Here is a 72,089-nt window from a genome sequence, read left to right as displayed (position 1 = left end):
TGTAAAAATCACCAAATTTACGAACAATCCAGAAATACGGCCAAATTTAACGTATTAGGGAGAGAGATACGACAAAATGTCACAGGACCAAAGTTGTAGATCACTCCGAATTGAAGGGACATTGTGCCATCCGTTTTGTGATACGACTTACCGTTTAGCCAAAACATAGCTCAAAAGGAATGTCTGCACAGTCATTAAAATTGCCTCCATATTTCGATATCTTTGGGGGGTAAAAAGTGAAAAATTTGAACATCTTGGAATTTTCCCGTCGGTTAGGGACCAAAAGCTATAATTTCACCAAATTTCAATTGTCTACTTCGTCTGGCAGGTTGTGCCGCCATTTTGATTTGGGGGGATAGGGGATAAAAATGAGGAAATTCTCGAAAATTTTTAAGCCCACGAAACCTATAGGTTATCGTTTTGGATATACTATACGACTGTGTTCTTATGCTGAGCCCAAAATTTGAGCCCCCCCAGCGTGCCCCCTTCAGGGAATTTTGAGAATTTCCGATTTTTCTAGGGATCCTGGGGTCATCAGTTTCCTCCGTACAAAGTTTCAAATTTCTGAGATTTCTGGAAGTGCCTCATTAATTCACGTCTTTTTCATTTTTAAATATTTATATATACATCGCTCCAGCCCGACTTGCTTTTTTTATATATATAGATGACGGATAAGCATGAGCACGTTGAAAAGTGCAGACTTCCACTTCGAGATTCATATCTCCTAAACGGTTTATGATATTAAGAAACGGTTTGCGCCATCAGATGCCTCCTTTATCGCTCTACATGTTTGTTTCTAAACCATTTAACCGTATCTCCCATATTAAGGGGGTAAATTGAGATCAAATTTTGAATAGGGTGAAATTTGGGTGCATTTTTAACACTTTACATTACGTTTTGCCTACTTATGTATAAGCTAGAATCATGAAATTTGGTACACACATGTCCGTTAATCGTGCCAATGTGCGCACACAACGTGATGATCCTATCATTCTTATAAGTGTGTCAAACAATGAAATATACTTGTAAAAATCACCAAATTTACGAACAATCCAGAAATACGGCCAAATTTAACGTATTAGGGAGAGAGATACGACAAAATGTCACAGGACCAAAGTTGTAGATCACTCCGAATTGAAGGGACATTGTGCCATCCGTTTTGTGATACGACTTACCGTTTAGCCAAAAAATAGCTCAAAAGGAATGTCTGCACAGTCATTAAAATTGCCTCCATATTTCGATATCTTTGGGGGGTAAAAAGTGAAAAATTTGAACATCTTGGAATTTTCCCGTCGGTTAGGGACCAAAAGCTATAATTTCACCAAATTTCAATTGTCTACTTCGTCTGGCAGGTTGTGCCGCCATTTTGATTTGGGGGGATAGGGGATAAAAAAGAGGAAATTCTCGAAAATTTTTAAGCCCACGAAACCTATAGGTTATCGTTTTGGATATACTATACGACTGTGTTCTTATGCTGAGCCCAAAATTTGAACCCCCCCAGCGTGCCCCCTTCAGGGAATTTTGAGAATTTCCGATTTTTCTAGGGATCCTGGGGTCATCAGTTTCCTCCGTACAAAGTTTCAAATTTCTGAGATTTCTGGAAGTGCCTCATTAATTCACGTCTTTTTTCGTTTTTAAATATTTATATATACATCGCTCCAGCCCGACTTGCTTTTATATATATAGATAGATGACAGATAAGCATGAGCACGTTGAAAAGTGCAGACTTCCACTTCGAGATTCATATCTCCTAAACGGTTTATGATATTAAGAAACGGTTTGCACCATCAGACGCCTCATTTATCGCTCTACATGTTTGTTTCTAAACCATTTCCTCGTATCTCCCATATTAAGGGGGTAAATTGAGATCAAATTTTGAATAGGGTGAAATTTGGGTGCATTTTTCACATTTTACATTACTTTTTGCCTACTTATGTATAAGCTAGAATCATGAAATTTGGTACACATATGTCCCTTAATCGTGCCAATGTGCGCACGCAACGTGATGATCCTATCATTCTTATAAGTGTGTCAAACAATGAAATATACTTGTAAAAATCACCAAATTTACGAACAATCCAGAAATACGGCCAAATTTAACGTATTAGGGAGAGAGATACGACAAAATGTCACAGGACCAAAGTTGTAGATCACTCCGAATTGAAGTGACATTGTGCCATCCGTTTTGTGATACGACTTACCGTTTAGCCAAAACATAGCTCAAAAGGAATGTCTGCACAGTCATTAAAATTGCCTCCAAATTTCGATATCTTTGGGGGGTAAAAAGTGAAAAATTTGAACATCTTGGAATTTTCCCGTCGGTTAGGGACCAAAAGCTATAATTTCACCAAATTTCAATTGTCTACTTCGTCTGGCAGGTTGTGCCGCCATTTTGATTTGGGGGGATAGGGGATAAAAAAGAGGAAATTCTCGAAAATTTTTAAGCCCACGAAACCTATAGGTTATCGTTTTGGATATACTATACGACTGTGTTCTTATGCTGAGCCCAAAATTTGAGCCCCCCCAGCGTGCCCCCTTCAGGGAATTTTGAGAATTTCCGATTTTTCTAGGGATCCTGGGGTCATCAGTTTCCTCCGTACAAAGTTTCAAATTTCTGAGATTTCTGGAAGTGCCTCATTAATTCACGTCTTTTTCATTTTTAAATATTTATATATACATCGCTCCAGCCCGACTTTTTTTTTTATATATATAGATGACGGATAAGCATGAGCACGTTGAAAAGTGCAGACTTCCACTTCGAGATTCATATCTCCTAAACGGTTTATGATATTAAGAAACGGTTTGCACCATCAGACGCCTCCTTTATCGCTCTACATGTTTGTTTCTAAACCATTTAACCGTATCTCCCATATTAAGGGGGTAAATTGAGATCAAATTTTGAATAGGGTGAAATTTGGGTGCATTTTTAACACTTTACATTACGTTTTGCCTACTTATGTATAAGCTAGAATCATGAAATTTGGTACACACATGTCCCTTAATCGTGCCAATGTGCGCACACAACGTGATGATCCTATCATTCTTATAAGTGTGTCAAACAATGAAATATACTTGTAAAAATCACCAAATTTACGAACAATCCAGAAATACGGCCAAATTTAACGTATTAGGGAGAGAGATACGACAAAATGTCACAGGACCAAAGTTGTAGATCACTCCGAATTGAAGGGACATTGTGCCATCCGTTTTGTGATACGACTTACCGTTTAGCCAAAAAATAGCTCAAAAGGAATGTCTGCACAGTCATTAAAATTGCCTCCATATTTCGATATCTTTGGGGGGTAAAAAGTGAAAAATTTGAACATCTTGGAATTTTCCCGTCGGTTAGGGACCAAAAGCTATAATTTCACCAAATTTCAATTGTCTACTTCGTCTGGCAGGTTGTGCCGCCATTTTGATTTGGGGGGATAGGGGATAAAAAAGAGGAAATTCTCGAAAATTTTTAAGCCCACGAAACCTATAGGTTATCGTTTTGGATATACTATACGACTGTGTTCTTATGCTGAGCCCAAAATTTGAACCCCCCCAGCGTGCCCCCTTCAGGGAATTTTGAGAATTTCCGATTTTTCTAGGGATCCTGGGGTCATCAGTTTCCTCCGTACAAAGTTTCAAATTTCTGAGATTTCTGGAAGTGCCTCATTAATTCACGTCTTTTTTCGTTTTTAAATATTTATATATACATCGCTCCAGCCCGACTTGCTTTTATATATATAGATAGATGACAGATAAGCATGAGCACGTTGAAAAGTGCAGACTTCCACTTCGAGATTCATATCTCCTAAACGGTTTATGATATTAAGAAACGGTTTGCACCATCAGACGCCTCATTTATCGCTCTACATGTTTGTTTCTAAACCATTTCCTCGTATCTCCCATATTAAGGGGGTAAATTGAGATCAAATTTTGAATAGGGTGAAATTTGGGTGCATTTTTCACATTTTACATTACTTTTTGCCTACTTATGTATAAGCTAGAATCATGAAATTTGGTACACATATGTCCCTTAATCGTGCCAATGTGCGCACGCAACGTGATGATCCTATCATTCTTATAAGTGTGTCAAACAATGAAATATACTTGTAAAAATCACCAAATTTACGAACAATCCAGAAATACGGCCAAATTTAACGTATTAGGGAGAGAGATACGACAAAATGTCACAGGACCAAAGTTGTAGATCACTCCGAATTGAAGGGACATTGTGCCATCCGTTTTGTGATACGACTTACCGTTTAGCCAAAACATAGCTCAAAAGGAATGCCTGCACAGTCATTAAAATTGCCTCCATATTTCGATATCTTTGGGGGGTAAAAAGTGAAAAATTTGAACATCTTGGAATTTTCCCGTCGGTTAGGGACCAAAAGCTATAATTTCACCAAATTTCAATTGTCTACTTCGTCTGGCAGGTTGTGCCGCCATTTTGATTTGGGGGGATAGGGGATAAAAATGAGGAAATTCTCGAAAATTTTTAAGCCCACGAAACCTATAGGTTATCGTTTTGGATATACTATACGACTGTGTTCTTATGCTGCGCCCAAAATTTGAGCCCCCCAGCGTGCCCCCTTCAGGGAATTTTGAGAATTTCCGATTTTTTTAGGGATCCTGGGGTCATCAGTTTCCTCCGTACAAAGTTTCAAATTTCTGAGATTTCTGGAAGTGCCTCATTAATTCACGTTTTTTCATTTTTAAATATTTATATATACATCGCTCCAGCCCGTCTTGCTTTTATATATATAGATGACGGATAAGCATGAGCACGTTGAAAAGTGCAGACTTCCACTTCGAGATTCATATCTCCTAAACGGTTTATGATATTAAGAAACGGTTTGCGCTATCAGACGTCTCATTTATCGCTCTACATATTTGTTTCTAAACCATTTCCTCGTATCCTCCATATTAAGGGGGTAAATTGAGATCAAATTTTGAATAGGGTGAAATTTGGGTGCATTTTTAACATTTTACATTACGTTTTGCCTACTTATGTATAAGCTAGAATCATGAAATTTGGTACACACATGTCCCTTAATCGTGCCAATGTGCGCACACAACGTGATGATCCTATCATTCTTATAAGTGTGTCAAACAATGAAATATACTTGTAAAAATCACCAAATTTACGAACAATCCAGACATACGGCCAAATTTAACGTATAAGGGAGAGAGATACGACAAAATGTCACAGGTACAAAGTTGTAGATCACTCCGAATTGAAGGGACATTGTGCCATCCGTTTTGTGATACGACTTACCGTTTAGCCAAAACATAGCTCAAAAGGAATGTCTGCACAGTCATTAAAATTGCCTCCATATTTCGATATCTTTGGGGGGTAAAAAGTGAAAAATTTGAACATCTTGGAATTTTCCCGTCGGTTAGGGACCAAAAGCTATAATTTCACCAAATTTCAATTGTCTACTTCGTCTGGCAGGTTGTGCCGCCATTTTGATTTGGGGGGATAGGGGATAAAAATGAGGAAATTTTCGAAAATTTTTAAGCCCACGAAACCTATAGGTTATCGTTTTGGATATACTATACGACTGTGTTCTTATGCTGAGCCCAAAATTTGAGCCCCCCCAGCGTGCCCCCTTCAGGGAATTTTGAGAATTTCCGATTTTTCTAGGGATCCTGGGGTCATCAGTTTCCTCCGTACAAAGTTTCAAATTTCTGAGATTTCTGGAAGTGCCTCATTAATTCACGTCTTTTTCATTTTTAAATATTTATATATACATCGCTCCAGCCCGACTTGCTTTTATATATATAGATGACGGATAAGCATGAGCACGTTGAAAAGTGCAGACTTCCACTTCGAGATTCATATCTCCTAAACGGTTTATGATATTAAGAAACGGTTTGCGCCATCAGACGCCTCCTTTATCGCTCTACATGTTTGTTTCTAAACCATTTAACCGTATCTGCCATATTAAGGGGGTAAATTGAGATCAAATTTTGAATAGGGTGAAATTTGGGTGCATTTTTAACACTTTACATTACGTTTTGCCTACTTATGTATAAGCTAGAATCATGAAATTTGGTACACACATGTCCCTTAATCGTGCCAATGTGCGCACACAACGTGATGATCCTATCATTCTTATAAGTGTGTCAAACAATGAAATATACTTGTAAAAATCACCAAATTTACGAACAATCCAGAAATACGGCCAAATTTAACGTATAAGGGAGAGAGATACGACAAAATGTCACAGGACCAAAGTTGTAGATCACTCCGAATTGAAGGGACATTGTGCCATCCGTTTTGTGATACGACTTACCGTTTAGCCAAAAAATAGCTCAAAAGGAATGTCTGCACAGTCATTAAAATTGCCTCCATATTTCGATATCTTTGGGGGGTAAAAAGTGAAAAATTTGAACATCTTGGAATTTTCCCGTCGGTTAGGGACCAAAAGCTATAATTTCACCAAATTTTAATTGTCTACTTCGTCTGGCAGGTTGTGCCGCCATTTTGATTTGGGGGGATAGGGGATAAAAAAGAGGAAATTCTCGAAAATTTTTAAGCCCACGAAACCTATAGCTTATCGTTTTGGATATACTATACGACTGTGTTCTTATGCTGAGCCCAAAATTTGAGCCCCCCCAGCGTGCCCCCTTCAGGGAATTTTGAGAATTTCCGATTTTTCTAGGGATCCTGGGGTCATCAGTTTCCTCCGTACCAAGTTTCAAATTTCTGAGATTTATGGAAGTGCGTCATTAATTCACGTCTTTTTTCATTTTTAAATATTTATATATACATCGCTCCAGCCAGACTTGCTTTTATATATATAGATGACGGATAAGCATGAGCACGTTGAAAAGTGCAGACTTCCACTTCCAGATTCATATCTCCTAAACAGTTTATGATATTAAGAAACGGTTTGCGCCATCAGACGCCTCATTTATCGCTCTACATGTTTGTTTCTAAACCATGGCCTCGTATCTCCCATATTAAGGGGGTAAACTGAGTTCAAATTTTGAATAGGGTGAAATTTGGGTGCATTTTTAACATTTTACATTACATTTTGCCTACTTAAGTATAAGCTAGAATCATGAAATTTGGTACACATATGTCCCATAACCTTGCCAATGTGCGCACACAACGTGATGATCCTATCATTGTTATAAGTGTGTCAAACAATAAAATATACTTGTAAAAATCACCAAATTTACGAACAATCCAGAAATACGGCCGAATTTAACGTATAAGGGAGAGAGATACGACAAAATGTCACTGGACCAAAGTTGTAGATCACTCCGAATTGAAGAGACGTTGTGCCATCCGTTTTGTGATACGACTTACCGTTTAGCCAAAAAATAGCTCAAAAGGAATGTCTGCACAGTTATTAAAATTGCCTCCATATTTCGATATCTTTGGGGGTAGAAAGTGAAAAATTTGAACATCTTGGAATTTTCCCGTCGGTTAGGGACCAAAAGCTATAATTTCACCAAATTTCAATTGTCTACCTCGTCTCGCAGGTTGTGCCGCCATCTTGATTTGGGGGGATGGGGGATAAAAATGAGGAAATTCCCGAAAATTTTTAAGGCCACGAAACCTATAGGTTATCGTTTTGGATATACTATACGACTGTGTTCTTATACTGAGCCCAAAATTTGAGCCCCCCCAGCGTGCCCCCTTGAGGGAATTTTGAGATTTTCCGATTTTTCTAGGGATCCTGGGGTCATCAGTTTCCCTCGTACCATGTTTCAAATTTCTGAGATTTCTGGAAGTGCCTCATTAATTCACGTCTTTTTTCATTTTTAAATATTTATATATACATCGCTCCAGCCCGACTTGCTTTTATATATATAGATAGATGACGGATAAGCATGAGCACGTTGAAAAGTGCAGACTTCCACTTCGAGATTCATATCTCCTAAACGGTTTATGATATTAAGAAACGGTTTGCGCCATCAGACGCCCCATTTATCGCTCTACATGTTTGTTGCTAAACCATTTCCTCGTATCTCCCATATTAAGGGGGTAAATTGAGTTCAAATTTTGAATAGGGTGAAATTTGGGTGCATTTTTAACATTTTACATTACATTTTGCCTACTTAAGTATAAGCTAGAATTATGAAATTTGGTACACATATGTCCCTTAATCTTGCCAATGTGCGCACACAACGTGATGATCCTATCGTTGTTATAAGTGTGTCAAACAATAAAATATACTTGTAAAAATCACCAAATTTACGAACAATCCAGAAATACGGCCGAATTTAACGTATAAGGGAGAGAGATACGACAAAATGTCAGAGGACCAAAGTTGTAGATCACTCCGAATTGAAGGGACATTGTGCCATTTGTTTTGTGGTACGACTTACCGTTTAGCCAAAAAATAGCTCAAAAGGAATGTCTGCACAGTCATTAAAATTGCCTCCATATTTCGATATCTTTGGGGGTAAAAAGTGAAAAATTTGAACATCCTGTAATTTTCCCGTCGGTTAGGGACCAAAAGCTATAATTTCACCAAATTTCAATTGTCTACCTCGTCTCGCAGGTTGTGCCGCCATCTTGATTTGGGGGGATGGGGGATAAAAATGAGGAAATTAACGAAAATTTTTAAGCCCACGAAACCTATAGGTTATCGTTTTGGATATACTATACGACTGTGTTCTTATCCAGAAACGGTTTGCGCCATCAGACGCCTCATTTATCGCTCTACATGTTTGTTTCTAAACCATTTCCTCGTATCTCCCATATTAAGGGGGTAAATTGAGTTCAAATTTTGAATAGGGTGAAATTTGGGTGCATTTTTAACATTTTACATTACATTTTGCCTACTTAAGTATAAGCTAGAATCATGAATTCTAAACCATTTCCTCGTATCTCCCATATTAAGGGGGTAAATTGAGTTCAAATTTTGAATAGGATGAAATTTGGGTGCATTTTTAACATTTTACATTACATTTTGCCTACTTAAGTATAAGCTAGAATCATGAAATTTGGTACACATATGTACCTTAATCGTGCCAATGTGCGCACTCAACGTGATGATCCTATCATTCTTATAAGTGTGTCAAACAATAAAATACCCTTGTAAAAATCACTAAATTTACGAACAATCCAGAAATACGGCCGAATTTAACGTATAAGGGAGAGAGATACGACAAAATGTCACAGGACCAAAGTTGTAGATCACTCCGAATTGAAGCGACATTGTGCCATCCGTTTTGTGATACGACTTACCGTTTAGCCAAAAAATAGCTCAAAAGGAATGTCTGCACAGTTATTAAAATTGCCTCCATATTTCGATATCTTTGGGGGTAAAAGTGAAAAATTTGAACATCCTGTAATTTTCCCGTCGGTTAGGGACCAAAAGCTATAATTTCACCAAATTTCAATTGTCTACCTCGTCTCGCAGGTTGTGCCGCCATCTTGATTTGGGGGGATGGGGGATAAAAATGAGGAAATTCCCGAAAATTTTTAAGCCCACGAAACCTATAGGTTATCGTTTTGGATATACTATACGACTGTGTTCTTATACTGAGCCCAAAATTTGGGCCCCCCCAGCGTGCCCCCTTGAGGGAATTTTGAGATTTTCCGATTTCTCTAGGGATCCTGGGGTCATCAGTTTCCCTCGTACCAAGTATCAAATTTCTGAGATTTCTGGAAGTGCCTCATTAATTCACGTCTTTTTTCATTTTTATATATTTATATATACATCGCTCCAGCCCGACTTGCTTTTATATATATAGATAGATGACGGATAAGCATGAGCACGTTGAAAAGTGCAAACTTCCACTTCGAGATTCATATCTCCTAAACGGTTTATGATATTAAGAAACGGTTTGCGCCATCAGACGCCCCATTTATCGCTCTACATGTTTGTTTCTAAACCATTTCCTCGTATCTCCCATATTAAGGGGGTAAATTGAGTTCAAATTTTGAATAGGGTGAAATTTGGGTGCATTTTTAACATATTACATTACATTTTGCCTACTTAAGTATAAGCTAGAATTATGAAATTTGGTACACATATGTCGCTTAATCTTGCCAATGTGCGCACACAACGTGATGATCCTATCGTTGTTATAAGTGTGTCAAACAATAAAATATACTTGTAAAAATCACCAAATTTACGAACAATCCAGAAATACGGCCGAATTTAACGTATAAGGGAGAGAGATACGACAAAATGTCACAGGACCAAAGTTGTAGATCACTCCGAATTGAAGGGACATTGTGCCATCCGTTTTGTGATACGATTTACCGTTTAGCCAAAAAATAGCTCAAAAGGAATGTCTGCACAGTCATTAAAATTGCCTCCATATTTCGATATCTTTGGGGGTAAAAAGTGAAAAATTTGAACATCCTGTAATTTTTCCGTCGGTTAGGGACCAAAAGCTATAATTTCACCAAATTTCAATTGTCTACCTCGTCTCGCAGGTTGTGCCGCCATCTTGATTTGGGGGGATGGGGGATAAAAATGAGGAAATTCCCGAAAATTTTTAAGCCCACGAAACCTATAGGTTATCGTTTTGGATATACTATACGACTGTGTTCTTATACTGAGCCCAAAATTTGAGCCCCCCCAGCGTGCCCCCTTGAGGGAATTTTGAGATTTTCCGATTTTTCTAGGGATCCTGGGGTCATCAGTTTCCCTCGTACCAAGTATCAAATTTCTGAGATTTCTGGAAGTGCCTCATTAATTCACGTCTTTTTTCATTTTTATATATTTATATATACATCGCTCCAGCCCGACTTGCTTTTATATATATAGATAGATGACGGATAAGCATGAGCACGTTGAAAAGTGCAAACTTCCACTTCGAGATTCATATCTCCTAAACGGTTTATGATATTAAGAAACGGTTTGCGCCATCAGACGCCCCATTTATCGCTCTACATGTTTGTTTCTAAACCATTTCCTCGTATCTCCCATATTAAGGGGGTAAATTGAGTTCAAATTTTGAATAGGGTGAAATTTGGGTGCATTTTTAACATATTACATTACATTTTGCCTACTTAAGTATAAGCTAGAATTATGAAATTTGGTACACATATGTCGCTTAATCTTGCCAATGTGCGCACACAACGTGATGATCCTATCGTTGTTATAAGTGTGTCAAACAATAAAATATACTTGTAAAAATCACCAAATTTACGAACAATCCAGAAATACGGCCGAATTTAACGTATAAGGGAGAGAGATACGACAAAATGTCACAGGACCAAAGTTGTAGATCACTCCGAATTGAAGGGACATTGTGCCATCCGTTTTGTGATACGATTTACCGTTTAGCCAAAAAATAGCTCAAAAGGAATGTCTGCACAGTCATTAAAATTGCCTCCATATTTCGATATCTTTGGGGGTAAAAAGTGAAAAATTTGAACATCCTGTAATTTTTCCGTCGGTTAGGGACCAAAAGCTATAATTTCACCAAATTTCAATTGTCTACCTCGTCTCGCAGGTTGTGCCGCCATCTTGATTTGGGGGGATGGGGGATAAAAATGAGGAAATTCCCGAAAATTTTTAAGCCCACGAAACCTATAGGTTATCGTTTTGGATATACTATACGACTGTGTTCTTATACTGAGCCCAAAATTTGAGCCCCCCCAGCGTGCCCCCTTGAGGGAATTTTGAGATTTTCCGATTTTTCTAGGGATCCTGGGGTCATCAGTTTCCCTCGTACCAAGTATCAAATTTCTGAGTTTTCTGGAAGTGCCTCATTAATTCACGTCTTTTTTCATTTTTAAATATTTATATATACATCGCTCCAGCCCGACTTGCTTTTATATATATAGATGACGGATAAGCATGAGCACGTTGAAAAGTGCAGACTTCCACTTCGAGATTCATATCTCCTAAACAGTTTATGATATTAAGAAACGGTTTGCGCCATCAGACGCCTCATTTATCGCTCTACATGTTTGTTTCTAAACCATGTCCTCGTATCTCCCATATTAAGGGGGTAAACTGAGTTCAAATTTTGAATAGGGTGAAATTTGGGTGCATTTTTAACATTTTACATTACATTTTGCCTACTTAAGTATAAGCTAGAATCATGAAATTTGGTACACATATGTCCCATAACCTTGCCAATGTGCGCACACAACGTGATGATCCTATCATTGTTATAAGTGTGTCAAACAATAAAATATACTTGTAAAAATCACCAAATTTACGAACAATCCAGAAATACGGCCGAATTTAACGTATAAGGGAGAGAGATACGACAAAATGTCACTGGACCAAAGTTGTAGATCACTCCGAATTGAAGCGACGTTGTGCCATCCGTTTTGTGATACGACTTACCGTTTAGCCAAAAAATAGCTCAAAAGGAATGTCTGCACAGTTATTAAAATTGCCTCCATATTTCGATATCTTTGGGGGTAAAAAGTGAAAAATTTGAACATCTTGGAATTTTCCCGTCGGTTAGGGACCAAAAGCTATAATTTCACCAAATTTCAATTGTCTACCTCGTCTCGCAGGTTGTGCCGCCATCTTGATTTGGGGGGATGGGGGATAAAAATGAGGAAATTCCCGAAAATTTTTAAGGCCACGAAACCTATAGGTTATCGTTTTGGATATACTATACGACTGTGTTCTTATACTGAGCCCAAAATTTGAGCCCCCCCAGCGTGCCCCCTTGAGGGAATTTTGAGATTTTCCGATTTTTCTAGGGATCCTGGGGTCATCAGTTTCCCTCGTACCATGTTTCAAATTTCTGAGATTTCTGGAAGTGCCTCATTAATTCACGTCTTTTTTCATTTTTAAATATTTATATATACATCGCTCCAGCCCGACTTGCTTTTATATATATAGATAGATGACGGATAAGCATGAGCACGTTGAAAAGTGCAGACTTCCACTTCGAGATTCATATCTCCTAAACGGTTTATGATATTAAGAAACGGTTTGCGCCATCAGACGCCCCATTTATCGCTCTACATGTTTGTTGCTAAACCATTTCCTCGTATCTCCCATATTAAGGGGGTAAATTGAGTTCAAATTTTGAATAGGGTGAAATTTGGGTGCATTTTTAACATTTTACATTACATTTTGCCTACTTAAGTATAAGCTAGAATTATGAAATTTGGTACACATATGTCCCTTAATCTTGCCAATGTGCGCACACAACGTGATGATCCTATCGTTGTTATAAGTGTGTCAAACAATAAAATATACTTGTAAAAATCACCAAATTTACGAACAATCCAGAAATACGGCCGAATTTAACGTATAAGGGAGAGAGATACGACAAAATGTCAGAGGACCAAAGTTGTAGATCACTCCGAATTGAAGGGACATTGTGCCATCCGTTTTGTGGTACGACTTACCGTTTAGCCAAAAAATAGCTCAAAAGGAATGTCTGCACAGTCATTAAAATTGCCTCCATATTTCGATATCTTTGGGGGTAAAAAGTGAAAAATGTGAACATCCTGTAATTTTCCCGTCGGTTAGGGACCAAAAGCTATAATTTCACCAAATTTCAATTGTCTACCTCGTCTCGCAGGTTGTGCCGCCATCTTGATTTGGGGGGATGGGGGATAAAAATGAGGAAATTAACGAAAATTTTTAAGCCCACGAAACCTATAGGTTATCGTTTTGGATATACTATACGACTGTGTTCTTATCCAGAAACGGTTTGCGCCATCAGACGCCTCATTTATCGCTCTACATATTTGTTTCTTAACCATTTCCTCGTATCTCCCATATTAAGGGGGTAAATTGAGTTCAAATTTTGAATAGGGTGAAATTTGGGTGCAATTTTAACATTTTACATTACATTTTGCCTACTTAAGTATAAGCTAGAATCATGAAATTTGGTACACATATGTCCCTTAATTGTGCCAATGTGCGCACACAACGTGATGATCCTATCATTGTTATAAGTGTGTCAAACCATAAAATATACTTGTAAAAATCACCAAATTTACGAACAATCCAGAAATACGGCCGAATTTAACGTATAAGGGAGAGAGATACGACAAAATGTCACTGGACCAAAGTTGTAGATCACTCCGAATTGAAGCGACGTTGTGCCATCCGTTTTGTGATACGACTTACCATTTAGCCAAAAAAAAACTCAAAAGGAATGTCTGCACAGTTATTAAAATTGCCTCCATATTTCGATATCTTTGGGGGTAAAAAGTGAAAAATTTGAACATCTTGGAATTTTCCCGTCGGTTAGGGACCAAAAGCTATAATTTCACCAAATTTCAATTGTCTACCTCGTCTCGCAGGTTGTGCCGCCATCTTGATTTGGGGGGATGGGCGATAAAAATGAGGAAATTCCCGAAAATTTTTAAGGCCACGAAACCTATAGGTTATCGTTTTGGATATACTATACGACTGTGTTCTTATACTGAGCCCAAAATTTGAGCCCCCCCAGCGTGCCCCCTTGAGGGAATTTTGAGATTTTCCGATTTTTCTAGGGATCCTGGGGTCATCAGTTTCCCTCGTACCAAGTATCAAATTTCTGAGATTTCTGGATGTGCCTCATTAATTCACGTCTTTTTTCATTTTTAAATATTTATATATACATCGCTCCAGCCCGACTTGCTTTTATATATATAGATGACGGATAAGCATGAGCACGTTGAAAAGTGCAGACTTCCACTTCCAGATTCATATCTCCTAAACAGTTTATGATATTAAGAAATGGTTTGCGCCATCAGACGCCTCATTTATTGCTCTACATGTTTGTTTGTAAACCATTTCCTCGTATCTCCCATATTAAGGGGGTAAATTGAGTTCAAATTTTGAATAGGATGAAATTTGGGTGCATTTTTAACATTTTACATTACATTTTGCCTACTTAAGTATAAGCTAGAATTATGAAATTTGGTACACATATGTCCCTTAATCGTGCCAATGTGCGCACACAACGTGATGATCCTATCATTGTTATAAGTGTGTCAAACAATAAAATATACTTGTAAAAATCACCAAATTTACGAACAATCCAGAAATACGGCCGAATTTAACGTATAAGGAGAGAGATACGACAAAATGTCACAGGACCAAAGTTGTAGATCACTCCGAATTGAAGCGACATTGTGTCATCCGTTTTGTGATACGACTTACCGTTTAGCCAAAAAATAGCTCAAAAGGAATGTCTGCACAGTCATTAAAATTGCCTCCATATTTCGATATCTTTGGGGGTAAAAGTGAAAAATTTGAACATCCTGTAATTTTCCCGTCGGTTAGGGACCAAAAGCTATAATTTCACCAAATTTCAATTGTCTACCTCGTCTCGCAGGTTGTGCCGCCATCTTGATTTGGGGGGATGGGGGATAAAAATGAGGAAATTCCCGAGAATTTTTAGGCCCACGAAACCTATAGGTTATCGTTTTGGATATACTATACGACTGTGTTCTTATACTGAGCCCAAAATTTGAGCCCCCCCAGCGTGCCCCCTTGAGGGAATTTTGAGATTTTCCGATTTTTCTAGGCATCCTGGGGTCATCAGTTTCCCTCGTACCAAGTATCAAATTTCTGAGATTTCTGGAAGTGCCTCATTAATTCACGTCTTTTTTCATTTTTATATATTTATATATACATCGCTCCAGCCCGACTTGCTTTTATATATATAGATAGATGACGGATAAGCATGAGCACGTTGAAAAGTGCAGACTTCCACTTCGAGATTCATATCTCCTAAACGGTTTATGATATTAAGAAACGGTTTGCGCCATCAGACGCCCCATTTATCGCTCTACATGTTTCTTTCTAAACCATTTCCTCGTATCTCCCATATTAAGGGGGTAAATTGAGTTCAAATTTTGAATAGGGTGAAATTTGGGTGCATTTTTAACATTTTACATTACATTTTGCCTACTTAAGTATAAGCTAGAATTATGAAATTTGGTACACATATGTCCCTTAATCTTGCCAATGTGCGCACACAACGTGATGATCCTATCGTTGTTATAAGTGTGTCAAACAATAAAATATACTTGTAAAAATCACCAAATTTACGAACAATCCAGAAATACGGCCGAATTTAACGTATAAGGGAGAGAGATACGACAAAATGTCAGAGGACCAAAGTTGTAGATCACTCCGAATTGAAGGGACATTGTGCCATCCGTTTTGTGGTACGACTTACCGTTTAGCCAAAAAATAGCTCAAAAGGAATGTCTGCACAGTCATTAAAATTGCCTCCATATTTCGATATCTTTGGGGGTAAAAAGTGAAAAATTTGAACATCCTGTAATTTTCCCGTCGGTTAGGGACCAAAAGCTATAATTTCACCAAATTTCAATTGTCTACCTCGTCTCGCAGGTTGTGCCGCCATCTTGATTTGGGGGGATGGGGGATAAAAATGAGGAAATTAACGAAAATTTTTAAGCCCACGAAACCTATAGGTTATCGTTTTGGATATACTATACGACTGTGTTCTTATCCAGAACGGTTTGCGCCATCAGACGCCTCATTTATCGCTCTACATGTTTGTTTCTTAACCATTTCCTCGTATCTCCCATATTAAGGGGGTAAATTGAGTTCAAATTTTGAATAGGGTGAAATTTGGGTGCATTTTTAACATTTTACATTACATTTTGCCTACTTAAGTATAAGCTAGAATCATGAAATTTGGTACACATATGTCCCTTAATTGTGCCAATGTGCGCACACAACGTGATGATCTTATCATTGTTATAAGTGTGTCAAACAATAAAATATACTTGTAAAAATCACCAAATTTACGAACAATCCAGAAATACGGCCGAATTTAACGTATAAGGGAGAGAGATACGACAAAATGTCACTGGACCAAAGTTGTAGATCACTCCGAATTGAAGCGACGTTGTGCCATCCGTTTTGTGATACGACTTACCGTTTAGCCAAAAAAAAACTCAAAAGGAATGTCTGCACAGTTATTAAAATTGCCTCCATATTTCGATATCTTTGGGGGTAAAAAGTGAAAAATTTGAACATCTTGGAATTTTCCCGTCGGTTAGGGACCAAAAGCTATAATTTCACCAAATTTCAATTGTCTACCTCGTCTCGCAGGTTGTGCCGCCATCTTGATTTGGGGGGATGGGCGATAAAAATGAGGAATTTCCCGAAAATTTTAAGGCCACGAAACCTATAGGTTATCGTTTTGGATATACTATACGACTGTGTTCTTATACTGAGCCCAAAATTTGAGCCCCCCCAGCGTGCCCCCTTGAGGGAATTTTGAGATTTTCCGATTTTTCTAGGGATCCTGGGGTCATCAGTTTCCCTCGTACCAAGTATCAAATTTCTGAGATTTCTGGATGTGCCTCATTAATTCACGTCTTTTTTCATTTTTAAATATTTATATATACATCGCTCCAGCCCGACTTGCTTTTATATATATAGAAGGTGATAGAATCGAATATTTGTGAATATGGTAACCTGGTCGGTACAGCCAATCATATCGTTTTCCAATGTGAAAAATTAAATCATCAACGGAACAAAATGATTCAGAAATTAATCAAATTCGTTTTTCCGCCGCCCTTGAATGTATATTGCCTGTTATATAATCCTACAGTTCAACTGGCACAGTCAATGCTTCACATCTTTCAGGAAACCAAACTAACAGTATAACTCTAATATAACTAACAACTCCTTTAGGCCTATATGTGATTCGGTCTTGTATGTTTGGTAGTTGAATGCCGTGATGAATCACGCTGACAAGAAGATATAGTACTCAGTAACTCTATGTATTTTTATCCTACGGTTTTACTATATATCCCATCAACAGGAATCGACTTTCATAGATAGGTACTTTAAATATCATAACAAGATAATCAGTATGGCCCTTAATATAAGGATTGAAAACATCAAAGGGGTTCAGCGGCTGGACAGAGGCTATATATGTGGAGTCCAAAAACGATCAAGAAGAGAAGAAGAATAAATTATTCAAGAGAACAATGCGATTACAAACGCGCAGCTGTGAGCCTGCATTCGGGAGTTTGAACCCCACAGTCTGTAGCCCTGAAGATTGTTTTCCGTGGTTGCCCATTTTCACACAAGGCTAGTGCTGACACTGTAGCTTAATTAAGGCCATGGCCGCTTCTTTTCCACTCCTAACCCTTTCCTATCCCATCGTCGCCATAAGACCTATCTGTGTCGATGCGACCTAAAGTCGACTGTAAATCTTTACGTACACACTATAGAGTATTTTCATTCCTATTACGACGTGAACTTTCCAGTCGCAAGATCTGAGTCGTATGAGCTCTTCTTGAATTACTGTGTGATACATTTAGGTTATTCTTTATTAAACGTCATAGAAATATCACCTTTCTACTCAAACCGCATTTTTTATCTACCACTAAAATGTTATCATTCCGTCCCTGAAGTGGACGGCGGGCCTCCTACACGGAAACGCCGTCTTTCAGGCCAGGAGATTTTGAGAGAGATATACGGAGATTGTGAGGGTGTTGTCGGCCAAGGGATATATTAAGAACTGTCCCGGCATTCGCCTTAGTGCAGGAGAAGGGAAAACCTTTCTCAGCACAGCCGACAGTTTCTAATGTGCTATTGTGGGGAGTCCGAGACTTCGTCTCAACAGCAACGCAGACATTCCGAGTCGCCTGCATCTTCGAAGAATCTAATTAAATTGTGGTAATGATGATGTTGATATAAAAATGATGGAAAAGAATTTGCTTTTGTGCGTAAGTTATTTTCTTAATTCAGATATGAATCGTGCTGAGGAATAGAGGGGTAGCCTGACATTTAGCGGCGCTATTTGAACTGCTGCTACTATGTACATTTAGTACCTGAAAAGACCGCGCGTGATTTGCGTTTACTTATCTCGTAGAAAATGTCCCGGTTCACAAGATCCACCGCTCCAGCGCGCTCCCGACATGACGTGCCACAGCTTGAAACTAAAGCTCCCTTACCGAAGTTTTCCGAAGTACTCCCATTATTTTGTAACAGCGCTGTGCGGCAAAGCACGAAACTATTGTCCGCAATGTTAGAGGGGGTGGAAGATAAACATCGCTTCTTAAGAAACATTTTCTAATTTTTAGTGACATTTGGTTTAAACTTGGGAAAGGTCGAAAGATTTGTTGTTTGAATCGTGTTTTCGGTTTCTTGGTCCTTACAACCCGTTTTAAGAGAACGATACCAGGCTCGGCTGAGTGCCTCAGGAAGGTTCAATATTTATTCATCTCGACTACTTTTATTTTGTTTACGATTTGCTTTACGTCGCACCGACTCAGATAGGTCTAAGGGTAACGATGGGATAGGAAAGGGCTAGGAGTGGGGAGGAAGCGACCGTGACTTGCTCCAGTATTTGCCTGGTGTGAAAATGGGAAACCACGGAAAACCATCTTCAGGGCTGCCGATAGTGGGATTCGAACCTACTATCTCCCGGATGCAAGCTCACAGCCGCGCGCCTCTACGCGCACGGCCAACTTGCCCGGTAATCTGAGATCTATTAAGCGTAAAACGAAGTTCATGTCGTATATTCCTATTGGATTTCAATATTGAGGCTTTAGACATCATTCTGAAAATATTGTTTTGGAATACTTGTAATTTTGAAAGGGGAGTTTTATGAATACAGCCCCAGGCCTCACAACTATACAGCAGGATAGGTTTGACTCATGCTAGGTCAATATTTCGCTTAATACTTGCAGATATGGAGAGCCTCCGTGGCTCAGGCGGCAGCGCGTCGGCCTCTCACCGCTGGATACCGTGGTTCAAATCTCGGTCACTCCATGTGAGATTTGTGCTGGACAAAGCGGAGGCGGGACAGGTTTTCTCCGAGTACTCCGGTTTTCCCTCTCATCTTCCATTCCAGCAACACTCTCCACAATAATTTCATTTCATCTGTCAGTTATTAATCATTGCCCTAGAGGAGTGCGACAGGCCTCGGCAGCCGGCACAGTTCCTATCCTCGCCGCAAGTTGGGGGCTTCATTTATCCCATCCCTGACCCGGTCATTGACTGGAAGACAGGTTGTAGGTTTTCATTTTCACTTGCAGATATATTTTTCCTAGCAGAGGTCTCAGTGTAGCGATGACAACATGAATTACAACTGTTAAACAACTGCACCGGCCCGCCTATAAGATGCCCCTCATACATCGTCCAAAGCAGTGAAGGAGCAATGACCTCTTCATCCGCGTATATGACACCGTGACTCTCGTGGCCACATTTCATCCTTCACTCAACAGCACTGCAGGAGGCGTGGGCTTTACATTTCTCGACTCTCTTCCTGGTCTGTCCGGTGTTTTCAATAAACGTCCCATTTGGATATTCCTTTCAACAGACAATTACTGAGAATTTAAATGCAGTAGCGGTTCGTGACATTCTACTCTGGCAGAGCTGTGCCACCTTACCAATCGGTCACTTTCAACTGAGCAGCATCATGATATTTTTAGGTACATACAAACATACATACATACATACATACATACATACATACATACATACATACATACATACATACATACATTATCATTATAGACTCTTATGCCTTTCAGCGTTCAGTCTGCAAGCCTCTGAGAATTTACTAAACGTCGCCACAATCCTCGATTTGCTACTAGTGTTGTGGCCTCATTTAGTTCTATACCTCTTATCTTTAAATCGTTAGAAACCGAGTATAACAATCGTCGTCCTTGTCTCCCTCTACTTTTCTTACCCTCCATAGCAGAGTCCATTATTCTCCTAGGTAACCTATCCTCCTCCATTCGCCACACATGACCCCACCACCGAAGCCGGTTTATGCGTACAGCTTCATCCATCGAGTTCATTCCTAAATTAGCCTTTATCTCCTCATTCCGAGTACCCTCCTGCCATTGTTCCCACCTGTTTGTACCAGCAATCATTCTTGCTACTTTCATGTCCGTTACATCTAACTTATGAATAAGATATCCTGAGTCTACCCAGCTTTCGCTCCAGTAAAGCAAAGTTGGTCTGAAAACAGACCGATGTAAAGATAGTTTCGTCTGGGAGCTGACTTCCTTCTTACAGAATACTGCTGATCGCAACTGCGAGCTCACTGCATTAGCTTTACTACACCTAGATTCAATCTCACTGACTATATTACCATCCTGGGAGAACACACAACCTAAATACTTCAAATTATCGACCTGACCAATCTGACATTCAATTCTGTTGAATTTCTTACCTACTGACATCAATTTAGTCTTCGAGAGACTAATTTTCATACCATACTCATTGCACATATTTTCAAGTTCCAAGATAATAGACTGCAGGCTTTTGGCACAGTCTGCCATTAAGACCAAGTCATCAGCATAAGCCAAACTGCTTACTACATTTCCACCTAACTGAATCCCTTCCTGCCATTTTATACCTTTCAGCAGATGATCCATGTAAACTACAAACAGCAAAGGTGAAAGATTACAGCCTTGTCTAACCCCTGTAAGTATCCTGAACCAAGAACTCATTCTACCATCAATCCTCACTGAAGCTCAATTGTCAACATAAATGCCTTTGATTGATTTTAATAATCTACCTTTAATTCCATAGTCCCCGAGTATGGCGAACATCTTTTCCCTCGGTACCCTGCCATATGCTTTCTCTAGATCTACGAAATATAAACACAACTGCCTATTCTTCTCGTAGCATTTTTCAATTACCTGGCGCATACTGAAAATCTGATCCTGACAGCCTCTCTGTGGTCTGAAACTAGTGATGGGTCGCGTGATGCAAAGCTCTCGATGCATTCTGAGCAAGCGATGCAGTACGTGCCTCATAATGCTATCTCGATGTCGTATAGTGACGTCAGCCGCATGAGCTCTTTGTCTCGAGGCAGTGCTGGGAAACGTATCGAGAGTTCTCGATGCATTTCGAGCAACTGATGCAGTCCATGACTCGTAATCCTATCTCAAAGTTTAAATCGGGACATCATACGCATGCGGTATGTTATCCCTCGACTATAGCCTACTTCGCCTGTTGATCAACTAATGACGTCTTCGAAAACCTTAATAAGTAGTTAGTGGGACGTAAAGCAAATAACATCATTATAACAACTAATGACGATACGCCAACTACTTTATAATCTACTCGCAGTCAACTTACCTACCTCTACTTCCTGCATTTTACTTATTACTGACCGCTTCCGTGGCGAAATTGTTAGCGTACTGGCGTTTCGTCCAAGGGTCTTTGGGTCCGATTCTCGGCTAGGAAACGTATTTTATCCTTCCTTGATTTGTTCCTATGGTTCGGGGACTGGGTATGTGAAATAAATAGTAATGAAGAGTGTGATATATTTTTAACATTTTATTGAAGCGATGTCTTTTACGACGCATCGAGTTGTGTAATAATTTGAACAGAAAGTAAAAGATACCGGTAATGGCATGTACTGCTATATGTGGGCATGTATCCGAAGAGGGACTCGTTCTCGGGTTAAGTCTCCTTCTGGACTATCGATACTTTTATTTAAGTATGGTAACAAATAGATCGTTTCCTAGAAAAGGATCATTCAAGACCAGCCACAATATTATCGGACCTGAAGGCACATATACAGGATGAAGCCGAACTCCATCGACAAATTTTCGGAAATTGTTCAGGAAAACCTTCTATGTATATTGGTATAAGGTACCCGTGGTCTCCGGTGGCTCGTTATAGAGTAGAACCGGTAATTAAATGATGATTTATTCGGTTTTATTACCGCAAACAAACTTATTTCTGTTAAAATACCTTGACAACAGAGAAAAGGCCTGCAATATTCAATAACAAAAACGTACAACGCAAAACCGAGAGAAGCAAAGCCTGTAATATGTCATCATCATCATCTGTTTACCCTCCAGGTTCGGTTTTTCCCTCGGACTTAGCGAGGGATCCCACCTCTACCGCCTCAAGGGCAGTGTCCTGGAGCTTCAGACTCTTGGTCGGGGGATACAACTGGGGAGTATGACCAGTACCTCGCCCAGGCGGCCTCACCTGCTATGCTGAACAGGGGCCTTGTGGAGGGATGGGAAGATTGGAAAGGATAGGCAAGGAAGAGGGAAGGAAGCGGCCGTGGCCTTAAGTTAGGTACCATCCCGGCATTCGCCTGGAGGAGAAGTGGGAAACCACGGAAAACCACTTCCAGGATGGCTGAGGTGGGAATCGAACCCACCTCTACTCAGTTGACCTCCCGAGGCTGAGTGGACCCCGTTCCAGCCCTCATACCACTTTTCAAATTTCGTGGCAGAGCCGGGAATCGAACCCGGGCCTCCGGGGGTGGCAGCTAATCACGCTAACCACTACACCACAGAGGCGGTCCTGTAATATGTAATAACCAAAATGTACAATACAAAACACAGAGTAGTGTGATAACCCTCTGTAGAAACACGTACGTCAGCCTCTGTGGTGTAGTGGTTAGCGTGATTAGCTGCCACCCCCGGAGGTCCGGGTTCGATTCCCGGCTCTGCCACGAAATTTGAAAAGTGGTACGAGGGCTGGAACGGGGTCCACTCAGCCTCGGGAGGTCAACTGAGTAGAGGTGGGTTCGATTCCCACCTCAGCCATCCTGGAAGTGGTTTTCCGTGGTTTCCCACTTCTCCTCCAGGCAAATGCCGGGATGGTACCTAACTTAAGGCCACGGCCGCTTCCTTCCCTCTTCCTTGCCTGTCCCATCCAATCGCCCCATCCCTCCACAAGGCCCCTGTTCAGCATAGCAGGTGAGGCCTCCTGGGCGAGGTACTGGTCATTCTCCCCAGTTGTATCCCCCAACCCAAAGTCTGACACTCCAGGACACTGCCCTTGCGGCGGTAGAGGTGGGATCCCTCGCTGAGTCCGAGGGAAAAACCGACCCTGGAGGGTAAACAGATTAAGAAGAAGAAGAAGAAGAAGAAGAAGAAACACGTACATTTTTATCCCAGTGTGTTCAATATGTTCTGTCAGTGTACCTACTGTTTTAAAGGTAACAATTCCATGTCGTTGGCTTTCAGCACGTTAATGAACTCCTGCGGGACATAATTCCCACACCCAGGCGTCTGTCAAGAACTAGCATTTAGGACGGACGTAACACAAATAACATTATTACGAGTACTATTTTCAGTGCAATACAGATAAAAAAGCTAACTGATCTGATGACATGGCCACGAGGTAATAATAATCGTATGGCCTCAGCTACCGTGTGCAGACATTTCAATTTGACGCCATCTGGCTGTTTGCTCGTCAATTTCGACGTTCCGTTTTACTCTAGGCCCACTAGATGGCAGACCGAGTAAACCGAAACTCTCTTGGGCGTCTATGGCTGAGATTTAATGAATTTTGTCGGGTAAACACCAAATGTGTCACCAGAGATCTTTTACATGCCGACATCGTACGACATGGAGTGTCGAATGGACTTTTTACCGCCCTTCAAAAATCCGACTACCTCTGCCGGGTTTGAACCCGCTATCTTGGGATCCGGAAGCCGACACTCTACCACTGATCCACAGAGGCAGCTGGCCACGAGGTAATCAGGTTTGTTTACATTATGATTGGTTTATATTGCATGTGTTCAAGTAGAAGAGATTTTATTATATATTGGTTATTTTTTATATTCAGTAACGTTACAATTACTTCTATTAGCGATCTGGTTGTTTCTGCACGAACAGGTGTGTGTTTGGTAGCCGAAACTCCGATTGCAAAACAAGAACAAACAAAAATATTTGAAGATAAGATTCGAACCACTACAAAACGTAGCGGAGGATAATGCCTAACGATGATATTTAGCCAACTGAGCCACGCTAACAACTAGAGTTCAATGTTTACTAATCATTTCTCTTTTTGCTATATTCGTCCTGGCTGAGGTTCAATTGGAGCATCGAGAGTGGTGACGTCAGTCTTGAGTATCTCGAACGAGAGTTTCGCCTACCACTATCTGAAACCACACTGGTTTTCATACTCCTAGCACATCCAGATGAAACCTCTTTGCTGACTAAGCCAGTTCTACCTTCTTTCTTCCATAAGCCTCATTAATATTGACAGCTCCCCATCGAATTCCATTTCGTTCGCCAAGTTGTTTCCAAGGAGTCCCTCGCCTGTCAAATGGGAGTGGGACTCCATTACTCCCATAGGTGCGAGGCTTGCTAAAAATGTTCTGAGCTCGGTAAATTCATGAAGCAGGATGCTACCCTACTTGTACATCGTCCAAGTGAGGATCTCTCCTCCAACGGGTTATGGACCACCGGTGAGTTGTATAGTCCTAGCGGCCTGAGCCGTGACTCAGAATATGTCCGAGATGCCCATTCCCATTCCATAGCAACTGGTATCCCGACTCTCTGGACCACTTACGAGGCCACTCAGCCGTTACCCATGGTTCACGAACTAGGACGTGACTACAGTAAAATACAATAATTATAATAATAATCTTAATCATGATAATAATAATAATAATTGTTACCGTGTTTTTTTTTGAAGCGGATAGGTGAAAGAAGGTACGGGCATGAATGGGTCGATATAAGACGATTAGAAGATTAATTTAAATCTTTAAAATTATAGCAGTCCACCTCTGTGTTGTAGTGGTTAGCGTGATTAGCTGCCACCCCCGGAGGCCCGGGTTCGATTTCCGGCTCTGCCACGAAATTTGAAAAGTGGTACGAGGGCTGGAACGGGGTCCACTCAGCCTCGAGAGGTCAACTGAGTAGAGGTGGGTTCGATTCCCACCTCAGCCATCCTGGAAGTGGTTTTCCGTGGTTTCCCACTTTCCTCCTGGCGAATGCCGGGATGGTACCTAACTTAAGGCCACGGCCGCTTCCTTCCCTCTTCCTTGCCTATCCCTTCCAATCTTCCCCATCCCTCCACAAGGCCCCTGTTCAGCATAGCAGGTGAGGCCGCCTGGGCGAGGTACTGGTCATACTCCCCAGTTGTATCCCCCGACCAAGAGTCTGAAGCTCCAGGAAGGTAATCCCAAAAGTAAGATCTCCTATTTTTTATAAATACATAGAGCTGTTTATATCTACAATGGATTACATCATTTTACAGCTTGAACATTTAGCTATTTTTCTACATACTCACCATTTCGGTCGATGCATTTTTGTAGACGCTGTGACAGTTGTTGTATGCCCATGTCATACCAGCTCGCCGCCATGCTGTTCAGAAAGTTGTGAGCGGTGCTTCGGGAAACCTCAGGGTCCAAAGTGCAGAGATCATCCAGGGTGATCCGCCGATCCTCACGCATGATTTGCACAACCATCACGACTGTCTTGACGGTGTCTCGCTCCTTTGTTCGTTCGTCGTGAATTTCAGTCCTACCGGCTGCAAACACCATTTACGAACATTTTTGATATCCATGAACAACTACCATACACTTCTCTCAGCTGGCGATGGATTTTAATCGGTTCAGTACATTTTGCGTTCAAAATCCGAATAACTGCGCGCACTTCGCACTTGGCGGTAACATCCAATAGGAGCTCAGTTCTCAACGGCTGCCAAGCCAAAACAGAGTGCCTCAGCGCGGGAAACACTCTTCATAATGTTGTGACCAACAGCCACACGAACAGAGTTCTGTATTTATAAAAAATAGGAGACCTTATTTTTGGGATTTATTTATTTACTCGTGTCAGAAGCATACTTAATCATACAGTTGAAAATAAAGTAATAATTAAACTATTTACAAAAATTAACAGACAAAAGGAAATAGACCAAATTTACTGTACATCTAGATGGTGTTTTGCCAAAACTGACCCTCACCTAGGGCGTTGTCTTTAGCAAGCATTAAATCTTGCTGTGAACATGAAAATGGGCAGAGAGGACATAGATATATATGGCTCACTGTTTGTTCTTCACCACAGTCGCACTCGCTGTCCTCTGATGTGAAGCCCCATAACTTAAGTGAGGACTTAGCCCTGCCGACACCAGTTCTTAAACGGTTAAGGGACCTCCAAACACTCCAGTCTACATTGTAGCCAGCCGGAAGTTGTTCACGCGGCTCCATCCATTCTTGTTGCTTAGATTTTCACAAGGAAAGTCTTGCCTTATCTGGTTGTCCTTTCAAGGGCTTTGATGTCTGGAGGAAACTTTTCCTGGATTTCAGCCTAGATTGAGATTGTTGGTGACCAAACAGCGGGTGAGCTTCAACGTTCTCAACCTTCAGCCGTTCTTGATCAGCAGCGAGTTCTCGACGAATACTTGGAGGTGCAACGCCAGCAAGACAGTATATCTTCTCAACAGGAGTAGGTTTCAGGCATCTTGTGATTAATCTACAAGCTTCATTTAGGGCAGGGTCCACAGTCTTGGGGTGGGATGATCTATACCACACAGAGGATGCATATTCTGCCGCAGAGTAACACAGAGCCAATGCAGTGGTTCTAAGAACTTGTGGCTTTGCACCCCAGTTTCTACCTCTCAGCTTCCTCAGGATGTTGTTTCTGGCACTGACTTTGTGTTTGATGTTGGAACAGTGTTTTCTCTACTATTTTTGGTTTCTTTTTAGATGTTCAATTTTAACAAACAATTCGCCACGCGAAAACAAGATTTCAGTTACGCAACTAGCTCGTTAGTTTAGGTGGAATGTAGGAAAAATCAGAATAATCAACAAATTGACAATTAACCAATCTGAGCTTAAAGCTCCCATTTTACAAATGTGACTTGAGCACTACTGATGATGATGCTTGTTGTTTAAAGGGGCCTAACATCGAAGGTCATCGGCCCTTGAGCACTACTGCTCCATTCACTCCATAATCAAGGAGACGGCTCTCCCAATTCCTTTTACATCATAGTAAGAACATCTTTGTTCTACAAGTTTACCTAGGAGACTACTCCCAGAACCTTATGACATTACAACCTTCCAGAGGCACCATTCAACCATTACATTAATAGAAAGAGCATCTATAGGGATCTATTTCCAGAAATCCCAGGCCTATCAAAGGCACAACCTACATTTTACAAATTTAAACAATATGCTCAACAGTCTAACATCTTTACATAAAAGGAATGTACTAGAATTTCACAGAGGTATTGAATACCCAATCTACCTGGCCTTTGTGAAAAACAACAGGTTAAAGTTACTGGCCCAAGAATCAAAATGGTGAGGAGGCGGACACATGCACTCCTTGAAAATAAAAATGAAAGGTATAAAACCCTATTTGGGCTTATGGCACGAAGTTGTAGAGGCTAAGCCTACAGTACTACTGAGCTGATTAGATGGAAAAAATATTTAAGTTACGAAGATTACAAACTGAAAAATCTTACAAGATCATAGTCACATCGACATTAAATTGATAGGGAACACAAAAGTGTCGCTCACTCTCTATTCTCTGATTACGGTAAAGTTATTTCGGCTTGTTTGAAATTTACATGACAAATTTGAAAGTTACATTTTAGAAAATTAAAGTTACCTTAGTAAAGATATGAAACCTTCCCCTCTAGATAGCTTCCAAAGACTATCGCTTAGTTAAACCAGGACTGCCATTACCTTGAGTTGATGGACTTCTCGACGATGGACGAGGCACCACCACCTCCCATCACAAACACACACTCTAAACTGGAGCGATGAATAACACAACCTAGTCGAAAAATGTGCCAGCTTTTGTACCCGAGAGGAATGTTCCAGAAAACTTTGGCCTAAGGCCCATTACACCGCTAATGTTTATTGGTTAATTAAATAAATACTAGACAATGTCGCTTGGCTGAAAAATAAATATACAAAATTTGCTATTGGCCAACATCGTAAGTTGGCGGTAAGAGATAGGAGTGTTGTAAACATACCAAAAAAAGAAAAAAAGAATAATCAATTCAGTTTAGGAAACCTTAGTGTATAAAATGACTTTACAATATTAATAGTCAACCTTCGCACCAGAGGGCATAACCGAAGTTTATAGTAGAGACATCTGTAGGGAAATTTCCAAACTTCTTGTATTAGTTGTTGCGAATTTTAGATGGTAGATAGGGTTCTCCAAGGCGCTTTTATTAAATAAACGGGGCGGGTGTACATTCCGGTACAACAACAACAACAACAATAATAATAATAATAATAATAATAATAATAATAATAATAATAATAATAATAACCCAATGACCCCAACACTAAATAATTAACTACACTGCATTGGCAGTTATATACACACACACATTAACAGGCTAACAGCTAATGCAATCCCGACTACTATGGCACTACGCTGTTTCACTGATCACAATCACAAGCGACAATAACGACATTCACGAAAACAAATACACAGTACACACCCGAATTCTTCTCGTCTTGTCTAAATATCAAAGCATAAAGGCGTATTTAACAATTTGACCAAGCTACAAATAGTGCCGTCACCTTATGGTTTCATGTTGAATCTTTATTTTAACTTCTTTATAGACCTGAATTGCTTAAATAGTCAGTGTAGTGTAATTCACTGTTTTGTAAAATGTTTTGGAATTCATCTCTAACAACAGTTAACGTAATATGGGGCAAAAAAACGGGGTACATTGTAAAGTGTTTGGCGATATTGCTGCGGGCTCTACCGGACAGTCCATACACCCCCCTGCACTCTTCCTTCCCCTGAGCAGTTCATATTGTCCTTCCAGGCTCCTCCCGCACCCATTGCTAGGCTGAGTGGCTCAGATGGTTGAGGTGCTGGCCTTCAGACACCAACTTGGCAGGTTCGATCCTGGCTCAGTCCGGTGGTATTTGAAGGTGCTCAAATACGTCAGCCTCGTGTAAGTAGATTTAATGGCACGTAAAACAACTCATGTGGGACTAAATTCCGTCACCTCGGTGTCTCCGAAAACCGTAAAATAAGTTAGTGGGACGTAAAGCAAATAACATTATTATTACCTCCCGCAACGCGCACACGTGCAAATTCTAGGGACCTACTGCGAGCTCTGCCGGACAGACCATACACCCGCCTGGACTCTTCCTTCCCCTGAGAAGCCCATATCGTCTTTCCAGGCTTCTCCTGCACCCCGCACACTTGCTGAACTCTAGGAACCTACTGAGGGCTCTCCTGCAAGAGCCCGACGGCCTCCAGCCTTTGCTATATATTTGAAAATAATAAAGGAAAATGTTTACAGCCAAACTAATAAAGATAGCATTGTCTAACTGAATAGCATACCATCATAAGTTCGACTTCGCTATATATGTCCATCTCTTTACGCCGTCAGTTGCAGAGTGAAAGTATGTTAAGTGTTTTTGAAATAGCGTTGGGGCGGCGCCCAAAATCCCTTCATGCACGAACCGCCACTGTTAAAGGGTACGACGAAATTATTTCGATTGGCACAACTGGTGTTCATTTTTCTATGGTTATGCGTAAAGGACAAAGTCAGGTTTCAAGAAGTACATTTGTTTAGTTCTATACTAGAATATATATATCCGTTTTGTTCCTTAAGACTGGTCGCTCCCAGCCATGTATGAATATGCAATCCATCAGTAAAATTTTCGTTGGATTCATTTTCTTTTGTTAATATGTAAAGGAAAATGATCGACGAATACATTAACTTATACTGTATAAGTGCATAAATACGTCTTGCAAACATACATCCTTGGAGTGCGGTATGGTAAGACTCAATTTCCTTTACGGATATCCATAGGAAAATGAACACAACGAATGTTTTTCTGATGGGCTACATGTCTATATGTGGTTGGGAGGCGTGACCAGCCTTATGGAAAATAACGGATAGGAAAAGGATTGGGAGGTACAAAGTACTGTTCCTTAGCCCACGATATACACTCTACACGACGAAAGTTCAATGAAGCAAGGTCTTTCTGCACTTTCTCCTTTTCCGTCTTCGTAATTTTATCCTAATTATTTCCGTCCTCCTTCCACACATAGCACTTCTCGAGAGAAAGTCCTTTCGACACTCCATATCGAACGATATAGACATGTAAAAGATCTCTGGTGACACATTTGGTGTTCACCCGTCAATATTAACAGATTGCCCAACAGAGATCCTGTTTCTCTCACTCTCATCTTTCCTATCCTCCTATGGAGGTGGGAAGTAGAATTCAACCAATGTTTAACTGAGGCCGGTAGAACAGTAATAACCACCACCTCTGTCATTGGGTGGTCTCTACTGTCACATTACGTAAAGTGTTCGCTCACACGACCCCAGTTCATAACCCGGTGATTGTGATCTGCAATGTTGCTCTTATTCGTTTACCGTTACTTCTCAGTGGACTTCCAGTACCAACACATATCCCGAACTGTAATTATGGGAAGTCTGATATCATTAGTATCACCTTTATAAAGACTGGGTGATGTTTGAATCGCAAACAGCTTTTCAATTACTTGTTGGCTTACAGTTTACGGCAAGGTATAAAAATAAATCCAATCAGAACAATGTGTAAGAGTAAAGGACCGAAGAGATTCAAAATAACAGAACGATCAATTACAGACCGGTACATCCTAGAATCGAGAAGTAACAAGTTAAACTACTAAGGTGCGCCATTAACATTTTATCAAGCAACAAATGGAATTCAATGATCATGGTAACTGGATGTCATTATTTTTTGTCTGTAAAGTCTTGATTCCGAATGATGGTTGGATTCTCAAATAGCATCACCGAAGGGGACATTATAATGAGAAGCACTAGGTACGATCAGAAGTGACAGAATCTTCTGTAGAAACTTCATTTTGTTCTGTGCTGTGCTAAGAGAAGGATGCAAGAAATGGCAAGATGTTTCATTATGTGATGGCTTACCGATTTATGTCCGTCTGTGGATCAGTGGTAGAAAGTATTACTCCTGATTCCAAGACCATAGGTTCAAATGTAGCCGAGATAGCCGGATTTTCATAGGGCGGCAAAAGTCTGTTCGACATGCCATACCATACCATACCATACCATACGATGTCGTATGGTGACATATTTCTTGTTTACCCGACAAAACTAATTAAACCTCCTTCACACACCATCTAGCAGAGATCCGGTTTCTCTGCCAACCAGTAGATTAAAACCCGAGCTGAGTGGCTCAGACGGTTGAAGCGCTGGCCTTCTGACCCCAACTTGGCAGGTTTGATGTTGGCTCAGTCAGGTGCTATTTGAAGGTGCTCAAATACGTAAGCCTCATATCGGTAGATTTAGTGGCAAGTGAAAGAACTTCTGTGGGGCTAAATTCCGGCATGTAGTTAGTGGCACGTTGTGATAATAACATTATTATTAGTAGATTAAATTGTCCTCAAATTAAATTCCTGCACGCAGCAGCTGATGTTGGAAGATGGCATATATCTTCTCGTCCGTCAGTGTGATCTTCAAATGCCACCGTACTGACCAGGAATTGAACCCGCCAATTTGGGCTCGTGAGATCAGCGCAGTTTGCGAACTGCAGTGCTGTAGTGCATAGTCTGTGAAGAGGAGAATTTGCATGAGCAGGTGTTTTGAATAAGTTATTTTGAAATTAATGCTAAGAATACTATGAAAAAAATAGCAGTAGTTTTCGTGATAGAGATATCTTTATCAAAACCCCGGACTTCCATTTTACATTCCAACCAAAGGGTCGTGATATTCATTTAAGTACCTCTTATACATTAGCCTTGATTCGAACCACATTCACCTTGTTATAAGAGTGGTAGTGGTGATTACTGTTTCAAGAGAAAGTACACCAATTCGTTCGTTCGTTTTGGGAGGAATGTACAAGTGAAGGTGCCTGGTTCTAGACGACCCCAACAGACAACCAGAATAAAGACACTTGGTTGCGAGGCAGACATGAACTGAAATGAAATGTCGTATGGCGATTTTTAGTGCCGGGAGATCCCAGGACGGGTTCGGCTCGCCAGGTGCAGGTCTTTCTATTTGACTCCCGTAGGCGACCTGCGCGTCTTGATAAGGATGAAATGATGATGAAGACAACACATACACCCAGCCCCCGTGCCATTGGAATTAACCAATTAAGGTTAAAATCTCCGACCCAGCCGGGAATCGAACCCGGGACCCTCTGAACCAAAGGCCAGTACGCTGACCGTTCAGCCAACGGATCCAATGGTTCCTTTCTAGGCACCCAGAGGCTTGTAGATTATCTATTCCAGAAATATAGCTTTGTATATCAGCGACATTCTGTCTGTTGTATTTTTATTTACAAAGCACAGGGTACGGCTTAGCTAAGCGTTTTTAACATGTACATTTAAGAGTCAAATTAACGAATGTAAAGTTTGATAACAGTGGTGGTGATTATTGTTTTGCCGGACCCGTGGTGTAAGGGTAGTGTGTGTGCCTCTTACGCGGAGGCAGCGGGTTCGATTTCCGGCCAGATACGGGATTTTTACGTGAATCTGAGGGCTGGTTCGAGGTCCACTCAGCCTACGTGATTACGTTTCAGGAGCTATCTGACGGTGTGATAGGGGCTCCGATCGAGAAAGCCAAGAATAACGGCCGAGGGGATTCGTCGTCCTGACCACACGACACCTCGTAATCTGCAGGCCATTGGGCCATGGGTTTTTTGTTTTACGTTATTGTTCTAAGAGGAAGTACAACTGGGCAACCATCCTCTATATAACACTAACCAGAGAGAAAATATGGAAGGAATCCAACACTTCGAAAAATGAAGGCATCCGCAAAGGAAGGCAAGGGCCATGAAGGGCGTCAAAATTGAAGACTCCCTAGCCCCCAGAAACGTAATAGCACTGGGGTCGGAAAAGAATAAGTTTTGACCGGGGAAGGTCAGATAGCATAGATCAAAATGAGGAGCCTGGCACACGTAAGTGGAAATAATGCCAGGACTCAGCTAAGCGCCCCGTGGTCGCCAACCCACGCTCCAGAGTTAAGAGCCTCTGGAGTATTTTGATAATAAAGTACAATAAAATGAAATACGACCAGTGCGTAACAAGTAGAGGCAGGTAAAAGAAAATTATATTGTTAACGCCTCTGTGGTGTAGTGGTTAGTGTAATTAGCTGCGACCCCAGGAGGCCCAGGTTCCATTTCCGACTCTGTCACAAAATTTGGAAAGTGGCACGAAGGCTGGAACGGGGTCCACTCACCCTCGGAAGATCAACTGAGTAGAGGGGTGTTCGCTTCCCCTCTCGGCCATCCTTGAAGTGGATTTCCGTGGTTTCCTACTTCTCCTCTAGGCAAATGCCGGCATGGTACCTAACTTAAGGCGAAGGCTGCTTCCTTACCTCTTCCTTGTCTATCCCTTCCAATCATCCCATCCCCCACAAGGGCCCTGTTCAGCATAGCTGCTGAGGCAACCTGGGCGAGGTACTATCCTTCTCCCCAGTTGTATCCCCCGACCCAAAGTCTCACGCTTCAGAACACAGCCCGTGAGGTGTTAGGGGTGCGATCCGAGGGGTATTATTTAAGCAATACTTGAAGAGCAAGATAATTCCTAAATTACGGAGACAGTCTATTATCATTACCTTGTATAAAGGCAATGGAAGTAAGGAAGATCTCAGCTCATATCACAGAATAGCACTTGAATAATACATTTTCAAACTATTCTCCCAACTTTTATTGCACCCTATTAGTCCAAGGTTAATTGTAGTTTGGAATCATGGAAATAAAATCAACAATACAGGCAACTGGAAAAGTCTTAGAGGAAACAGATAATACGTTATCTACTCCTGCCACTCCTCCTATGCCATCTTCATCGAGTATGCCAAAGCTTTCGATAGCATTGACAGGAAAATTCTTATTGAGAAACTCGAGAAAACGATGGAAACTTCGACCATGAAGTAGAGATGATAAAGGTCATACTCAATGCAAATTATGTGAAAATCTACGATGGAATTACTATCACAGCAAAAACACAGACAAGAGGAGTTTTGCAAGGGGACCATTGAGCCTCTTTTATTCAACCTCATGATAGCAGGCATTATAAATGCATTACAGACACTGATAATGTATGCCGATGGTGCGGTTTTTTGGCTAGTGGCCGCACTATAGCTCAGTTATTACTCGACAACCTCCGTAAATGGGCAGATCGTAACTCACTTTGCATTAACAATATCAAAACAAAGGTACTTAAATTCAGAAGGAGAGAGAAAGAACAAGAGATGTGTTCACCTGTAACAGCACACAGGTGGAAATCATACCATCGTTTAGATACTTGGGATTCACGCCCCATAATACATACTCACACTTCGCACTGCACATACAAGATCAATCTGCAGCAGCAACCGAAGCCATGTATTTAATAGCAACGCCCCGGCATCTAACAATAGATACCACAATGACCCTATTCAAAATTGAAAGTGCTCCAGTAGTAATGTGCGCTGTCAAGTTAATTGACTGCTCTAAACTTGATAAGATTGGAAAATATAAGAGCTAGATTTCTGAAACGAATTATTCATGTTTCAAAATATACAGAAAATCTATTCACGCATGCAATGGCTAATGAATCATGATGAAATGGGGGACCGAATTTTGAGGTCAGAATTTGACAGAGCCATGAGAGACCTAAATAGGAACAAGGTACCTGCAATTGATGATATGCCCTCTTGATTAATGACTGCCTTAGGAGAAACCAGCACGACGAGGTTATTCCATTTAGTGTGTAAGATGTATGAGACAGGAGAAGTGCCATCCGATTTTCGGCAGAATGTTGTTATACCTATTCCCAAGAATGCAGGTGCTGACACGTGTGAAACTACCGCACCATTAGTTTAGTATCTTACGCCCGCAATGCTTTAACACGAATTATTTACAGAAGAATGGAAAGACAAGTTGAAGCTGAGTTGGGAGAAGATCAAATTGGATTCAGAAGAAATATAGGAACACGTGAAGCAATCCTGACTTTACGTCTGATCTTAGAGGATCGAATTAAGAAAGACAAGCCCACCTATATGGCGCTCGTAGATCTTGAAAAGGCATTAGAAAATGTTGGCTATTTCATATTCTGAAGGGGATAGGGAACAGATACCAAGAACGAAGAATTATCTACAATATGTGTAAAAACCGATCTGCCGTTAAATCGAAGGCTTTGAAAAGGAAGCAGCAATCCAGAAAGGAGCGAGGCAAGGTTGAAATTTGTCCCTCTGCTTTTCAATGTTTGTATAGAACAGGCAGTAAAGGAAATCAAAGATGAATTTGGGAAGGGAAACACAATCTAGGAGAGGAAATGAAAACCTGAGATTTACTGAGATATCGTTATTTTATCTGAGCATGCATAAGATCTAGAGAAATTGCTGAATGGTATGGACAGAGTCTGGGGCAAGGAGTACAAGATTAAAATAAATAAGTCCAAAACAAAAGTAATGAAGTGCAGTCGAACGAAGGCAGGTGATGCAGGAAATATTAAATTAAGAAATTAAGTCTTAAACGAAGTAGATAAATATTGTTACTTGGTCAGTAAAATAAATAACGATGGAAGAAGCAGGGTCATAAAATGAAAACTAGCGCTAGCGAGGAAGGCCTTTCTTAAGAAAAGAAATTTGCTCCTTTGTAACATTGATATAGGAATTAGAAAGATTTTTTGAAGACTTTCGTCTGGAGCATGGCATTGTATGGAAGTGAAACATGGGCAATAACTAGCTCAGAAGAAAAGAGAATAGAAGCTTCTGAAATGTGGTGTTACAGAAGAATGCTGAAGGTGAGATGGATACATCGAATCATGAATGAAGTGATACTGAATCGAATTGGTGAGAGGAGATCGATTTGGGTAAATTTGACGAAAAGATAGGATACATTGATAGGACACATCTTAAGGAAAGCAGAACTTGTGCGACTGGTTTTTGAAGGAAGTGCAGGCGGTAAGAACTTTAGGGCTAGAACAAGGTATGAATGTGACAATCAGGTTAGAGCAGATGTAGGATGCAGCTGTTACGTAGAAATGAAAATGTTAATACAGAATAGGGTGTCATGGAGTGCTGCATTAAACCAGTCTATGGACTGATGACGGAAACAACACAAAGAATCATTTTTCTTGGAGAGCATTAAGTGTAAATATAGACTCCCGGTTACTGTTACATCGATCGAGGTACTCGAAGAAAGGCGAAAAATCACTGCAAATACCAGCAGTGTTCTTCAACACGGAAGTAGCAAAGAATAGTGTCTGGAGAGAGCCTAACTACATACACACGCGCTTTGACATCCGTGGGAAGATATGTCTGACGAATGGATTTTACACCCCTGGTAATGACTGCGTCCGCCGATTTTGTGACATGCCCTGTTCTCGTTATCACTTAATGATCTGTTCCAACAGAACACAATCTCTCTCTGTATTTGTTGAAGACTGGTGAAAGAATTGTGAATGGTGTACATATTCCGCTATACAGCTATTGTTATTACATTAAGTATGTAATGCTTATGCAAGTTTCACATTATATTATACAATTATGCTCATTGACTTAATAAATATTAAATGAAATAGACCTTGTAGGAAAAATAAAAGAAGAATGGAGTTTTATATATATATATAATTTTATTAAACACATTTTGTACAAGGTATTAATTAATTGAACGAAATTAGCATCACTTGCATAGTGTGACAAAGTCAATGTCCTGTCTTTGCACTCAGTGATATGATACGTGTTGCATGCTCCTCCACATAAGGTGCACTGACATCTGTCGGTGGGGCCGTGGTATCCCTTGGTTGAACGTATTCGGTGATGTAGTCCGTGGGCTGGCACTCTCCTGTATAAATGGCGCAGTTGGTAGGTGGCCTTTCTGCATTCGTTGCTTGTTATCGCTGGGGTGGTGAGGAGTTCGGGATTCATGTCCCTCGCTTTCTGTCGCCTGTCTTCTAGAAATCTGGTGCTTTGTGGTGTTGGTATTAGATTATGAGCTTTCATCAGGTATACAGAAGAATGGAGCTTTGGAACCCTAATTTGGGTTGTGGACTGAAGAAGTTCTGAAAGTAATACATGTAGGGAAAGAGCAAGTTTAGCCATGAAGTGGGTAACTGACTTTTTAGAAAGTGTAAGGAAGCAGTTTTGGAAGTGGAGTCTTCATGTGGAGTGTTTATCCTAATCTCCTCCTTCTGTTACTCACGCAGTTTATCCTATTATGTGCTCATTCTCATTATTCTATATTTCCATACGTGATTTTTTTGTTACTTTACATCATTTCCTTACACTTTGCTCGTCATCGGAGATGATTGCAACCCCAGCTGAGCTCTAGATAAATATAACCCCACATTAACCTAGAAACAAAGACACACTGGAGTGCTGCACCATCTGCTGCTGCTATTATATTATTGTGTTTACGCTCTGGGTGCGCTTAAATATTGTTATGCTTTCATTTCTTGGACCTCATGAGCTTCCTATCATTCAGCGAGGATGTCAAGTTGTTTGTTTAAAGCAATGTGAGGGTTTGCTTATTTTCTTCCTCGCTAAACTGCGCGTACGCTGAACAATAATCAGAGTAAATAGGTTTAATATTGCCTCAAGTTGTGACGGATAAAAATATATTACAACTTTTTTTCCTCAATTCACGATTTATTCCATCTTAATGTTGAAACTGTTTCTGAGCAGGCGAAGTAGAGGTCCCCATTCTAAGACAAAACGTAAAAAGGAAGCAATTTACTCAATTATGCCGAAAGTTGAACAGCTAGAGGGCCAGGAAGGTTTCAAATTGTGAGTCTTGAATAGCTCTATCAAACAAAAGAAAATTCGAAAAACTGAGCTCGACAGCTGCAGTCGCTTAAATGCGGCCAGTATCCAGTATTCGGGAGATAGTAGGTTCGAACCCCACTGTCGACAGCCCTGAAGATGGTTTTCCGTGGTTTCCCATTTTCACTCCAGGAAAATGCTGGGGCTGTACCTTAATTAAGGCCACGGCCGCTTCTTTCCCACTCGTGGGCCTTTCCTGTCCCATCGTCGCCATAAGACATACCTGTGTCGGTGCGACGTAAAGCAACTAAAAAAAATTCCAAAATCTCTTCCGGCCTAAATGTAGTTCCGGAAATACAGCCTAAAATCACTTGTTTATTTACTTGTTTTGTTTCTTTATTTAAACCCTGTGCAGATTGACTTATTGACATAATTCTTTCTGTAATGTGTTCCTTCGTTCAGTACCCTCAGGCATTTTTTTGTTTTTGAAAATTGCCCTAAGGGCTTAAGTGAAACTCTGCATTGACTCACATTAGCGCTCGTAGTGGTAGAAAAATGCAAACTGATAATCTAATCGACAGGATAACGATGATTAAGAAAGGGATTGTAATTTTTAGGAATAAATAAAACTTCATTATCATACTTTATTATATTTTGTTTACCTAAAATTCGTAGCTCATATCCCTAGGATGTTTTCAACATGGAATTGCTTGCGCAATGCAGGGATGGTAAAGGGGTAGACTTATGAAGGCAGCAACCACGGCCTTAATTAAAATACAGTGCTCATGTAAGAATGGGATATTATGGGGAAACATCCTCAGGGCTTCGAACCTACCACCTTTCAGCTTCATTATCCGAACCACACAGCCAGTTCACTCGGTTTATTCCATTTTAACTAGTTTTAATGTACAGTATATTTAAAAAATTATATAATAATAATAATACATTGAAGGCTATCTTCAGCACCTAGATGGACAACCAATGAAAACCCAATATGTAAAAATATCCTAAGTGTCTAAATTCAAATACCTGGAGGAAATCATCCAATTTTCAGGACTGAATCATGAACCAAACAAAGAATGGATCTGTAAGCTACACTGAGCATTCAGACAAGCCTGGAACCGATATAATGAAAAATCTACATCGCTAAATGCCAAATTAAGGCATTAAAACACTGTAATCAAGCCTGAAGCACTATATGCATCTGTAACACTGATCATTGAGGGAAGATCATTGATTAACGTTGTAGAAAAGCAAGAAAGAAAAATCTAAAGGAAATTTTTCGGACTAGTCTGTACAGGCGGAATCTGGATGCTGTGGAAATGGTAAAAAATGAAAAAAAAAAAAAGGCTGATGGAAGTTGAAGAAGATCTTCAGGAAATAGCCATCACAGATGACACTGTGTTAGAGAGATCTCAGTTGAGAAAATTAGTCGACAATCGCAGCAAAACCCGGTCAGAAGTTCGCAGGAAAAGTCACAGATAGAAGTTAATGGATTTTGGAAGACGAAAAAAGGCAACGACATCTGCTAAATTAGTTTAATCTCGCTCCTTAGTCGGGCATAACGAATAAATAAGAAGGGAGAATAATTGCAATAAAAATTTGGCTCCTTGGCTAAATTATGAGCGGAAAGGCTTTCCGTTCTTAGGCACTCGTATGCATTCCAGGGCGGGTCGACAATTTTAGTAGTTGCTTCATAAAATACAAGAACAGAAAACGCTATGCGCAGAAAAGGAATTGCTGCAAACCTCGGTCTGGGTCTCGGCTGGTCTGTTGTCCGACAGCTCTGCACTCTCACCGGCCAACCGAGCAGAGGAGAGGTAGCCACGGCTCTACCGTGGCTGTACGCCTCTGTATTCTGGAGACGGAGAGGGCCTAGTCCCCACCGTCGGCCGTCCTGAGAATGGTTTTCCGTGGTTTTCCATTATCTTGCACTAAAGGGAATGCCAGGATAGTTTCTAGTATAGGCCACGGCCGCCAACCTCCTTTCACCTTCTCCGCACATCTCCTTCTCCGATACACGCCGGGTAGAGTGCCTCGGACGGTTGAGGAGCTGGCCTTCTGACCCCAACTTGGCAGGTTCGAGCCTGGCCCAGTCCGTTTACTGCCTGTCTGGGTGGGGAGAATTGAGTAGGGAGTACGGTTGCCATGGAAACGTGGGTGTGCCCACTGCTGGCCGGGTCGAGTTGCTTGGTGTTGCCAAACATCTCACTTCTGAGCGGTCTGAACGAACGAACAAATAATCCGGAAACGAAGGAAGAAGAACAGAAAGCAGGAAATGGGCAACACCGTGCAATGCTCCCCCCTCCAGTCCTAGCTGTCAGATGCTTCTTTCAGCATTATGAGTATAGGAGATGGGAGCGTTGGATCCCCGAGAATCGCCGCCTGCATACAGGCACGTGTGTCACGCCGAACCACTTCAGGGCGCTTGACCGAAAGGAATTCTAGTTTTAATATTATTCTTTATATCCTCAATCTTACATGGTTGGTGGAGCATTGTCATCCTCACGATAGAGTGATTCTCTCCAGTTGTAAGTTATTTACCGTTGTGTACAGTCGTTCATTCTTGATGTCCGTTATAAATTCTTTTCTCCTTTTGGCCACCATTAGATTGAATGTCTTTGCAGGTGACCTGTGAATCCATTCCTTCTACTTTCCAATCATTTTACCAGCTGGTATTTTAAATTCAAAATTCTTCATTGTTGACCCTACTAGCCCACGGCATTTTTAACTTGCGGCGCCAGCACCACATTTCAAAGGCCTGGAATTTATTTTATCCCTATTCGTGAGAGTCCAGCTTCCTCACCCATACAGTCCAACACCCCATACAAATATTTTAATGTATTGCTTCCAAACACTATGCTAGTTGCCTTAGATGTCAGCAATTCTCTTTTGTTATAGATGACTTCCTTGGATTGTGCTTTTCTGATTTTTATCCCCTTTTCGCTGCTTTCACCAGACGGAATTTTCACCTGTGGCAGATTTTACCGTCCCAACCTGACTTCTGCCTTTCCTTCTCCGTTTGTGGTACATTTCATGGCTTTTGTTTTATTCTTATTTTTTCGGCTCGTGTTGGCCTACTAGGGACCACGGGGCTTGTCTTAACTCTTAGCTATGGTCAGCTTTTTCTTGGCCCAGTTTGCTTTCATTTTATGGCTGTGTGCCTGCTTCCTTCCATCCGTCCACTCAGGTCTGGTGGCCCATGTATTCTTTTTGCTTGTGAGGGACAGTGGGAAGACTCCCTGTAGGATGGCATCAGTTCTCTGTGGTCTCTGATGGGATGCGTAGTTCCTCTAGGTCTGATTTTACTAAGGTGATCCACTTGGTCTTGGAAGCCTTCCCGTACTTGTCACAGTGAGGATTCTGTTGGTGAGCTGCAGGGTTTCAGGCGGATCATGTGTCTGTAAAATGTCAGTCGCCTTTTCCTCATACACGTTTTCTTGATGTTCGTAGAGCTCGTTTTTGTGTCTAGTCCTGTAAGTGACATCCTCCTCTCTTATGAGTCCGAATATCCTCTTCAAGATTTTCGTCTCTTTAAGTTCTAGTTTCCTGAGTGGGCCCTTGCAATTCATCAAAAGGCACTCAGAGGCGTAGAGTACAGAGCGTATGTCTACTGAGTTGTAGTGCTTCAGCTTTAGGTTCTTGGAGGTGTAGATGCTTTTACATTTGGCGTCTATTCTTAATTCCTTTCATTTCTTCTTTCTTCATTGAGCAAGTTGTTCAATAATTCTAAAGTGATCTCCATCTCGTGTTCGGTTTCTGTGACCAGTGCAAAGCGTATGGTACTGTACAGTCTTCCATTGATGTTAACCGCACATGTATTTCTTACATGGTATTCTTTTAGTTCTTCTTCAATATAAATATTAAACTGCATTGATGATATAATCCGGTCTAGAAATCCAAGAATAACGGCCGAGAGGATTCGTCGTGCTGACCCCACGACACCTCGTAATCTGCAGGCCTTCGGGCTGAGCAGCGGTCGCTTGGTAGGCCATGGCCCTTCAAGGGCTGTAGTGCCATGGGTTTTTTTGATGATATAATACTGCCTTGCCTCACTCCTCTATAGATCGTTGCTTCGAATTTCTGCTTCCCTACCAGTCCTACCTGATCCTCGTATAGCTGGAATATAATTCTGCCATCCCTGTAGTTTATTTTGAGGTCTTTTAGGGCTTTGTATAAAACATTCCAGTCGAAGTGATCGAACGCCGTTTCCACATCAACGAATGCTATCACTAAGGATTTATCTACTTGCAGAGCTTGATGTTAGCCTCAGACTTACTAGTATGGCTTCTCGGGTTCCTCTACCTCTGAAATATCCAAACATCTTGAAGATATGATGGTAGACAATTCTTGTTACATGTTTTGGGGCATGGGATGTGAGGCTTAACGCTCTGTGCTCTTCACATTTTTGTGCCCCCTCTTTTCTTTTTAATAGGATTGCTTAACATTTGAGTACATTTGAGTATATAATACACAGAGATAAACAATGCAGATTTTTTGCCTGAAGTTCATTAATGACCAAGCGAGTTGGCCGTGAGGTTAGGGGCACGACGCTGTGAACTTGCATGCGGGAGATAATGGCTTCGAACACCACTGTACCGAGCTCGCTAGTTTCAGTCACTTAAGTGCGGCCAGTATCCAGTATTCGGCAGATAGTGGGTTCGAACCAGACTGTCGGCAGCCCTGAAGATGGTTTTACGTGGTTTCCCATTTTCACACCAGTTTGGAATTTACACCGGTTTGTAATTATGATATCATTAAAAGAGTGGGGCATCTATTCCTGGTTTTACTACCATTTGCAAATTCATCTCAGAGAAAATCCGTTTCATTATTGGTATCTACTTACTGCAGAGAAGTAGCGATAATTATGTTGTGACAAAGAAAACTACTGAATGTTATTTTAGATGAAGTTTGCCATCATTGGGAAAATTTGGGGAAAGAAGCTTATTTGTCTTTAGTCGGTAAGTAGGAAACTACGCCATAAATCATTTAAATATGGAGCAATCCCACAAAAATTGTGAAAGCTGCAAACCCACGTCACTCGTCCACCGAGGCACGGAAAATAACACAGCTGGGCTGAGAGAACGGACGAATAGTATTCCACTGACATTACAATATTAAGTCACATTTCCGAAACTTTGAGGAATTATTTCACCGTAATTTGATTGCGGTCACGTATATGGGTTGCAATAACGAGTGGAGCATACGGAACTTACCGGAAGGAAACTTCATTACCACGGAGCTTTGATGTGCGAAATTAACACACAAAGAGGCATACGCTGGTGAGGATGTTATCTGCATGGAAAAGACCGGGATACAAGAAGACAGAAAAGAACGGTACTGCTGTATTTTCAGAGGAACATCAGTACACTCAAGAGGATCGTAAACTTCAAGATTATGACTTCATAATGTATGTTTTTGAAGAATTTCGTCAGAAGCGCGGCAATAGAAGTGAAACATGGTGATAACTAGCTCGGATATAAAGAGAATGGAAGCTTTTGAAGTGCGGTATTACAGAAGGTGAGACGAGTACAGGGCCTCTCATATAAACTAAGACTGTCGAAGTGCGTTTTTACTCTCCGAGACGTAAGCTGCAGTATGGGAGGCGCGCGCATAGTTCTTGACCTTGCAAACAGCCGGCACGTGTTCGACCTGGCAAGCATCAGCCACCAGTTGTTTACATAGTGAGACAGTTATCATTGCAACACCGTATTTTCGTATGTAAAAGTTCTGGTTTCATAACTCTCGCTATTGGTGTTTATGAAGTCCCTCAGTATGACAGGAAGATTGCTTTTTCGTGTGCTGTTAGTGCAAGACGACTAATTTGGCCTATTTGTTTCGAGACGACAGTGAACGCAGAGAGGTACCAAGATGATATTTTGACGCCATTCTTCCATCAAATATCGGAAAGAGAAAAAATCGCGGGTGGTTTGAACAAGACTCAACTCCTGCTCATACGGCAGAATATTTCTTTCTTACAACGTCGAAAGTGTTTGCAGGCAGAGTGATCAGTGATAGTCTAATTCCCCCTCGTTCTTCAGATCTAACAATGTGTGATTTTTCATTTGTGGGGTAAACTGAAGGAAAAAGTGTATCAAAAAAATCCTTACACATTGGTGGAACTGAAAGAAAACATTACAAATTCAATCAGAAACATGACAGTGGCAAAACTCACTTGTGTCAGCGAGAATATGGTTAGCAGATGCATTTCCTTTATAACCCAGGAAGGACAACACTTCCAGCATCTTTTATAAGGTAAGATTTCATATAAGAATATATACAGGCTTAAAGCAGGGCGGCCGCGCGCGACGTAAGTTCGGCTGCGGCAGGTGCTGTAGCGCAGAGTACAAATACTGTGCGTTCTGTCTGACTTTATATGAGGGACCCTGTAGGTCGTATCACGAATGAAGAGATACTACATCGAACTGGTGATAAGAGATCAATTTGTCCAAATCTGACCAAAACTAGGAACACAATGATAAGATACATCTTAAGATACCCAACACTTGTTCAGTTACTGTTTGAGAAAAGTGTAGGCGACAAGAACGGTATGGGTAGACCAAGGTATGAATACGACAAGCAGATCAGAGTACATGTGGGGTGTAGTAGTTACGTGGAAATGAAAAGGTTAGCACATGCCAGGGTGGCATGGACAGGTGCATCAAACTGCACTTTGGACTGATGACCCAACAATAATAACAACAACAGTCTTTACTGTAAAACGGTAATAAGAAATCTATAATTGATGGGCAATGTCGGAGGCATGGGTGCTAGGATTACCGCGCAGAATACGTATCGAATTACATACAACAGTCAAGCTCCACTGGCGCTATGGAAATTCTGGGGTACACGTCCCGCTGCTCGAAAGCATCCAAATCCTTACGTTGCCAGCTCTCTCTTGCAGTGGCGTGCAGTGAGTACGTTCGTTATCCTTACTGCAAAATGATCAAAATAATAATAATAATAATAATAATAATAATAATAATAATAATAATAATAATAATAATAATAATAATAATAATATAATTATTTAAGCACTCACAGCCCCACCACATTAACATTTCCAAATTGGCTTTCACGGCACCATGATTACATAAGCCACAGCAGATTTTAAAACAATGTACACTGAAGAAAATGGAAATTGCAACACTCAGAAGGAGTGGTGCTACATTGCTGCAATTGAACATGCAGGACGAGTGTTCGGTTGTGCTTCGATGATTACACTTTCAGATCCCCTGACCGCAAGTTTGGACAACAATCAATACAGGATGTGCCCACCACGAGCTGCAATACATTGATGCATTCGTCGAGGCATGGAGTCAATAAGGCCCCGGATTGCTTCCTGAGGAATTGTGGCCCATGCTTGCTGCACTGCACGGGTCAGTTGTTCCAGATTTGTGGGTGGCTGAGGACGGTTGACCAGTTGTCGACCCATCATGTCCCACACATGCTCAATAGGACTGAGGTCCGGTTATCTGGCGGCCCATTCTCAGGTGTGACGTCGTGGAGAGCTTCTCTGGAGATGCGTGCACTGTGAAACCGGGCACTGTCCTGCTGAAAAATCCCATTAGCTATGTTCGCCATCATAGGGACAACCACTGGATTGAGTACCCTATCACCGTACTGTCGAGCAGTCATAGTGCCCTCAACAAGTAGTAAGTGTGATTTCACATTAAAGCCAATAGCTCCTCAGACCATAATGCTTGGTGTTGACCCCGTGTGTCTCTCAACAATAAGATCTGGGCGGCCCATCTCTCCGGTACATCGGCGCACACGATGCCGGCGATCACTGCGGGCAAGTCAGAAGCGCGATTCATCACTAAAGACTGCCATTCGTCGACCCACGTCGATCTTTCTCGACACCAGTCAGCCTTACACGTCGCGCTGTTGTGGGGTCAATGGAACACCTTCTGCAGGGACACGGGCTCGTAAGCCAGCTGCACGCAGCCGATTAACAACTGTTTGTTGTGTAACGTGGGGTGCCACAGCTGCTCGAATTTGCGCTGCTGTTGCATGGGGTTCCATCCGGGCCATCCGAATGATGCGGCGATCCTCTCTCACAGTTGTCTGTCGCGCTGGGCCTGTGCCAGGTCTACGAGTGTGGGTAGCTTCATTTGACCACTGCTGCCACACACGTTGTACCGTAGATGCCTGTCGACCAACAAGTGCTGCGACAGTTCTTAGCGATAATCCAGCCTCACACAGCCAAATTATCCGAACCCTCTCAAACGGCGACAGTTTTTGATAGCGTGCTCTTCTCTGCCGTCGAGGCATGTTTGACGGGGAACACTTCACTGCACAGACTGCAATTCAACTACGCTACACCAGAGTCCGTATACTGGAGTTGATTCCTCCGCGACCAATCACGTGGGGAGACCTGTAGCAACAATCCAATGGGTCTGAAACTTTGATCCTTTATATACCTACATGGCATCGTTTCATACCTTCAAAATCAACATAAACGACCAATGCCTTCATGGTGTTGCAATTTCCATTTTCTTAAGTGTATGTACAGTTTCACTCGGTGATGCATCGTAATCATACAGTGATGGTTCTCACAGAAATGAACCGGGACATTTTTGTTTTTAACTTAAAATCCTAAACTAAACGAAGTGAGCAAATATTAGCCAAAATTTTACAGTTTCAACCGCTTACTGGGTGCAGATACAGCGACGTGGACATGGGAAAGTATTCCCCACGACGAATAATGTTGTTATATTCATGAAGAATGCCACAGAACTCGCGAGAACTTCACCTATCATCCAAGAAGAATACTAAAGACATTCACAAACCATACCACCTTTACAGGCAAACGCACGGGTGCACACCTACAACATATAAAATTATTGTACTTCGCGCTTGGCTCTATGTTCATGCTGGCCAAACGAAATATTTTCCCAGGTGTACTGAAGAAGTCCTCTACAAGTTCCATCAAATCATATTCCCAGAAACTTTATTAATGCCCGAATCCAAAAAAAAAAAAAAACGCTTTTATTACAATTGATTTCATAGAATAGTTCTAGTTTTATTAGAAGTGACTATACTATTACAATATTGATATTTTTCTTGTAGCCTCTGTTGCGTGGCGCTGAGCTGTTAACTATTCCAACTAATATAGTGTACCTTACCCAAGCTAGCTGGTATTTCGCCATAAGATGCTGTGTTCCTCTTGGGTGCCACAGCCCACACCCACACCTACCACCAGGACAAGGAGGCTTCAGAGCGCATGCCTCAACACAGCCACTTGAATTTCGTTGGGGTGGTTCTCTTTCGCGACGGCAAAGAAACCCAGCTCTCTGGAGAGAGATGGGCTACTGTAGAGCGAGCGGATTGTCGAGACAGGTGTACATGTCTTGACTTAGCTGCTCGCAGTGTTTTAAACTTGTTACAAAGTAATCTAAGGAATAATAAGAAAATGTAAATACGAAATAATTTCCCACAGCAGCACTACGGTAGCTGGGATTCAGTGCACGCCACTGCTCTCTTGCACCTTCTGTTGCGGACTTCTTGAGTTTACTCGATTTTTCAGATTTCCCTTTCTCCTCCGGAACTGGTCTGCGGTAGTTTCTGATCCATTTAGATAGAAGATATTGCAAATTTACCCAAACCAAACCCCATGGCCAAACAGCCCTCGGGGCCTTGTTCTACCAAGTGACGTGTGATCGGCAAGGAGATTCCTCTGGGCCCTTATTCTTGGTCAAAACATTACCTCTAATATCTTATTATTAATAATAATAACAATAATCATGTATATATTACAATAATTTACAGCTTTGGCAAATCCGTCCGTTCTGCTGGACCGATTTGTTACATTTTTGTTTTATTCTTTCCGAAATTTCCTGTCGGTGAATCATGAGACAATGATAAATTTCTAAGTTCAGCCAACTTTGAGCAATCATAAAATTAAGTCATTAAATGATTACTCCAATAATTGCAGGCGAAGGCTTACCCTAACCCGCAAAACATTCTCTACTTAGCAAGTTGCTAAGCGACTAACACTCTCATTAATATTCTGGTACATATGACTTTAATCCTTAAGTCACTGTATACAGCCATGTTTGATTACCACCTGTCAAGCCAGAGAGTATACACTTCTTCTGATTCATGGCAGAATATTATTCTGTGCTATTTACTCTTTGATTCTCTGACCTTCCCTAGCTTCTAAATACACTCAACAGTTGGCAGAAATTTCCCATTAACTTCCATGCTACTAAGAGAAAACATCGACGTACGAAATATTGTTCACAAGAAGGTATCAAGTCGACTAGACTTCTGTATGACCATTAATAAAGCGCAGGGACTAACTCTTGAAAAAGTGAGTGTCTACTTATCCGAACCAATATTCAGTCAGTGTCAATTGTATGTTGCACTATCTCGGGCAATATCGTTTGAAAATATTAAGATCCAGGTCGAAGCATAGTGAATACTGTATATAAAGAATTGTTGTAAACTACATTACCGGTATTGAAAGTTCATAAAACTATTGGAAAAGGCAGGCAAGTCAATGTGACTACGACAGGCATATCAAGATGCGTTATCTGACCTATTTATAACGAATGCAGCACGGGTAAACTAATAATAATAATAATAATAATAATAATAATAATAATAATAATAATAATAATAATAATAATAATAATAATGTTTTATGTACCTCTAACTACTTTTTGACATGTTTGGAGACGCTGAGGTGCAGGTATTTAGCCCCGTAGGAGTTCGTTCACGAGCCAGTAAATCTCCCAACATGAGGCTCACGTGTTTGAGGACCTTCAAATACCACTGTACTGAGCCAATCTGTCAAGTTGGGGTTTTGGAGGCCAGCGCCTCAGCCTTCTGAGCTACTCTGGGCGGCACTTTATGGATACACTTGTAAGTGTTAATGGCAGGTATTTATTCTATTAACTTGCACAAAGAGTATTATGACTCATGTTGTAACATAAGGAGTTTCTTTAATATCAGCCTACACAATATTGCTTTAATGCGTATAGGTTTATTGTCCAGGTGGCCTTAAACTTCAGTTATTCTTAGTTTTGAAATTATGGTAGCAATTGTTAAGCTCAATGAATTGCAGTGTTGTGAGTTAATACAGCCTTGCTTATTCCTAATAGTTGACTCACGTCAGACGTAATAGACTTCGTGCCTAGTCTGCTATCTGCTAGCGAGCTGGATGGCCGAGTCCACTCGTCCTGACAGTAGGACAGGAAAAGGTAGGCAGTCCACATGGGCTGATGGTCGCTGGACAAGTGTTTTAGCTCCCGCCAGGCGTAATTTTCATCCCGCTTTGCGTTGTTTGTTCTACAGGATAAGCACCAGGCTCCACGCTTCACTTCGCAGTTCTCTACTGGCTGCAGGGAGATGATAACCTTTGGATTAGCAACCAAGTTCGATGTTACTTAACTCTAACTAGCGAGTAAATATTTTCAATGATTGTTTTGAAGCAGTTATATTAGTTGCTAAAATGAGTAGTTATTTTCTGTCTGTTTACTTGTCTGAACCTTTAGTCGGATAAGGGACACATTGGGTTTCTTTAAAAAGTTAGGCTACTTATTTACTAACTTTTAACTTGTTAAATAATTTACTTATTTATTAAATTATTTTTATTAATTGTTTTACTACAGTATCCGTATAAAATCGTATGCCCCGTTCCACCATTTCGATCCCCTTTTCTCACAGAGACGAATACTGTACTGAATGTGTTGAAGAAAAGAATCAATTGCTGTTTGTTTTATATATTGTTGCTATTTGTTTGTTTGTTTCTTTGTTTGTTTAGTCCTCCGCCCGAAGGCTGGTTGGATCCTCAACAGTTTTACCATCAGCTGTCATAGATGGTATAGGCATCACTGAAGAGGCGTACTAGGGAAATGAGGAGTGAGGTAGTTTCCCGTTGCTTTCCTCACGGAGCTAGAAGTTACTGTTACATATCAGTCTGCCAAGCCCACTGAAATGCATGCACCAACCGACCCTATGAGCAACATTTCCACACCATTCATAGCAGGGACTGGCCGCATAAGGAATGAGATTACTAGCATCGCTCACACCTGAGTCACTTTCATATTGTCAAAGCCAATGATAAGACTGAGACACATCAGTGAAAGTAACAAGATTGCCCTAGTCCTTACCAGAAGACATAGTGCACTGTAAACACTAGGTATCACCAGCAAAGGCATGATATATTGTTATAGAAACTAGAAGAGTAATTCGCCGATCGATAAAGTTGATTGGATTTGTTAAACATCTCAGAATCGTAAAAGGAGCCGATAGGGTGATAAAAATCGCGGATGTATTGTTCTTCTATTGTACAGCTGTTGCTGAAGTACTTAAAGTTATTTTAAATTCTTGAAATATTGTGATGAGGATCCATGCGATATTTTCGTCAGGTTTGCTGACATCGCTGACAATTATTACAGATGTTGCTTTGAAGGAATTTTATTTGGTTGTCAATGCATAATCATTTTCAGTCTCTTTACTTCTAAAAGTAATTTCATCCGATAGATGACATAGTAGGGATATTTGAAGGGGGTAATTAATTAATTAGTTAATACCGACGGAATTATTGCTATCATATTCTATAGTTCTGTACAGTTATTAGAAATGGTTAGACTCCAAGGAGGATTATTCCGTTTTTTACTCACAGTTGACAATTCGTTTTCGGTTTGCCGCATAGGTTTGAGTTAAGTGTTGATTCGGCTAACTGAATTGTTTGTAATGTACTATGAGGTACTATGTTAGGTATATATACTTTGTCTTGTTTGGTGACATCTCTGTGAGTTCAGTTATAATAATAATATAAATGACATAAGAGGGAGGGAGAGAGAGAGAGAAAGTGATTTATTGATTTATTGTTTGTTGCAGGATTACATACATAGGGCTATGGAGCTCCATTTAGTGTACATAATCCGCTCTCAATTAGTAGGTTTTACGTTTACAAAGCACGATGGAATATAACGGAAACAAAACAGTGCAGAGTACCATAACACATCCTGTGGTAGAATTAAAAACTGAACGTTAGGAAGTACGCTGGACGTCAGACTGATTTCCAAACAACCCTAGCCAAGGAAAGTGAGAGGGCACTATGCACAACTAGAAATAGAATTAGGAAATCCACAGCGCAATCTCCCAGTGTTGAACGAAGAAGAATGCAATGTGTACAATCACTGCAAAAGAAAAGTCACATCTTACAATTCAGACTACCACAAAATATAATTTTCTAAATATATCATATAAATCAAGAAATTAAAGCACTGTTAAGGTGTATTCTGACTATAGAGCGACTTGGGTTTTCAACATTCTGTCAATTGTACAGTTATATATGCGTGCCACATAAGTAAAATATTTATCGTATTTGCATGTACGGTGGAGTGGTATCTGCATGATAATCCGCGTGAATCTGTATCTAATCAGTGAGAGAGAGAAGGAAAGGGAATAGAGAAAGAGAAAGAGAAAGAGAAAGAGAAAGAGAAAGAGAAAGAGAAAGAGAAAGAGAAAGAGAAAGAGACCTACCCTTAGCTGACGGTTACCTTGAGGTACAACCCAATAATTAAATTAAAGGTAAAACGATCATATTACAATTATTGTCTGCTTCGTAATAAATAAGAAATTGAAAGACAGCTACCTCGCAGAGGTTTATTTTAATTTTCTGTGCTGTGGATGAATTAATCTTAAAAATCTCAAAATATTGTACTGTAGATAAATTAGGAAATGTCCTGTGAGCATCAAACAAAAATACCGCGACTTGTTTTCTCAGTTTGTAATTTTCTTCCAGATATTTGAAGTAAGGTTCATAGTATCCTCTAGAGATATTTGAAGCCAGGTCAACAGTAGCTGGTGAAGTGGTGGGCAGCTACCGGAGTACTATATGACAGGAAGGCCCCTCTTCACCTGAAAGACAAACTCTACTAAATGGTTGTCCGTCCAGCCATTCTATATGGTCCACAGTGCCATATAGAAGATGAACAGAAACTTCATGCGACTGAGATGAAGATGCTCCGATGGGTCCGCGGAGGAACCAGGCTAGACAAAATTCGTAACGACACCATTCTTCAGTCTCTTAGAATAACGCCAATCTCTAAGAAACTGGGGGAAAATTGACTGAGATGGTTCGACGACCTTCATCGGAAACAAGACGATTATACAATACAGTACAATACAATGGATTTAGTTTGGCAACATTAAAGGCCACTAGGCCCTCTCTTCCATCTAACCGGAAAATACAGTACCTACATGTGCAAAATTGAAATAAATACACTTACAATTGAAACATCTTGCAACTACTAAACAATTCAATATTATGATAAAAATTAAAAATAAAAATCGGAGAATTATGATGATGATGGTGGTGGTGGTGATGAAGATGATTATTTACACAATTATGACACGGTTAGCTAATTTGCTAACCTTGGTAATAACAGTGGGATTATATAAAGTCTATAGTTTGTGGAAGGCTAGATCTACAATATTTCCATAGCATTACTTAAAAGGTAGCGGTGACAAAGTTGCCTAAAACTAGCAAGTGAGGCTCCTCTGACAGAGACGGCCGGTGTGTTCCATTGTCGTGACGAAGAAATGACAAATGAGTTTGTGTATCGTGTGGTGCGGTGATTGGATGAGAGGTGGTGAAATTGACTGTACAAGTAGGGAGGTGAGCATGCTCTGAGCATAGCCAAATTAAGATGGAACACCTGCGTCAGGAAGGACCTGAATAGTACCAATAGAGTACCAGATCGATGTTACTAGAGGAAACTTACCAGAAAACCCACCTGAGTGGGGTAAGGTGAAGAAGAAGAAGCAGGAGAAGAAGAAGAAAAGTTCCTAGCGGCCTATCTTTTCAACATCAACCTCTTTGTCTTTGGAGATATCTTTTCCATATGTTACAGGTGGGTTGGAGTTCAACGTTCTACCTATTGTATCTACACGATCACATGGCAAATTATACAGTAGTTAAAGAACTATAACTGAAACGCCATCGAGATTAGGTACAGAAATTACTTCTTTTCACCCTCTGCTTTCACCACACCCAGATGAGTTCGCGGGTGAGAACTAAGTCACACAGAGGTGAACCTGGCCTTGTTTTATGGTCGGGCGCCCTCCCTGAAACCAATGCTTTATTCACTACTGTAGCGTGTGTTTCTGTGGTGGTTGGTAGTGTTGTGTGAACATGGAGAGGAGTGTGTATGGACAAACACATAAAATTAGGCAGCGAGTTGGAATAATTAACCAGACAAGGATAAAATCCACGACCCGTTTTAGAATCGAACCCAAGGGTCCCTGAACTGAAGACCACTATGCTGACCATTCAGACAAAAAGCCCCAGTGTTATTATTATTATTATTATTATTATTATTATTATTATTATTATTATTATTATTATTATTATTATTATTATTATTATTATTATTATTATTACGTGATGGATTACGTATTTTAATGCCGGCCGTGAGAGCTTTTTATTCGTGACTGCGTGGTCCAAGAGTGTTGTAAGTGGTATTGTTATATTTGTTCCCTAGAGCTCTAGCTACCTTTGATATCGCGATTTTCGAGCTGAGTCACTCAGGAGGTAGAACTGAAATTGGGTGTTGGGTCATTCTCGTGGTATATGAAGGGGCCCAAATCTATCAGCCTCATGTTGTAGATTTATTGACATGTGAATGAACTCCTGAGGAGTCTAAATTCCGGTACCTCGGCGTCTCAAAAAACCGTAAAATTTGAACGTAAAACCAATAACATTATTATGACACCATAACTTGCACAACGCTGTGAACAGGTCAGTTGAGAATTTTGATCATTTTCAAAATATCTGAATATTTTTGGTTTAAATGGATCTAACGTAAACACATCGAGGGAGACAGAAGGAAATCTGACGAATCGAATAAGCCTATAATATCTTTACAAGAACGTGTCAGCAAGTAAAGAGAACTCTAGAAAGTAAAGGCGTTCTGTTGTATTGTTTTTTCTATTTGCTTTACGCCGCACCGACACAGATAAGCCTTATGGTGACAATGGGACAGGAAAGGCATAGGAATGGGAAGGAAGGGGCTGTGGTCTTAATTAAGGTACAGCCCCAGCATTTGCCTGGTGTGAATACAGGAAACCACGGAAAACCATCTTCAGAACTGCCGACAGTGGGATTCGAACCCACTATCTCCCGGATGTGATATCACAGCTGCGCGCCCCTAACTGCACGGTCAACTCGCCCCGTCGTTGTAATTTTAACATCGTACTCAATAAATATTTTTGTTACATCAAATGCGATCTATTTTGTTATTCCGAAAGACGTATTCTACGCTGTAAACCTTGCTTCCGTTACAACCTTTCAGATTTCTTTTAATACTTTGGAGTGACCGTCGTAGAACTCATGCTAAACATCTGAAGAGATGAAAACTGAGATAAGAAAATAGATGTCATCCGTAGTGTTTGTATTCATACAATGAAATCAGAAACACTCTCTATTAGCCTTTCAAATGAATCAGTTTTTGTTCCATATTACAGGTCAGTATCCCTGATCATTCAACTCTACTCCCCTATTTAATTACGCATCCAATAAAATGGGATCTGGTATGATGAGATTGTTCTATGGCTCCCATTTCATCTCCATCACATGTCTGATTCTAACACAATTGTTAATTAAATGTAGAGAGGTGAAAATTAAAATCTCCAGGGCGTTGGTAGAACAATGTAGTGTGTGTTGCTTTAATTCGTACGTTCTTGCAGGGACTTGTCGTACCTAACTTGTAATTAGCTATTGAGGATTTATTTTGTAATTGCAGCTGAAATGCCAGCTAACGGAGATGAGAGGTAGTAGAAGGGACCAAGCTCACCTCAGCTAACAGCCATTATTATTGTTTATTATAAGGGCTTTGGACGATTACCTATATCTGCAAACCGCAAAACGTTGCTGTGAGGCGGAATTGACTGTGAAATATCGCACCGAGTATGTTTACATTCAGTCACTTCAGTATGTGTGGAAGGTGCCCATTTCGGTTTTTCTTCAGTATGGACTTTTCTGACTTACTGAAGTCTGGCAAGACATAACAGAGTCAAGACTCTCTCTTTCTCTCTTCGAAGACCCCTCGAAATTATCTTTACCCATTTTTGTGTACGTCTTAAATGGAACTCCCTCATTCACTGAAGATCTGATATTATAGCAGAACCTCCACAATGACGGAAGCAAGTAGGAAACTCGCACAGGAGAATACGGTACGAGGAAAAAGAACGAAATTCCACCAGCTTTCTACTCAACTCCAGCAATGGCTACCGTAGTGTGGAAAGACAACTATCCGTATACAAGGACGGCTATCCGCGGATTCCAGTACAGAATCTGCCTGCGGCATAATAGACACAGTGTGGATCCCGTCTGGGGGCAGCACTGCTCCCTGTATTACCATTCGTATTGCACTAAACGAACAATGAACCTGAGTTTTTAGGAAACGATGAGTATTTTGCGTTACCGAGCTCGATAGCTGTAGTCGCTTAAGTGCGGCCAGTATCCAGTAATCGGGAGATAGTGGGTTCGAGCCCCACTGTCGGCAGCCCTGAAGATGGTTTTCCGTGGTTTCCCATTTTCACACCAGGCAAATGCCGGGGTTGTACCATAATTAAGGTCACGGCCGCTTCCTTCCAATTCCTAGGCCTTTCCTATCCCATCGTCGGCGTAAGACATACCTGTGTCGGTGTTACGTTAAGCAAATAGCAAAAAAAAAAGTATTTTGCGTTAATTTTAAATGTTTTTTTCTTTTCTTTACTGTACACTGTATGTATAAAACGGAATACCTGCACTGTAATTTCTTCACAGTGATCTTGAGGGTCAGGATGATTTAAATATTGGGAATGAGGAGATATCAAAAGCCAACACCTTCAAATATCTTCGATCAGTGGTACAGGATAATGCAGACTTCGACAGAGATATTACAATTCGGGTCAACAGTGGCCGGGCGAAGTGTTGGGCAGCTACCGGAGTACTATGTGACAGGAAGGTCCCTCTTCACCAGAAGAGCCAAATTTACAAAATGGTTTTCCATCCAGCCATTCAAAATGGTCTGCAGTGCTGGACTACAAAGAAGGAAGATGAACAGAAACTTCATGTAGCTGAGATGAAGAGTCTCCGATGGGCCTGTGCAGTAACCTAGCTGAACAAAATTCCCAATGACACCATTTGGCAGTCTCTGAGAGTAACACCAATCTCTGAGAAACTGACGGACAATCGACTGAGATGGTTCGGTCACCTTCAGCGAAGACCGGCGCACTGTGGTGAGGCGGGCTGTAGATGGCCAGCGAACTCTGGGCAGACCAAACTTAAGATGGACAACCTGCATCAGGAAGAACCTGTATAGTACCAATGCTGTACAGGATCGAAGTTACTGTAGGAGGGTTACCAACACCCCCCCCCCCCCCGCACTGAGTGGGATATGGCAAAGAAAAATAAGAAGAAGACGTACATGATGTGTTCAATAGAGCTATTCATTCATTCATTCATTCATTCATTCATTCATTCATTCATTTTGTTTTCTCTGTTTGTTGTAGAATATTCCTCCCATCCCAGTCGTCACCACCAGCAACAATAAACAAATAGTCACACGGAATGGTGTTTCTTTCTGTTATAATTGACGATTATACACTGGTGATAAATAATTATGTCCGCCTCTGTGGTTTAGCGGTTAGTGTGATTAGCTGCTATCCCGGAGGCCCGGGTTAGATTCGTGGCTCTGCCATGGAATTTGAAAAGTCGTACGAGGAGTGGATTGGGGTCCATTCAGCGTCGGGAGGTCAACTGAGTAGAAGTAGGTTCGATTCATAAATTACTTCAGCCATCCTCGAAGAGGTTTTCCGTGGTTTCCTGCTCCTACTTCAGCCAAATGTCGGGATGGTACCTAAGTTAAGGCCACGGCCGCTTCCTTCCCTCTTCCTTGCCTATCCCTTCCAATCTTCGCATTTTTCCCACAAGGCCCCTGCTCAGCATAGCATGTGAGGCCGCCTGGGCGGGGTACTGGTCTTCCTCTTCAGTTGTATCCTAGACGCAAAGTCTCACGCTCCAGGACACTGCCCTTGAGGCGGTAGAGGTGGGATGTCTTGCCGAGTCCCCGGCAAAACCAACCTTGGAAGTTAAACGGATAATTAATTGAAATGAAATAAATGAAAACAATTAGATTTGTTAACACAATGATAACACTGCTGGAATACAAATAGTGCAATATTTAAATCATAAACAATAAAACAATGAACAATAATGGCTTCTCCCAGCTTATAGCATTAATTTTACCGTTATAAGTTACGACTTACATTTGCTTTGTTCACAGTCTTCATCATCACTTAAGAACCAGTACCACGTAAGATAAATACAAATTTTACACCATAAGGAAAGAACATGTATAACTCTGAAAATTGTCTAAAAGTTTTCGGAATTGTTATGTTGTAAGGAAATATCTCTACTAATTTGTAAATAAGAGAAAAACATTATTTCGGTACGTGTTTATTAATGCTAGTTGCACAATATTGAACAGCTACATTTGGCTGTAATCTGTCAGTGACACAGTGTTGTTGTCTACTTAATTGTACAGTCATGGGCAAGGTGGTCAGCTGTCAAATGTTTGTGCAAGTGCAATCGGGTCTAAACCAGTCTCACCAGGACTCTAATTGGATCCATCTTGCGAATTCGCTCGCTATGGACATTTTAAAGGAGCACTTAGCCTCCTTATAATCATTTGGTATCTCAAGGCGAAAATTCTGTCTAAATCCAGAGTAAACTTTGTGCTGTTTATGAGGAAAATACTGAAACTTGTCGAACGTGCTGTGGGAAGTTTTAAAAATGTTATTTTTGTAAATACTTGTTTAAAGGAAGGCAAAGATAAGACATTGGAACTGACGCAGAAAATCTGAAGGAGTTTCTTTTAAACAAACCACGCATAGTGACGCAGGAATTAGCAGAAGTACTGAATAACCTATATCATCCCATAAAGGGAGGATCCCTACGAATAAGATTAGATATGATGTGCAGTGCGATTTTTGGGAGCCACATGAATTGAGTGAACAGAAATTGGTTCATCGTATCTATCTGCGGATCTTCGTTTTAATGTTATTGGCTTTACGTTTTTGGAGACGCTGAATGCCATAATTCGGTCCCGCAATAGTTCTTTTACATGTCAGTAAATCTAGCGGCACAAGGCTGACGTATTTGACCACCTTCGAATATACCACCGGGCTGATCCAGGATCGAACGTGCCAAGCTGGGATCAGAATGCCAGTGCTCTACCGTCTGATCCACTCAGCTCGGTACAGATCTTTATTCAGACGTGATCAAAATGGTTCTTTCCTAAAACGACTGACGTTGAGAAGTGAATTGCGTGTGATAACATTGCGAAAAAAATCGTGACACAATAAAATAGCGTGATATTACAATAGTTTAGTCTAAATGAACAGTTGACTTTGTTCAAATACATCTGGTTGAGAGGATATCGGCAAATTCTGTGCTTTGACTGTATAGTGGAGTGTCCAGCTTCATTTGTGGTTCTGGTTGTGTCGAATGAACATATTTCCCTCCCATATACTTAGATCCTAAAGGCTTATTTCTGGACTTAGGCGACACTTGACACTACCTGTAGTTTCTGTCGCGAGATTTATTCCTCGCGTGCCTTATCCTGCTTGCCTACTCATTAAATAGCCTATGTTAACTTAATCTCTATACAGTCGTCTCTCAACTTGAGGACAATGTTCCCTCACCTAACATCGTTAACTATCTCACCTCTGACTGCTGGGCCTCTCGGGGATTGACTTGTGAGAAACTTCCATAAGAAAACAGATTTAGCACTGAGATTCACAAACTAAATTATCAAACTTAAGATGTAGAACGTGATTTGAATTCAAAGTTAAACCACTTTACATCACATCACACCTCTACTGGAATATTTTCTTGTTAATTTTTCAGTTTCGCCCGTTAACGAGGGCAATAATTAAATCCTCTAGCCCTTTTCATAGAGGCCATGAAAGTACTTGAAAGAGTGAAAGGCAAACCGTCTGCACTAACCACAACCACTGCACAACGTGAGATAGAGGATTAGTCACGTACTAATTTTAGTAGTAGGCTGAGTGAATCTTTTTTTTGCTAGTTGCTTTACGTCGCACCGACACAGATAGGTCTTATGGCGACGATGGGATAGGAAAGGCCTAGGAATGGGAAGGAAGCGGCCGTGGCCTTTATTAAGGTACAGCCCCAGCATTTGCCTGGTGTGAAAATGGGAAACCACGGAAAACCATTTTCAGGGCTGCCGATAGTGGGATTCGAACCTACTATCTCCCGGATGCAAGCTTCACAGCCGCGCGCCTCTACGCGCACGGCCAACTCGCCCGGTGCTGAGTGAATCTAGAGAAATGGATATCACATTTCTAAATTTTTGGACTTCTGGGTGAATCTCGGTTAGTCAACAGTAAGTAAATCCCATTAACTTATTTTTTTGACGTAGACTGCGTCTGTAGTAGGAGCGGCGTTAAAAAACAAGAACATTAATATTACAGTTATCGATGTCCCACAAGGCCGTGTACTTGGCCCGTGGCTGTTTACGTTGTTTATGGACGATCTGTCAACAATACTCAACGAAACAGCAACTACGGTATTCTACTCTTTTGTAATGGCTGCATGATATTCAGAAAGATCAGGAATTCAGCAGATGAACGCAACGAACATTGTTCTGATGGACTGCATATTCATGTGTGGCTAGGAGGCGTGACCAGTTTTAAGGAGGATAATGGATCTGAAGAGCATTGTAGGATACGAGGTATTGCTCGCGCACCGTCAAAATATAAATATTTCTGGCATATTTGAACCCACGATCGTGGAATAAGCGGGCTGAATCTATCAATGGTCTATAAAGCTATCTTAATCAGAAGTGAAGTGTTTATGAAGTATTTATTTTGTAAAAGTGAACTTTTTGAAACTACAAATAATAACAGATCTTCATCACATACTTTCGCATCGACAGTTTACATTAAGAATCTCGGAACGACTCATAACGTATCCACCTTAATCAAGAGAATATATGAACAATTTCATTCTTCTCTGCTCTCCACAGGGATGTTTTTCGACCTTAAAAAGGCATTCGATAGTTGGTCACACCGCTTCCTCCTCCAGTAATTGCAAAAATACGGCTTTAGGTGTAACGTGTTGGATTTGCTTGAGAGTTACTTGACAGATCGAGTACAGTATGTCAAAATTAACCAGTCCCTAAGCACACCGATGAAGATCATATAGGGTGGCCCACAAAGCAGAGTATAAGGTCCATTATCTTTTATTCTATTAATTAATGATCCAGATAAAACAATAACAAACGACGAACATACGCATATTTAAAATATGCAGATAATAAAGTCATTTCTGTTGAAGGTGATTGCGGAAATCTCGTCTGACAGAGAACAACTCAAGTACTGCTTAAAGCACGGTTAGTTAATAATGAATTGTTTTTAAACATTAAGAAGAAAATAATTATGAATGTTTTAGTAACAGATGCAAGGAACAATTGTAATGAATTAACTGTACACAACATCAACTGTAAATTTAATTGTAACTGCTACAAATATTTATCAAGTAAATAATGTTAAGTATTTGGTATTATTAATTGATGCGATCATGAAATGGAAAAGTCACATTATCGATTTAAGAAATGAAGTCAGAAGAACTATTAAATACTCACAATTTAAAATACGTATCCAATATGAAATTATTAAGAGTGGCTTATTACGCTACACATCAGTCCATTCTCAGCTACGGAATATCGGCATGGAGAGGAGCCTACAAAAATGTAATTCAATAAAATACAGGTTCTTCAAAACCTTCTGTTACGAGGATGCTCAAGCAAATATATTTAATGTAAAGCAACTATATGCCTTTGAAATATACAAATATACTTAAAAACAAAAATACACTGACTGACAGAGCAAATGCAACACCAAGAAGGAGTGGTTCGAAAGGGATGAAAGTTGGGGAAAAAACAGAGACGGCACGGACGAATAATTGATGTTTATTTCAAACCGATATGCAGGTTACACAATGCGCACGGCATCGACTCAGTAGGATGTAGGACCACCGCGAGCGGCGATGCACGCAGAAACACGTCGAGGTACAGAGTCAATAAGAGTGCGGATGGTGTCCTGAGGGATGATTCTCCATTCTCTGTCAACCATTTGCCACAGTTGGTCGTCCGTACGAGGCTGGGGCAGAGTTTGCAAACAGCGTCCAATGAGATCCCACACGTGTTCGATTGGTGAGAGATCCGGAGAGTACGCTGGCCACGGAAACATCTGTACACCTCGTAGAGCCTGTTGGGAGATGCGAGCAGTGTGTGGGCGGGCATTATCCTGCTGAATCAGAGCATTGGGCAGCCCCTGAAGGTACGGGAGTGCCACCGGCCGCAGCACATGCTGCACGTAGCGGTGGGCATTTAACGTGCCTTGAATACGCACTAGAAGTGACGTGGAATCATACGCAATAGCGCCCCAAACCATGATGCCGCGTTGTCTAGCGGTAGGGCGCTCCACAGTTACTGCCGGATTTGACCTTTCTCCACGCTGACGCCACACTTGTCTGCGGTGACTATCACTGACAGAACAGAAGCGTGACTCATCGGAGAACACGACGTTCCGCCATTCCCTCATCCAAGTCGCTCTAGCCCGGCACCATGCCAGGCGTGCACGTCTATGCTGTGGAGTCAATGGTAGTCTTCTGAGCGGACGCCGGGAGTGCAGGCCTCCTTCAACCAATCGACGGGAAATTGTTCTGGTCGATATTGGAACAGCCAGGGTGACTTGCACATGCTGAAGAATGGCGGTTGACGTGGCGTGCGGGGCTGCCACCGCTTGGCGGCGGATGCGCCGTTCCTCGCGTGCTGACGTCACTCGGGCTGCGCCTGGACCCCTCGCACGTGCGACATGTCCCTGCGCCAACCATCTTCGCCACAGGCGCTGCACCGTGGACACATCCCTATGGGTATCGGCTGCGATTTGACGAAGCGACCAACCTGCCCTTCTCAGCCCGATCACCATACCCCTCGTAAAGTCGTCTGTCTGCTGGAAATGCCTCCGTTGACGGCGGCCTGGCATTCTTAGCTATACACGTGTCCTGTGTCACACGACAACACGTTCTACAATGACTGTCGGCTGAGAAATCACGGTACGAAGTGGGCCATTCGCCAACGCCGTGTCCCATTTATCGTTCGCTACGTGCGCAGCACAGCGGCGCATTTCACATCATGAGCATACCTCAGTGACGTCAGTCTACCCTGCAATTGGCATAAAGTTCTGACCACTCCTTCTTGGTGTTGCATTTGCTCTGTCAATCAGTGTATAATTGAGAATATAGAACATGAATACTCAACACGCAGTAAGATATACCACCATTGTATGTTATACAAAACGCAATTTCTTGTACTTCATTCCAAAATTCTTTAATATCCTTTCCGGTTCTTTACATGCTACTTCATTAAGCGTCTTAAAGCCTTTGTCATGGATAATAAAACTGTTATTGAAGAAATAACTACATGAGAATACCACATCATGATATTCAATTTCTATTCGATGTTCCACCATGTGCTGTTGATCATACCTATCAGTCACTCATACCCATACTCGTACTTCAGGCATCATTCTTAAATATATTTCTTTCTGTATAATTAACATTTTAAATTACCACACACACGGTTTCACCCTACATAGTGTTTTACCGATATCCTGACTCGACTCTGCTTAGAATAGTGTGATTTGTTTACGAATAATAATAATAATTGCAACCTTACCAATTAGTAAACCAAACATTAAAAAGAAAAGCACAAACATCAAGAAGAAAACAAGCACAATACTTACCGAAAGGCAGTAGCATAAAATATGAAGCGTGGAAGGCAAAGCGAGAATTAAAAAGGCCAGGATCTTACATAACTTTGACAGGTTGCCAGGTAAATACTGCTAGCTACTAAATGACACACCAGATAAATTTGAAATGAAGAAAATTTACTAAGCAAATGTAATTTGAAAATGGTATAAAATAAGAACAATAATAAAATATATAATTCTTTTTCTGAAATTTAAAAATGCAATCAAGCTAGACGAGGAAAACAGTATTTTAAAATAAAGTAGAAATTAAGGAAAAATGAAGCTCACATAAACATAGGCTTCCGCCGAAATTAAGGTTTGAAAATTCATTAATAACTCATTACCTTACATATAGAAACATTAAAATTGGTTGCAACCGATATGCGGGCCCGCGATATAAAAACACTTTAAAACTGAAATTTGCTACACTACAAAATTCTAAGTTACAAGACGCACACAAGGACACACGAAAAAGGAGAAAATTTAGTGGCACCAACCGCGAATAAACATTACACTAAAGAAACGAGCTAGATGAAAACACAATAAAATAATAGTGCACAGCAATCCCAACAAAATGAAGTATTTTAAAGGAAATTTACAATTAACGGTGCACTCATAAAAATAATAAAGAACACCGAAAACCAAACAGAAGCTACCCGTTACCGACGCGAAGCCAAGATCCCATAATAATCATCAAAGCCACCCAAAATATTAACGTATCATCAGATAAGATAAGAAGGGGTGACATGACGTAATAAAGACAAAAGCAAGGAACCCAAACAATGGGAGAAAAGATAATAAGACAACGAAAGAAAAGTCCCATTATTAAACTTAATTTCGACCAGCAAATTTCAATTTTAAGATTTTAAGTTATTAAAATAATAATAATAATAATTATCATTTATCCAAGAGGTGATAGTGCCAGTTTACATTAGCCTTACTTAATTAAATCACCAGCGATTTACATACTTTAGAACAGAGGGGGCCGTGGAATGCGCTACGATGCGAATATGAGGTGTCATTAATTGAGGCCCGTAACAATGCGATAATCATTACGTACAGATAACCAGCCACGAAGGCAATAGGACAAAATTAGACAGCAATATCAACCAAACAGGACAACACAAAGGGAGAAAACACGCACCGAAATGAATTACCAAAAAATAAAAGTGATAATAATAATAATAATAATAATAATAATAATAATCGCCATCATAATGAATATCAAGAAACACAGTTGGCAAAAATGCACCCCGACAAAAACGTAAGATAAAATCACTTACACAAAATATCACCTCATAGATGCATAACTAGCGATCCTCGAGCTCCCTACATTACATTAAATTTTCTTTTTCAAATGCATTCACTTCAAATATATATCAGATTTTGCTTACAAGGTTAACCAATACCAAAATAGTCGTTTATAATGTTGCTCATGTCCAAGATGAAATTACTCACACAGGTGCCTGAACGACTGGGATCCCTTCAATAAATTATAATTTTCAGTACTTACTTGAGTTAAGGTATCCAAACTTACAAGACACTTAAAACTTTAAATTCCGATAACGGATAACTCACTGCACCAAGTTTACATGTTACATTAAGAACAAAAAAAGGGTTGGAGCACACTGGATAACTTTGAAGGAATAATAGGGCCTAGCCCTCACATTACTCCTTAACCGCCGGAGTCAAGCTCCATTATAATAGCTTTCCCTTCTCGCCAGGCCGTCTGCTTGGGAACTCCATACAACACAGCCATCTTGGAGAGTAACGGCAAGCTGACTACTGCCGACTACTGAGCTCACACCGAGCTAGCCGAGAGGCAGTCCCATAATTCAATGCGTGCACCGCGAAAATGCGCAGAAGTTACAAATGATAATTCGGCGCACTACAGAGTTCAGTCAAATGCCTGACAATAATGGATAGATAACTTGAATTAAATTGGTCTGGTAACTTCCACAGTTAGGAAACAGTTCCAACAATGACCGATAATACAGATAACGGCTGGATACACAAGTCGACATGACAGATGAATAAATAAATACACTTAGATGCTTTGATGTAATAATTCAGTTATGTCCAGTAAATATTAGTTCCCATTTTCACATTACAATAATAATAATAATAATAATAATAATAATAATAATAATAATAATAATAATAATAATAATAATAATAATAATAATAATAATAATAATAATAATATTTTACGGTCATCTCTTGAGGATGATTGATGATCGACTAACGAAAAGAATATGGAATTTTGTTCAATCTAAGACAACAAGGCCGAGATGGTTCCAGGAATGCGAAAAAGATCTGAGGCAGATTCGTATTTCAGACCAAGAAATTCATGACAAGAACGCATTCAGAAGATTGGTGAACAACTACCAAGGTTTCCAAATGACATCATCTTCCAGAAGACGGAAAGGACGTTTGTCTGAAGAGCATAAACAGGCACTCGTCACTGGGCTCAGAAGATACTGGCAGAAAGTCAAAGTCCGAACAAGAACAAGATTTAGACACTGACATGAAGATGGTTGTTACCACGCAGTCCATAGAGGCTCAACTCGATTTATAAAAAAATTTATAACAATATGTTTAAAGTGTGAAAGAGATAGTTAGAAGTAAAATTTATTTTAAGTATTAATATGAAAATAATAATACTAATACTGTATTAAATGTAAGAGTTAGTTACAAGATTTCTTCAAGTATTAATATTGTCGTGTGTCCGACACGGTGCATCCCACCGGGCGCGTACGGAAGGGCGAACGGTTCGAAGAAGAGTCGAACCGCGACATCTCAGTACGGTAAACAATGCAATGAAGGAATTGTAGATTTCAGACCAGAGGAATTCAATCCTACTAACTACGATAGTGTTTTCGTAAAAGGTATAATCAGAAAGGTGAAAGTGTTCAATGTTCCGTGTGATAAAATATAGGAGAATAATTTTGATGCATATACGAGAAACCAGAAAGGCGATGCAGTTATTGAAAGCCTGAAGTTAGCCAGGGCATGACGAAATGTTAGAACACACCACAGGATGTTGTACCGGGCTTACCATAGTATGTAAATATTCAAAGAGCTGTAGATGAGAACCTCAGGGACGCACGTAGGGCACGGAAAATTACACGTTTTCCAAGCTTCTAGAAAGAACAGCATGACAAAAATATTCCTGGTTAAGGGAAGATACCAACCAATAGGAAAAGGCCAATGCAGAATCACGAGCAGGGCAAAGTCGGACGCCGAACAGTAGCTTCGAGGAAACAAGAGGTGACTTAAAGAGGTGTAGGGGAAAAAGTGAGGCAGTCAATCAGGGGAGTCAGTCAGAGGCAGTCAGTCAGAAGTCGGCAGTCAGAAATCTTCAGTCAGGAGTCAGTAATTAGGAACTGGAGAGGGGTTTGGACGGTCGGGCATTGGTAGTCAAGGAGCAGCGGTCCAGAATTAGCCGTTAAGTAGCTAGCCGGGAAGTCAAGTAAAGTCAGGCGGGAAGTCAAGGAAGTCAGGCGGCACTCAGTCGAATCAAGTAAAGTCCGAGAAGTCACGAAAAGGGAAACTTAGGGGCAATGGCAAGTGATCAGACAGATGTTCATCAGTTAAGCAGAGGAGTTGATCACGTAGTCACATAGCCGCATTGTACAGATAATCTCGAAGTAGATAGCCAAGAGACTGTAAGAGTTAATCAGGTGACGGTCAGTGGAGGACGCCGAAGGTTGCCCTAGAGATTTTACAGGAGACAGTTCGAGAGAAAGCCAAGGGTGGTAAGATCCAAACTAATCAGGCACAGACATGATCACGGGAGAAGGTACTCACCGGCTGCAGAGAAAAGAGTTTGATATGGGAAACCGCGGAAGAAGTCAGACTGATACAATAACGATCCAGCAAAAAGAACTACTGCTCACCATAAAACAGAGGAAAACGCAATATCTAGGACATATCATGAGAGGTGAGAGGTATCAGTTATTACAGCTTATTATCGAAGGGAAGATACAGGGGAAGAGATCTGTTGGGAGAAGAGGAAATTCATGGCTGAAAGACCTTCGAAGATGGTACTGCTGTACATCAGAAATGGCATTCCATTCCGCGCTGTCAAGATCAGAGCTAGATACGTGGATCGCCAACCTCCGCTCGGAGACGGCGTCTTAAGAAGAAGAGTGAAGGAGTACTCCCAGGCATAAAGACTTTGAGCTAATAGAACTGCATTTCCTGGAAGCTTAATAAGTGTGAGGTATTAAGATCTAATGAGTGTCAGTGAGTGTAAGTGAACCGAAGAAGGAAGAAATAAAACGTCTTATGAAGCTCACCCATCTCGGAAGATAAGTATTAACCAAAATAGACTAACCGAAAGGACTTGGATCCAAAGACTTCATAAGTACCTTGGAGGTAATTAGATTAAGAAGTTCCCTTAATAATAAAAGAAGTTCAATTACTTATAAATGTGTATATTTTCTTGTGTAAATTCTTGTGGTACTTCAATATAATTTAGCTCGGCAATAGGCCATTTAAATGGTGTTGTTATTGTAGATAATGGTGTGCATTAGAAACCTATCCAGTCCCCAGCCTGATCTATCTTTAGGATACGACATAGTGTTATTAGAAGAGTTATGTGTATAAGAAACAGAGTCGTGTAAATATGTAAACAACGTAATGAGTGAATAAATACTACCACTTATTTTAATTTGTGTCTTGTAGAACCATTTCCAGTGAAAGTGACCTTCTTCGGTAATGCTCATTAAACTTTATAGATTAATGTGTTGAAGGAAACCTGGATTATGGACCTTAAGGCATAACATGCCTCGTACATCTCCTTGATGTGTCTTTTCTACCTCGCAATCTCAAAGTAAATGTGCAGCGCACCATTAATATCATTGCCTTTGCGGTGTGTCTGGAACGGAATCCACTTCGCTAGTACGAGCTGAGTGAGAGAAAGGGAACAGCCCAAGGCAATATTATAAATATGGATTTTTGGTGTCTGTTTTCAAACTCTTTTGTTGAAGGTATTTTATCTGATCTTCATGGAATTTTACATATTATTAAATAATTAGTGTTACTTAGCTAGAACATTTATATACACTACAGTGAAGGAGTAGGACAGAATAAACGATTTCCAGTTTTCTCTTCTGTAATAGAGTGAAGGATAAACTCGAAATTGACACTCCGGCAGCCTAAAAGGAATCGCAACAAAGTTATTTTGAGTATTATTTTAGAGCTCGGATATCTAAGCAGTGATAGCTTAGTAAGTAAGGAAATGGCGTGCCACCCACTCTACTGTTATGTAGCTGAGTTGCATATATTTTAGGGGTTAAGAATGGGGCGCACCCCTAATACTTATGTAAATCTCACTGTAAAACTGTTGTGCATGCTAGTCGAGACTTGTTACACCTCTAAATTAGTTTACATTCTAACCAGTTAGTGCTTAGAATTCCCGGCTCTAATAATAATATGTATTCCATTGTTCTGACAATTACGTGCAGATATCGCTATATCCACATATCGATATATTAACCAGCGTATAAATAAACGCCAGCGGGACTTTTCTAGACATTGTAATACTTCCGAAAACCATACAGATAGCTAATATGATGTAAAACCAGCAACAGTGTTATTGACGTTGATTAATGTTAGAACCAGTCAATCCGATTTACAAAATTACCAGATTTATAAATGCACAGCAGATGCTGAGCGTAAAAAAAAACGAATGGTAGGTAAACCCCACCCTCTGTATGGACACCACCCACCTGAACACCGTCTGAGATCCAGAAAGAGATGCTTATCTGATCAAGAATCTCAAGAAAGCACTCGCATTGTGATTGTGGAAGGAGCAGCTGAATGATCTCGAAATACAGAACAGGGAAGGGCTAGCCCCTGAAGAAGATCTCCCGCACACCATATGGAAATCTCTAAATAGGCTTAAGCTACAAAGGAAACCTCCAAAAGTGGGGACATCTTACGGCAGGAAGCACCACACAGTGCGAGTTCGGTGTCGTCCCGGACCAAACACATCTCCTGATCTGTGGGGCAGTTATTGAAAAGTGCAAGGCCCAGGACATACTAAGTAAGTAAGTAAGTAAGTAAGTAAGTAAGTAAGTAAGTAAGTAAGTAAGTAAGTAAGTAAGTAAGTAAGTAAGTAAGTAAGTAAGTAAGTAAGTAAGTAAGTAAGTAAGTAAGTAAGTAAGTAAGTAAGTAAGTAAGTAAGTAAGTAAGTAAGTAAGTAAGTAAGTAAGTAAGTAAGTAAGTAAGTAAGTAAGTAAGTAAGTAAGTAAGTAAGTAAGTAAGTAAGTAAGTAAGTAAGTAAGTAAGTAAGTAAGTAAGTAAGTAAGTAAGTAAGTAAGTAAGTAAGTAAGTAAGTAAGTAAGTAAGTAAGTAAGTAAGTAAGTAAGTAAGTAAGTAAGTAAGTAAGTAAGTAAGTAAGTAAGTAAGTAAGTAAGTAAGTAAGTAAGTAAGTAAGTAAGTAAGTAAGTAAGTAAGTAAGTAAGTAAGTAAGTAAGTAAGTAAGTAAGTAAGTAAGTAAGTAAGTAAGTAAGTAAGTAAGTAAGTAAGTAAGTAAGTAAGTAAGTAAGTAAGTAAGTAAGTAAGTAAGTAAGTAAGTAAGTAAGTAAGTAAGTAAGTAAGTAAGTAAGTAAGTAAGTAAGTAAGTAAGTAAGTAAGTAAGTAAGTAAGTAAGTAAGTAAGTAAGTAAGTAAGTAAGTAAGTAAGTAAGTAAGTAAGTAAGTAAGTAAGTAAGTAAGTAAGTAAGTAAGTAAGTAAGTAAGTAAGTAAGTAAGTAAGTAAGTAAGTAAGTAAGTAAGTAAGTAAGTAAGTAAGTAAGTAAGTAAGTAAGTAAGTAAGTAAGTAAGTAAGTAAGTAAGTAAGTAAGTAAGTAAGTAAGTAAGTAAGTAAGTAAGTAAGTAAGTAAGTAAGTAAGTAAGTAAGTAAGTAAGTAAGTAAGTAAGTAAGTAAGTAAGTAAGTAAGTAAGTAAGTAAGTAAGTAAGTAAGTAAGTAAGTAAGTAAGTAAGTAAGTAAGTAAGTAAGTAAGTAAGTAAGTAAGTAAGTAAGTAAGTAAGTAAGTAAGTAAGTAAGTAAGTAAGTAAGTAAGTAAGTAAGTAAGTAAGTAAGTAAGTAAGTAAGTAAGTAAGTAAGTAAGTAAGTAAGTAAGTAAGTAAGTAAGTAAGTAAGTAAGTAAGTAAGTAAGTAAGTAAGTAAGTAAGTAAGTAAGTAAGTAAGTAAGTAAGTAAGTAAGTAAGTAAGTAAGTAAGTAAGTAAGTAAGTAAGTAAGTAAGTAAGTAAGTAAGTAAGTAAGTAAGTAAGTAAGTAAGTAAGTAAGTAAGTAAGTAAGTAAGTAAGTAAGTAAGTAAGTAAGTAAGTAAGTAAGTAAGTAAGTAAGTAAGTAAGTAAGTAAGTAAGTAAGTAAGTAAGTAAGTAAGTAAGTAAGTAAGTAAGTAAGTAAGTAAGTAAGTAAGTAAGTAAGTAAGTAAGTAAGTAAGTAAGTAAGTAAGTAAGTAAGTAAGTAAGTAAGTAAGTAAGTAAGTAAGTAAGTAAGTAAGTAAGTAAGTAAGTAAGTAAGTAAGTAAGTAAGTAAGTAAGTAAGTAAGTAAGTAAGTAAGTAAGTAAGTAAGTAAGTAAGTAAGTAAGTAAGTAAGTAAGTAAGTAAGTAAGTAAGTAAGTAAGTAAGTAAGTAAGTAAGTAAGTAAGTAAGTAAGTAAGTAAGTAAGTAAGTAAGTAAGTAAGTAAGTAAGTAAGTAAGTAAGTAAGTAAGTAAGTAAGTAAGTAAGTAAGTAAGTAAGTAAGTAAGTAAGTAAGTAAGTAAGTAAGTAAGTAAGTAAGTAAGTAAGTAAGTAAGTAAGTAAGTAAGTAAGTAAGTAAGTAAGTAAGTAAGTAAGTAAGTAAGTAAGTAAGTAAGTAAGTAAGTAAGTAAGTAAGTAAGTAAGTAAGTAAGTAAGTAAGTAAGTAAGTAAGTAAGTAAGTAAGTAAGTAAGTAAGTAAGTAAGTAAGTAAGTAAGTAAGTAAGTAAGTAAGTAAGTAAGTAAGTAAGTAAGTAAGTAAGTAAGTAAGTAAGTAAGTAAGTAAGTAAGTAAGTAAGTAAGTAAGTAAGTAAGTAAGTAAGTAAGTAAGTAAGTAAGTAAGTAAGTAAGTAAGTAAGTAAGTAAGTAAGTAAGTAAGTAAGTAAGTAAGTAAGTAAGTAAGTAAGTAAGTAAGTAAGTAAGTAAGTAAGTAAGTAAGTAAGTAAGTAAGTAAGTAAGTAAGTAAGTAAGTAAGTAAGTAAGTAAGTAAGTAAGTAAGTAAGTAAGTAAGTAAGTAAGTAAGTAAGTAAGTAAGTAAGTAAGTAAGTAAGTAAGTAAGTAAGTAAGTAAGTAAGTAAGTAAGTAAGTAAGTAAGTAAGTAAGTAAGTAAGTAAGTAAGTAAGTAAGTAAGTAAGTAAGTAAGTAAGTAAGTAAGTAAGTAAGTAAGTAAGTAAGTAAGTAAGTAAGTAAGTAAGTAAGTAAGTAAGTAAGTAAGTAAGTAAGTAAGTAAGTAAGTAAGTAAGTAAGTAAGTAAGTAAGTAAGTAAGTAAGTAAGTAAGTAAGTAAGTAAGTAAGTAAGTAAGTAAGTAAGTAAGTAAGTAAGTAAGTAAGTAAGTAAGTAAGTAAGTAAGTAAGTAAGTAAGTAAGTAAGTAAGTAAGTAAGTAAGTAAGTAAGTAAGTAAGTAAGTAAGTAAGTAAGTAAGTAAGTAAGTAAGTAAGTAAGTAAGTAAGTAAGTAAGTAAGTAAGTAAGTAAGTAAGTAAGTAAGTAAGTAAGTAAGTAAGTAAGTAAGTAAGTAAGTAAGTAAGTAAGTAAGTAAGTAAGTAAGTAAGTAAGTAAGTAAGTAAGTAAGTAAGTAAGTAAGTAAGTAAGTAAGTAAGTAAGTAAGTAAGTAAGTAAGTAAGTAAGTAAGTAAGTAAGTAAGTAAGTAAGTAAGTAAGTAAGTAAGTAAGTAAGTAAGTAAGTAAGTAAGTAAGTAAGTAAG

Source organism: Anabrus simplex, chromosome 6, assembly GCF_040414725.1.
Source record: "Anabrus simplex isolate iqAnaSimp1 chromosome 6, ASM4041472v1, whole genome shotgun sequence".
In the NCBI taxonomy this organism is placed as follows: domain Eukaryota; kingdom Metazoa; phylum Arthropoda; class Insecta; order Orthoptera; family Tettigoniidae; genus Anabrus; species Anabrus simplex.
Note: the sequence above shows the minus strand (reverse complement) of the source record.